Source organism: Gastrolobium bilobum, unplaced genomic scaffold, assembly GCF_033153095.1.
Source record: "Gastrolobium bilobum isolate Gb01-03AN ecotype WA unplaced genomic scaffold, APGP_CSIRO_Gbil_v1 utg4632, whole genome shotgun sequence".
Classification (NCBI taxonomy): Eukaryota; Viridiplantae; Streptophyta; class Magnoliopsida; order Fabales; family Fabaceae; genus Gastrolobium; species Gastrolobium bilobum.
Genome location: NW_026897521.1, coordinates 4,017 through 76,105, shown reverse-complemented (window position 1 = coordinate 76,105; position 72,089 = coordinate 4,017). Strand labels below are relative to the sequence as shown.

The 72,089-nt window shown below is 35.0% G+C and overlaps 3 protein-coding genes across 3 annotated transcripts; 1 reads left to right on the top strand and 2 right to left on the bottom strand.

The window, feature by feature from the left end:
* Positions 1-8,351: 8,351 nt before the first annotated feature.
* Positions 8,352-10,347, bottom strand: LOC133307625 (probable purine permease 10). Its single transcript, XM_061508168.1, has 2 exons — positions 10,296-10,347; positions 8,352-9,571 (listed from the first exon to the last, which is right to left on the bottom strand). Exons 1-2 carry the CDS (start codon positions 10,330-10,332, stop codon positions 8,424-8,426), a joined length of 1,185 nt encoding a protein of 394 aa, XP_061364152.1. The 5' UTR covers positions 10,333-10,347; the 3' UTR covers positions 8,352-8,423.
* A 25,425-nt stretch (positions 10,348-35,772) lies between these two features.
* On the bottom strand, positions 35,773-49,384 carry LOC133307620 (mitochondrial import inner membrane translocase subunit TIM50-like). Its single transcript, XM_061508161.1, has 10 exons — positions 49,090-49,384; positions 48,293-48,381; positions 47,589-47,625; positions 43,977-44,038; positions 43,766-43,879; positions 43,442-43,546; positions 43,248-43,346; positions 37,116-37,275; positions 36,903-37,005; positions 35,773-36,062 (listed from the first exon to the last, which is right to left on the bottom strand). The coding sequence occupies exons 1-10, from the start codon at positions 49,298-49,300 to the stop codon at positions 36,017-36,019; spliced, it is 1,026 nt and encodes a 341-aa protein (XP_061364145.1). The 5' UTR covers positions 49,301-49,384; the 3' UTR covers positions 35,773-36,016.
* An 8,580-nt stretch (positions 49,385-57,964) lies between these two features.
* Positions 57,965-59,021, top strand: LOC133307621 (uncharacterized). The gene has a single exon (XM_061508162.1). The coding sequence runs from the start codon at positions 58,029-58,031 to the stop codon at positions 58,782-58,784; it is 756 nt and encodes a 251-aa protein (XP_061364146.1). The 5' UTR covers positions 57,965-58,028; the 3' UTR covers positions 58,785-59,021.
* Positions 59,022-72,089: the final 13,068 nt, after the last annotated feature.

Below are 72,089 nucleotides of genomic sequence, written 5' to 3'. Positions count from 1 at the left end.
CATAACTTTTGACTCGGTTATCCAAATCAAGTAATTCTTTTTTTGATTCCACATAACTTATCGAGATCTACGGAATGACATGTAATTTGACATATTTTATTTCTCACAAACACAATTTAAATTTGCAAGAATGGTATTATAAGAGCGGTTAAACCCAGAAGCCCCTGAGTTCTGGATTTGTGATTTAATATAATAAATAGATGAAATTTTGATTTGTGATTTAATTTTTTTTTATAATTTTTTTATTATAAAAAAATTTGGTTTGTGATTTAAATTAAAAATAAAAATAAATACTATTATTAATAAGGAAAAATAAATAAATATTTGATTTGTGATTTAAACAAAAAAATCAATTTGAAAAATCGGTAGAAATAAAGGAAATAATTAAATAAATATTATAAATCTCTAAGGAAGAAGGATATTATTTTCGAAATTAAAGATTAATGCTTTAAGCTTCTGGGTTGTTATTTGTGTTCTGAAATTAATTATGACTTATGAATGTTTTACAAAAATAAAATTACCTAAACTAGGCGTGATTCCCTCTTGATTGAAAACCAATTTAGACGTCATTGGTGACGTGTCAGGTGTTCACACGTGTTAACACATGTCACATTTTTAAATTCAGAAGCCTCTGAGTTCTGGATTTGTGATTTAATATAAAAAATAATTCAAGATTTGATGTGCAAAAAAATTAATTTAATGCTTTTTAATAAATTAATTATGTATTTATTACAGTTTTGAAAATAATTACACATCTATTGCACAATATGACGTCTAATTTGGGCGTCACTAAAGACACCTAAATTGGGCGTCACGCAAGAGGCAATCACGTCTAATTTAGGCGTCACTCATCGTTGACACGTGTCATATATTTTATTTTATTTTTAAAAAATTAATCACAAAACTTCTGAAGGCCATAACTTTTGACTCGGGTATCCAAATCAGGTAATTCTTTTTTTGATTCCACATAACTTTTCGAGATCTACGGAATGACATGTAATTTGACATGTTTTATTTCTCACAAACACAATTTAAATTTTCAAGAATGGTATTATAAGAGCGGTTAAACCCAGAAGCCCCTGAGTTCTGGCTTTGTGATTTAATATAAAAAATAAATAAAATTTTTATTTGCGATTTAAATTTTTTTTATAATAATTTTTTATTATAACAAAAATTTGGTTTGTGATTTAAATTAAAAATAAAAATAAAAATAATTATTAATAAGGAAAACAACATAAATACTTGATTTGTGATTTAAACTAAAAAATCAATTTGAAAAATCTGAAGAAATAAAGAAAATAATTAAATAAATATTCTATATCTCTAAGGAAGAAGGATATTATTTTTGAAATTAAAGATTAATCCTATAAGCTTCTGGGTTATTATTTGTGTTCTGAAATTAATTATGACTTATGAATGTTTTTCAAAAATAAAATTACCTAAAATAGGCGTGAATGCCTCTTGATTGAAACACAATTTAGAAGTCATTGGTGAGTGACGTATTAGGTGTTCACACGTGTTGACACGCGTCACATTTTTAAATTCAGAAGCCTCTGAGTTTTGGATTTGTTATTTAATATAAAAAATAAATCAAGATTTGATGGGCAAAAAAATTAATTTAATGTTTTTTAATAAATTAATTATGTATTTATTACAACTTTTAAAATAATTACACATCTATTGTACAATATGACGCCCAATTTGGGCGTCACTAAAGACGCCTAAATTCGGCGTCACTCAAGAGGCAATCACGTCTAATTTAGGCGTCACTCATTGTTGACACGTGTCATATTGTTTTTTTAAAAAAAAAAATTTAATCATAAAACTTCTGAGGCCATAACTTTTGACTCGGGTATCCAAATCAGGTAATTCTTTTTTTGATTCCGCATAACTTTTCGGGATCTACGGAATGACATGTAATTTGACATATTTTATTTCTCACAAACACAATTTAAATTGGGAAGAATGGTATTATAGGAGCGGTTAAACTCAGAAGCCCCTGAGTTTTGGATTTTTGATTTAATCTAAAAAAATAAATAAATTTTTTATTTATGATTTAAATTTTTTTAAAATAATTTTTTATTATAACAAAAATTTGGTTTGTGATTTAAATTAAAGATAAAAATAAAAATACCTAAATTAGGTGTGAATGCCTCTTGATTGAAACCCAATTTAGACGTCATTGGGGACGTGTCAGGTGTTCAGACGTATTGACACGTCTCACATTTTTAAATTCAGAAGCCTCTGAGTTCTGGATTTGTGATTTAAAATAAAAAATAAATCATGATTTGATGGGCAAGAAAATTAATTTAATGTTTTTTAATAAATTAATTATGTATTTATTACAGTTTTGAAAATAATTACACATCTATTGCACAATATGACGCCAAATTTGGGCGTTACTAAAGACACCTAAATTCGGCGTTACTCTAGAGGCTATCACGTCTAATTTAAGCGTCACTCATTGTTGACACGTGTTATATTTGTTTTTCAAAAAACAAAATTTAATCATAAAACTTCCGAAGGCCATAACTTTTGATTCGGGTATCCAAATCAGGTAATTATTTTTTTGATTCCACATAACTTTTCGAGATCTACAGATTACCATGTAACTTGACATATTTTATTTCTCACAAACACAATTTAAATTTGCAAGAATGGTATTATAAGAGCGGTTAAACCCAGAAGCCCCTGAGTTCTGGATTTGTGATTTAATATAAAAAAATAAATAAAATTTTGATTTGTGATTTAAACTAAAAAATCAATTTGAAAAATCTGTAGAAATAAAGGAAATAATTAAATAAATATTCTATATCTCTAAGGAAGAAGGATATTATTTTCGTAATTAAAGATTATTACTATAAGCTTCTGGGTTATTATTTGTGTTCTGAAATTAATTATGACTTATGAGTGTTTTTCAAAAATAAAATTCCCTAAATTAGGCGTGATTGCCTCTTGATTGAAACACAATTTAGACATCATTGGTGACGTGTCAGGTGTTCACACGTGTTGACACGCGTCACATTTTTAAATTCAGAAGCCTCTGAGTTCTGGATTTGTTATTTAATATAAAAAAAATCAAGATTTGATGGACAAAAAAATTAATTTAATGTTTTTTAATAAATTAATTATTTATTTATTACAGTTTTAAAAATAATTACACATCTATTGTACAATATGACGCCCAATTTGGGCGTTACTAAATACGCCTAAATTCGGCGTCACTCAAGAGGCAATCACGTCTAATTTAGGCGTCACTCATTGTTGACACGTGTCATATTTTTTTTTTCAAAAAAAAAATTAATGGTATTATTATTATAACAAAAATATAAAAAAAATTATAATTTAGGCGTCACTCATTGTTGACACGTGTCATATTTTTCAAAATCTGATTTGTGATTTAATATAAAAAAAAATTTATTTGTGATTCAAAGTTTTTTTATAATACTTTTTTTATTATAACAAAAATTTGGTTTGTGATTTAAATTAAAAATAAAAATAAAAATTATTATTAATAAGGAAAACAAAATAAATACTTGATTTGTGATTTAAACTAAAAAATCAATTTGAAATATTTCCATCGAAAATTTATAACGAAAATATTTCCATCCAAAATTTTGATGAAACACGTTTCTATCGAAAAGTTTTGAAGTAAAACAATCACGTCAAATTTTTTTACGAAAAACATTTCCATCAAATTTTTTTGCAAAAAATTTTGACGGAAATTTTTTTATGTCAAATTTCTTTACGGAATCTAAATTTTGCCAAAATATTTCACAAAAAAACATATTCATCAAAATTTTTGACGAAAAATATTTCCATCAAAATTCATAACAGAATTTAAATTCCGCCGACTGTTTTCGACGAAAACATTATCGTTAAACTTTTTGGCAAAAAAAATTCCTGTCGCAATTTTTAAAGAAACACATTTTCATCGAAAATTTTCGAAGGAAAATATTTTCGTCAAGTTTTTTGATAAAAAAATATTTCCATCACAATTTTCAACGGAATGCATTTCTGTCAAAAAAATTTGACAGAAAATATTTTCGTAAAAATTTGTGACGAAAAAAATCAAGAATTTGTTAGAAAGTTTCGAATGAAAGATTTTCCTCAAAATTTCTGACAACAATTTCCGTCAAAAAATTTGTTAGAACACATTTCCATCGAAATTTTGAACGAAAAACGTTCTGTCAAAATTTTTGATGGAATTCTTTTTTCATTTAAAACATTTGACAGTGGAAATCATTTTCGTCAAAACTTTTGATGGAAACTAAATTTCGTCGAAAATCTATTTTTGTAAAAATTTTCATTGGTTCAAAAATTCTATCGCTTTTCGACAAAAAGTATTCATTCGAAAAAAATAATTTTTTGACGAAATTTTCATCGTTTGGCAACGTAGAAATTTCATAAAAAAATATGATCTTTTTTGGTATTGTGAAAAGTACATAAATAATTTTGTTAGAAATTTTAAATTTAATTTAATTTGTAAAGTATAATATTTATATTAATTTTAAAAAAAAGGGTAAAGGGTAAAAATATCCCATTAACCCTCCATTATCCTCCCATTCCATTTTTTTGACTCCCAAACAATGAAGGGGATACCCTCCAATTTTCTCCCCTTCCTTCCTCTCCCTCCCCCTTGGATCCCCTTCCTTCCCCTCTCCTTCAAACTCCCAAACAAAGCCTTAAGATTCTGCAGGTAAACATGGATATTGAATAGGATATTACATATGGAGTTCTTTTCCTCACTTTTCTCTTGATCGTCTAATCCATCGCTAACATTAGGAATTATGTTACTAATATGCTGTCATGACTTTTGGGTAACCTGAAGTCATGGTGCAGGCAGCATTGAAAATAAAGAAAGTTGTTATTTTTTATTTTACCAGTTTGATTCAAAAAGTTACATTTTCTAGAAGGGAAAATACAACTTATGTGATTTTATTATTCACTCTCTCTTCTCTTTTATCTATCTCTTCCTCTAACTTAAAATGACACAATTTTACATCCTTAAAAATGATACACACTTTTTCCTTTCTAGAATAGTCTGTTACATAGTGTTTGCTCCTGTAGCATTTTAACAAGCATATAGAAGATGAGATAGGATATTCATACTACTATTTTTTCTACTTCCAATCCACTATCACTCTAATCACCGTTAGATCAAACATTTTATAAGATATATGGTAATATGACATACCTTATGTACGGAGTTCAAAATTAAAAGAATAATAAGGAATGAGGAAGGATCCGTTTACAAATTTTTTTTACAAAATTTTGCAAATTACACTATGTTCTCCCGGAAGAACAAAGTGTAACATAGTGTTCTTCCGAGAGAACATAGTGTAGTTTGTAAGAGTTTGTAAACAGAAAGTTTATAAATATAACCCTTCTTATAAGGAATAGATCGGTGGAAAAGCCTTTAGGGGACGTTTGGTTGAGGAGAAATTTTTTTACTACTAAGTAGATGTAATTACTAGGAAAATGGTTAGAAAGTGAGTTTGGTAGGAAAATGTAAAAAAAGTTGTTTGGTAAGATGAAATATTACCAGGTAAATTGATTAAAGTTTTGTAAGTCTATGTTTGGTTGAGTGGAAAATATTGATAGAAAAAAGATATAAAATGACGAAAATAACCTTTTTTTATTTTTGAATCTCAATAGCTTGCGTATGACCCTGAGAAATCATTTTTTACATAAATCTACAACTTCACAATTAGTTTTCTAATACAAAATGGAGGATCACTTTGGTCACAATTTTCACGCTCAGTTTTCTACTTCCCTAGTTTTCCATAAATACCACATCTCAAGAGGTATTCTTAAACAGTGAATTTGAACACAAAATCAACTTAAATATGGTTTCCTATGCAAACTTCTTTCCTAGATTTTTTTTTCATAAACTTGTACCAAACATAGCATTTTGGGATACCTACCCACACTTCCCCATCTATCCCAAAAGAAAACCTCAACCAAACACACCCTTAGACTTGTCGGGCCTCTTTTTCCACATGAGTCGTTGGAAATATTTGAGAATTTGATTCGCTCTAAAGGGATAACTAGGTCATAAGATCAAAAAATAAAATAAAAATGCTTGCTATATCATCGAAGTAAAGTTTCTTAGTAGTATTTAATTTAGAGGATGGTTACATTGACAATTTTTTTTTTTTACAAACTTACAAACTATATTATGTCTCACCGGTAAGACTTCACTCAAGAGTGTCTTACTAGTAAGAAATAGTGATGCACTTATAGTTGACCCATTATACATGACCCAACCATTTATTCAAGAAGATCGGAGTCAATTAGAATTATGGCCCAATAAATATGACATAATTGTTAAAAGAAGCAATGATTTAAAATATAACAAATTACGATCAAATCTAAGTCCAAATGAAGTAGCAGATATGATTGTGATTTGTTTGGCAAGAAAAGAAAAGAAAAGCAACACATTTGGAATAAATTGAGATCTAAGATTTGGAGCATATTTTTAAAATTTAATTACCGTTATATTTCTTTAGAAAAAATTTCTTATTTTTAGGATTTAGATTTAGAATTTTAAAATTTGAATTGATTTGTAATTAGTTTATAAAAAGGTGCTTAAGAACCTTATTGTAGGAGTTGAATTTTGTTATTTTGTTAATAGAAATAGAGAACCACAGGGTTACTCTTTTGTGAAAATTCTAATTTTCTGTTTAGTCACTTTTCTATGCGCTTTCGGCATCATTTGGTATCAAAGAATTGGGGTTCCTTCAATCAATGGCTGACCAGAATCATAGAGATCATCGATGGCAGAGTCGTGAAGATAAGGGACATGGATTCATTCCTAAAGGAGACAGACAACCGCGTCAGATAGACCCACGTGACATAGAAAATGACGAGCTAGGAAGGCGGATCCAGGATTTGAAGAAACAACTTGAGCAAGCGTTAGATAAGAAAATCCAATTTTTGGAGCGACTACTTATGTGGGCACAGAAAAAGAGAATTCAAGATTTGGAGCAACGACTCTTGCGGGTATGAATGAAAATCCAAATTTTGAAGCGAGCTCTTGTGGAGGCGCAGAGCATAAAAAATCAACATTTGGAGCGACGACTTGCATGGTGGGGAGGGACATAAGTACCGTAATCCTTGGACACGCACCCGAACTCTGGATCAGTCCCATAGGCGGCTCAAAGAGTCGAACCCGTGGGGATATCGGGGGATTCTGATTCGCCTCAAAGAGGTAATTAGGATCAGTTTCCAAAAAAAAAAAGTTGGGCATTCAATCTGAAAAAGGAACGGAATTAAAGGATACATCTGATAATAAAGAGGAGGACGTCAATCTCTTGAGGATTCTAAACTAGGGACAAAACTGGAAAGTACGACCTGAAAAGCAGTTCACTCTTCAAGATATCGAGAAGCAAATCAACATTCCTGACTTTGAAGTCTATGATCATAATCCAGTTTATGATGATTATTCGATCTATGATGATAATCCAATTTATGATGATTATCCAATTTACGATAATTATCCGATTTATGACGATTATTTAGTTTCTGATAAATCTAATGGAAAATTAGATGATGGAAATTTAATAGAGGAAGAATTCTCATTTCAGCTTCAACCTAAAGTGATTGAGATCACTGAAGATAAAGAAGATTCGAGGACGAATCTTTTCCTAGCAGAGGAGAATGATGCACTTGTAGTTAGCCCATTATACATGACCCAACCATTGATTCAAGAAGATCGGAGTCAATAAGAATTATAGCGTAATAACTATGACATAATTGTTAAAAGAAACAGTAATTTGAAATATAACAAATTACGATCAAATCCAAGTCCAAATGAAGTAGCACATATGATTGTGATTTGTTTAGCAAGAAAAGAAAAATGTTCTTTCATTCCAGAACAGAAAGCAACACATTTGACATAATTTGAGATCTAAGATTTGGAGTGTATTTTAAATAATTTAATTGTAATTATTTATTTATTTTTAGAATTTGATTAATGTTATATTTATTTTAGAAATTTTCCTTATTTTTAGGATTTTAGATTTAGGATTTTGAAATTTGAATTGATTTGTAATTAGTCTATAAAAGGGTGCTTAGGACTCTTATTATATGAGTTGAATTTTATTATTTGAGAATTAGAAATTCAGAACCGGGAGTTATTCTTTTGTGAAAATCCTAACTTTCTATTTAGCCTTCTTTTCTATGCGCTTTCGGCATCACATAGTGTAGTTTATAAGAGTTTGTAAATATAATATTCCCCGTAGTCTCTTCCAAACAAATTACAAATAATTTGCTTTTAAATATAAACTCAACGGTTGAAAAGAGAATTGAATTGAATTGCAATTCTTATGCATTCAACTCATTCATTTAAGTAATTAATATTTCAGCACTTACAGTAACTTGAATGGTTTCTCTTACACTTAGACTGATGACTTAAAAGCCTACCTGATTCCTCTATTGACCTCGTCTAAAGGTGAAGAAGCTATGGCAACATGACTGGTGTTTCTGTTTTCTGTTTTGGACTTGATATCATCCAGGTAGTGTTGATACACATATGATATAAAGCCCCAAATAGCTAGCACCATAGAAATGGCCTTAATCCCATGCATTCTGTCATGAAAGAATACCACTGCCAACATTGGAATAATAGGGACACCCAAAACTCCTATAGCATTAGAGAAAAGGGAAGAAACCTCAAAAATAAGTCCCACACAACCAATAGAAAAGAGTTGCCAAAGTATGGCTGTGAAAGTCAGATTCAGAACATAAGATGCCTTCCCCATTTCATACTCATCCATTTCCTTCTTCAAACCTTTCCACTCTCCACTTGCAAAAAGTCCCACTAGAGTAGCAGAGGTAGCTACAAGGGATTGATATATTATCACATCCATTACCACTTTGAAACTTTCCCTTTTAAGAAGCTTCTTGAAAGCTAGCTGTGTAGTTGAAAGCAGCAATCCATACCCAGCAGATGCAGCAACTGTGCATATGAATCCAATCACATACTTTTTCTTTGAGACTTGTGTGGAATCTGATGAATCAGGTTGAAGTACAAGGAGGGTGGAGGAAATGGTTAAAAGTACTAGTGAGTTTATTATGTAAGGTGTGAATTTAAGTGAATTGAGAAAGTAAGAGAAGAAAGCATTGAAAGCCAACTGGGATGAACCAATGAGTGAATAAGTAGAAACAGGAAGGTACAAGAGCCCAACTGAATATAAATAACAATCTAATGCTACAAGTAGGCCAATGGAGACATAGAAAATTGCTAGCACTGAAGCAGATGGTTGATTTGGATGAATGTTATTATTTCTGGTGAGATTTTTTTGTGCTGAGATGAAATAAATAGGAAGCAGAATAGGGAAACCTACAAGTTGAACAAGTGTTCCAATCCATTTGCTTTTTCCACCTTTTTCATAGTACAATCTTCCAAGGAGTATTGCAGCTGATTGGCCCAGCAACACAAATGAAGCATAGAGGGCTATTCTGAACCAACCATAATATTTTTTTTTCTTACTGATTTTTGATTGGTTCGTTTCACTGGGAAAACTATTATCCTCCAATGAATTTGTTTCTTTGGCTCCATTAGCTTCTACAAAAACATACCAAATGATCAATAAACCAACTTAGATAATATAAGTTCAGTTTTAAAAGAACTCATTTCCTATCTGAAGCAGAGTTCAGTTTTCCTTTGATATCTAGGTGGCCTAACATTAGCTCACCTCTTCGACCATTCAAGCACCGAACTATACTAAAAATATTAAAAAATTATTTTCCATTAAACCCCGACTAGCGAGGTTAGGATAAGAGGACAATCATTATACGTAACCTTACCCTTTGTACTTTTGCAAAGAAACTGTTTCTTAGATTTGAACTCGTGACCTTTCAGTTACATGGAAACAGCTCCACCAGTGCTCTCTTTTACATGCTGAACTATACTGTGGTGACATAATTAAGAAAAGGCTTTTACGTTCCATGATTTCAGTTCTTGCTAGTTGTGTCTCTCTGGACTCTGTGGGTACCTTGGTTATATCTAAATCATCAGTTTACATCCTAGTAACCATCGAAATTAGGACCAGATTTTTCCATCATATACATACAAATTCAAAACACTTAGATGTACATGTTTTGCATACATGAAAGGATTTCTTAGCCTATAATATGTAGTTCAGGTGAATACGGTAACAAAATTTGATATAACTGTAGGACAAGAGATATAGACATTAACTATTTGCTTGTAAATTTGTTAGACTTCTAATTTCATGAAATAAGTGATCTTTGTGTTTATAAATATGGAAGATGAAAATTTGGCTTACCCATTTTGTGAAGTTGCATTTCTTGAGGTTCTCCCATCTGAAAGGTGAAATAGGATTCAGAGGAGTCAATAGATGAAGAGGGAACTGGAGAGAGAAAGAGAAAATTAAGGGTGGTATTTAAGAAAATGCAATTCATGCATACATATATAAATGTCATAAATACAAGAAATTACAATGCAATCTCTTAAGGTTTGTCTTAATTACATTCAATACCCCTAATATTACCTACACTAGCACCCTTCATATGAGACAACATGTGCGTTGTATGATGTGTTAAATGTTTCTTTTACTCTCCCTACAGGCGGTGTGTTCCAAAGGCGGTGTTGGTTTAATGCAGTTGTCTCACACACCCGCAAGTAGAGGACACAACATGAATGAATAACATGCCATGGGTTACACAGTTGAGACGACAAATGAAGATATAAAAATATTTAGTTGGAAATTGGAAGAGTTAAGGGATGAAACTCAGAATTATATATCTTTATAAAAGGCATCAACCACACACACATAAATAGTGTGATATGTCAAAACTCAGGAGTGTTTTATTTGAATGGAAATCCTTTTATGTTGTAAAAGTTTCACTGGAGCTGTTTTTTTTTTTTCTCTCTTCTCAGAAAAATTGTCGGTTAATGTGATGAAAAGAGAAAAATTAAATTTTTTCATTATAACTATGTATTACCCCGTATTACCACTGCGGTGGCTGCCAACCTGGATTCCGAGATATTCCTCCTTGGTGAGGATAATTATTTGAATGTTGCATATAATGACTGCACCTGGATTGTTGACTCAGGTGCCTCCTTCCACGTTACTCCACACAAAGGTTTTTTCTCCTCTTACCCAGGTGGTGATTTTGGAGTCGGAAAGATGGGAAATCAAGTGACCAGCAAGATTGTTGATGTCGGTGATGTAACTCTGACCACGGATGTCGGATGTCGGATGTCGACTTGTGTTGAAAGATGTAAGGCATGTTCCTGACATGCGTTTGAACCTAATCTCGGTAGGCAAACTTGATGATTCCGGGTTAGTGAACTACTTTGGTAGTGTGAGATGGAAGTTGGCCAAGGGAAACTTGGTCGTGGCCCGAGGTAAGAAGGAAGGCTCCTTGTACGTGATGCAAGGAAAGATCAATGACGGAGAAGCCAACTCTGTCCGAGATGAACCTAGCTTGGAGCTATGGCACAAGCGCCTCGGCCACATGAGCGAGAAAGGGCTCCAGATCCTGAACAAGAAAGGACTATTGACCGGGTTGAAAGGCCAAGCATTGGAGAGTTGCACGCACTGCCTAGCTGGAAAGCAGCACCGGGTTTATTTTGTGAGACCGGATCAACCAAGGCGACGTAGGTATATTATTGACCTCGTCCATACTGATGTCTGCTCCATGTCGGAAAGATCCCTTGGAGGAGCTCAGTACTTTGTTTCATTCATTGATGACCATTCCCGCAAAGTGTGGGTATATTTGTTGAAGTCTAAAGACCAGGTACTCCAATCCTTTAAAGAATTCCATGCTATGGTTGAAAGGGAGACTGGCAAGAAATTGAAGGTGGTCCGATCTGATAATGATGGTGAGTATTGCGGCCCATTTGATGCATACTGCAGAGCGGTCGGGATCCGACTTGAGAAGACGCCCCCCAAGACTACACAGTTGAATGGACTTGCTGAGAGGATGAATAGAACTATTGAAGAAAAGGTCCGAAGTATGTTGTCCAATGTCGGTTTGCCGAAATCATTCTGGGGAGAAGCCGTCAAAACTGCTGTTGACTTGATCAACCTTTCACCATCACGGCCACTTGAAGGAGAAATTCCATAAGAAGTCTGGACAGGTCGGAAAGCGGCCTATAATCAATTGAAGGTGTTTGGATGCCGAGCTTTCGTGCATATCCCTAAAGATGAAAGGGCTAAACTTGATGCAAAGACCAAAGAATGCATTTATCTTGGTTCGCCGAGATGTGAGTTCGGGTCCCGACTTTGGGATCCAATCAATAAGAAGATCGTGAGAAGCCGAGATGTGATCTTTCATGAGCATGAGAACATTCATGACATCTCGAAGCCCAAAGTCCGGGTTACTGTCAGACGTGAAGAACCCAACCCTCCTGTCCGAGCTGAAGCAGGGGGAGAAAATCATGAAAATGAAGAAAATGATGATCAACAACAAGCTGAAGATGACCAAGACACTGATGTCCGAGTTGATGATGAGATCCGGGATGAGAATGATGAACCAGGTCCTCAAGCTGAAGAACAGCCGAGATATCCAACTCGAGAAAGAAGACCCTCTACGAGATACCCATCTGATGAATACACCGTTGTTGCTGAAGCCAGTGAGCCTCAGAGTTATTATGAGGTTGTGACGAGCTCAGAGAAAGAAGAATGGAAAAAGGAAATGCTAGACGAGATGAAGTATCTGCACGAGAATCAGACTTATGAGCTGACCGAGTTGCCAAAAGGAAGACGAGCTCTGAAAAAAAAATGGGTCTACAAGATTAAGAATGAAGAGAACGGGCAGAAGCCGAGATACAAAGCCCGGATTGCAGTGAAAGGCTGCAATTAGAAGAAAGGAGTAGATTTTGAAGAGATTTTTTCTCCTGTAGCGAAAATGACCTCAGTCTGAACCGTGTTAGCCATGGCGGCTTCGATGGACCTCGAGGTAGAACAAATGGACGTGGAGACGACATTTCTTCACGGTGATTTAGAAGAAGAGATATATATGGAGCAACCAGAAGGGTTCCAAGCTCTAGACCAAGAAGACTTGGTATGTCGGTTGAAAAAGAGCCTCTATGGCTTGAAGCAAGCACCTCGGCAGTGGTACAAGAAATTTGAATCATTCATGACTGATCATAAGTTTGAGAAGACAGAAGTCGACCACTGCGTATTTGTGAAGAGGTATGAGGCCGGAGATTTTTTGATTTTGTTGTTGTATGTTGACGACGTGCTTATTGTAGGGAAAGACAAATCGAGGATAGCCGCCCTGAAAAAGGCGTTGAGCTCGTCCTTCGCAATGAAGGACCTCGGCCCTGCAAAGCAGATACTCAGAATCAAGATCATCCGAGATAGACAGAAGAAGCTATTGTGGCTAAGTCAAGAGAAATATATTGAGAAGATTCTGAAGAGATTTAGCATGGACAAAGCCAAAATAATGAGCACCCCCTAGCCGGACACATAAAGCTGAACCATAAGCAATGTCCGAGATCTGATGAAGACAAAGATGAGACGATGAAGGTCTCGTACCAATCTGTCGTCTGAAGCTTGATGTATGCAATGGTTTGCACTAGACCCGACATGGCGTATGTTGTTGGAATGGTAAGCCGTTATTTGTCAAACCCCGGCAAAGAGCACTGGGAAGCAGTGAAGTGGATCTTCAAGTACCTCTGAGGTACGACCGACTTATGTCTCAGATTTGGAGAAGGCAAAGCCGAGTTGCAAGGCTACTCAGATTCGTATTTAGGGGGAGACGCCGACTCGAGGAAGTCGACTACAGGATATTTGATGAGATTTGCCGGAGGAGCTGTCTCTTGGAAATCAAGACTTCAGAAATGTGTTGCACTATCGACAACTGAGGCTGAGTACATTGCCGCTACTGAGGCAAGCAAAGAGATGTTGTGGATGAAGAAGTTCCTCGTGGAACTCGTCCATGATCAAGACAAGTACGAGCTGGGTTGTGACAATCAAAGCGCAATCCATCTTGCGAAGAATTCGACCTATCACTCCTGCACTAAGCATATTGATGTGAGGTATCACTGGATCCGGGATGTGGTGGAAATTGGAGAGCTCAAACTCGTCAAAGTGCACACTGACCAAAATTGGTCCGACATGATGACGAAGCCGGTTCCAGTAAGGAAATTTGAAGACTGCTATGAAGGAGCCGGGTTGATGCTGAAGCCGACTCATTGAAGTCGGAGGGGGAGATTTGTTGGGCTTCCTCCTTCAATGCTAAGCCCAAGCCCATTGAGGGGTTTCCTAAAAACCCTAACCCTAGATCTCACCTCCTCTATATATTCATTAGTTGAGGGTGGAGGCTAGGTTAAGTGAATGAGAGATAATTATTTGATTGTTTGAGCAAAGCCTTATGCTTTGCATTTGAGAGATCTCTAGAGAGAGTTTGAGTGAAACATCTCTATGGTAGTTTGATTATCACCATTGTTGGAGAGGTTGAGTTAACCACCACATTGGTGTATTCTGATTATTTTGTAACCATTATTTTCATAGTGAATTTTTTGATCTGGACTAGGTCCCGTGGGTTTTTACTTCTTCATTGAAGAAGGTTTTCTCACGTTAAATCTGGTTGTGTTCTTCTTCTCTCTCTCCTGTTTTGTGATTTTTCGCTTTGATATTTCCGCTGCGCTACCTGACCTGGTGAAATTCATGCCAAGGTATTGCTGAGATCTGAGATCGAGGATCTCATTGATTGACTTCTGCACAAAGGCCCCTGAGCCGATCTGAGGGAACCGATATTTCCCAACAGGGTTCCAAAAATTTAAGCATTTTAATGGTGTTTTTAATTTTATGATTTCTGCAATTTATTTTGGAGTTTCTTAAGTTTAAAGTTTTTAAATTTTACACCAACGGGAGACAATGGTATGTAAGGTCAAATAGTGACCATCGACAGTGAGACCATTTTTAATTTTTAAGTTTTAAACTTTTTACAATTGCTGACTATAGTAAACTTTTAGAGGGGAGACAATCCCCCCTAACCCCTCTCTAACTCCACTATCATTAATTGTTCTATCACTTTAGACACACGCACCTCCATTGATATTGAGTCCTAGCATTGCATACCATGGACCCAACACTGAGTGTGTTGGCGCATTGGATCTTCGGAAGCATAAAGATCGTTGTGGTTTGGAATACTACATATCATTATGGTTCTTTGTTTCATAGAATATTATCTCTTATAGCGCAAATCCGCGAAGATTTCCCTTTGAGTTAGTGTGGTGGTCCATCTCGCCTCTGCTCTCACGAAATCTCATCTTTCATGAACAATGCTCATTTGGGTCACATTGTAAATGGAACTCCTTGCTAAAGTTGCACAAACAAGTCTCCAAAGATAACATCCCAAGGATGGTAGTATCTTCCAAACTATTCTCAAGGAAAAGAAGAAAAGTGTGTGAGCACTTTAGGATTCAGATGTGATCTCACAACAATAGCATCTCACAACAATAGCATTGAAGGTTGATAACTAAAACGAAACTATTTACATGGGCACCAAAAAATCCTAACCCAAAACCTATTAAGCTCTAGGATTCCTATACTTTTCTCATACACTAATCTCAATTGGATTTTGGTAAAAGAATATAAACCCAACGTATATAGTTATCAAGTTAGATCCCTCACTGGTTAGTTCTTATTGAACCATAAAGCAATCTTCGACCATCGTTTAAACAAAAAATATTTATTTATTTTTCTAATTAATTTAATAATAAATTATAAAACTTCTTAACCAATAATTTAATTTTTTTACTTTCAAAATTTTATAATTTGACTTTACATAATGTTTAATTTTGTATACCAATAAACAAAACAAGATACTCTAGGTTTTAAACTTTGGGTAAATTTACTTTCCATCTCCTTCCTCTTGAAGACTTAACGGTTTTCCTAGAAGGGTTCCAAAAATTTAAGCATTTTAATGGTGTTTTTAATTTTCTGATTTCTGCAATTTATTTTGGAGTTTCTTAAGTTTAAAGTTTTTAAATTTTATACCCACGGGAGACAATGGTGTGTAAGGTCAAATAGTGACCATCGATAGTGAGACCATTTTTTATTTTTAAGTTTTAAACTTTTTACAATTGCTGACTATTGTAAGCCACAAAGGAAGACGTGTGATTAACCATTTTTTGTTTTTCGTGTCTGAAGCAGACAATGCATCACTATGGTAATGACGCTGTCTTTCCGACAACGTACAGCTGTTTAACACACAAATATTATTTGAATTTAATAAAGGGAAAAATAATTGTTCTTAAAGTTATAACTATGTGTTATTTTATAGGGTTTTATAAGAGTTATGTTGTAGGAAAAGTGATTGTGTTATGTTATAGAGATTCGTTTTGCGTGCCGAAGTTTTTTTTTTTTTTTTGCTACGGGCCCCACAAAATGTTGTGTGTGTAGGAAACTTTTTGTGGTCATGTTAAATGATAGATGATAAATCCTATTTTATATCATAATCAATGGTTATAATTTTTTATAAATTATTAATTAATTAATTAATTTGATCAATAAATTATAATCGTTAATTTACGAAAATCAACGATTGATATTTAAAATAACATAAATTTCTATTTTTAAAATATAAATGTTTTTCCCTTTAATAAAATTGATTTTGATTTTTTTATTAAAGCTTTACTTTTTTATTTCACATAAGATAAGATTTCTTTCTGCAAATACATCGATTTTTGTATTTATTTTTTAAATAAATAGCTCCACTTTTTTGGGTCAGCTGGATGCAAATTTTTGTGTTATTTTGAATGACAAAAATATTGAAAAATTATATGAGATGATCAAAATCATATCATGGAAACTGACAATGTAATTGAGCCAAAAAAAAATGTACATTGTCGGTTACTTCGAAGAAAGAAACAAGGAGAATTATTAATAAATAGGAATTAATGTTTATTATATTATAAGAGATAATTTTATTTTTTACACACATATAAAAATATGTGAAATTTATATTTATTTTTTTTCATATAGCTCCATATGTAATTCACATATTTTTATATACGTAAAAAAATTATCTTTAACAAACATTAATTCCTTATTAATATTAAAGCTGGCAAAATGGGATCGGTTCGGCGGGCTAACCCGCCCAACGGAGCGGGGCAGGCTAAGCTTTTCAACCCATCTCAAAAGCGAGGCGGGACGGGACGGCTCATTTTTTGGCGGTTTTATGGCGGACATAGACAAGCTGAGGCGGGTCAGTGTAAAATAGGCTCGGACTAGCGGGCCAACCCGCCAAACGGGGCAGGGCGGGCTGAGTTTTTCAGCTCACTTCTAAAAGTGGAACAAGGCGAGCTGAGTTTTTTAGCTCACTTCTAAAAATGGAACAAGGCGAGCTGGCTCATTTTTTGACAGATTGATGACGGGATGGATTACAGCGCAAGGCGGGGTGGGGCGCGGCGCGGCGCGGCGCAGCGCAGCGGACCGCTTCCTTTACCACCACTAATTAATATGATATTAATGTTGAGTATGATAGACAGTGTTACCGGGAGTCATATTTTTTTTTTTTTTATAACAGCAATGCTGACAGTGTAAGAGTAACAATGATAGTTTTGACTTTTACAATGAAGTACATGACCATATACCTATCATATTTCTTCTATAAAATACTTTATGCGAAGCAACCTTAATTTCTTCATTTAACTAGTATATTTTATTTAATTATACTTGAGATTATTTTATAATAATTATTAATAAATTAGATTGGATATTGTTTAAAATTTTAAACTAAAATTGATGCGATGAATTACTAATGACACTGAGTTTGAAAGAAGTAGTATAGAAATGATGACATCAGAAATATTATAAAAATAAGATCTACTATTAAATCTTATTGATAATGATTAATTATGTCTATTTTCATTTATTAAAACGGTACATAAATATATCATATAACGATGAAATAGTAATTAGATGAATAAATATGAAATATAATGTATACGAATAAACTTTACTTAATTAAACATAAAAAATGCGCGACGTGCACCAACATCATGAGGTGGCTACATTTATGTGTGTGTGTGTGTGGGGTTTTCGGTTTTGGGGGTGGTGGGGGACCATGACTCTTAAAGGAGTTAATTAATTATTTTAATAATTAAAGTTGGTTTTTTTGAAGTAGTTAGGATCAAGACTAAATTTAAACAAGGAAATTAAAATGTTCAAATTGTTGTGAAAATGAGAAGCAAATAAATGGAATCAATTAAAGACAATTATAAGACAAAAAAAAATTTAGGAGAAAAGGCTAGAAATTTTATTATTAAATATGTAAGAATACAAGTTCTACCACCTCTGTATATAGTTGAAAGCATAAAAAGAATACAAAGTATCTTAATCTCTTAATGTTATAACAATTTAGTTTCTCATAAAATATAATATCCATTTACAAATAATTCATCTTGGACATTATTGCGTTAAGTTCATGCCTCATTAAAACTTTTTTAGAAAACCCAATGGAAAACAACCAATGAAGGAAAAAGGGTACATGACATACGCTACCAAGCATTACCCAAATTGCCTCGTTAAAAATCTTTAGCCAAGAAAAAATCTATAGGAAAAAAATTTAGCAAAGGGAAAAAGAGTACAATAATAAACTTTCAGGGAGCGTTTGGTATGAGAGATATTTTTTTTAACCGAGAAAAAAAGATTTTTAGGGATTTGGTAGGAATTTTTTTATCCAGGGTAAGTTACAAAAAGTGTTTGGTTGGCCAAAATTTTGTAGGGAAAGTTGGGTTAATTTTATTGATGCTGTTTGGTTGATGATAAAATATTGATGGAAATGTGAATGAAATTATCAAAATACCCTTCATTTTTTGAATATGCCATCATCAAATGTTGTTTTTTTTGGGAAAAAGTGAATTAAATGTACCTTTTGAGAATTCAAGATCAAGGAAAAAAAATACCAAAGATTAAATGGGACAAAAATTTGCCTTAGTGTAGTTCAAAAAATAAATACTGGGTAAAAAAATTTCTTGGCATTTTGTTCACAATACTCATACCAAACATGGTGAATAAATATTCTCCACCCCACTTTCCCATCATTCCATATCAAATACTCATACCAAACACCCCTTCAAGGCTCTATCTTTCAAGGATACTCAAAATTATTTCACTTCCCTTGATGAAAGTAACTTATCAAGCTTATGCATGCCTACTTCATATATCAATTTCTCAAATATGGAAGTAGATAGAGATTTAGTAAATAGATATGTAAGTTTATCACTAGAGCCAACATGATAGATATTTATTTCACCTCTCTCTCAGAGTTCATATGAGTAAAAGAATTTTGGTGAAATATGTTTAATCTTGTCACTCTTAACATATCTATAATTCATTTGATTGTCCTAAAAAAGGATAGTAAGGGTATTACTAATTGTGGGTAAACCAGATGAAAAATTAATGTGTTGTTTTAAAGATTTTAACAAAACACTTTTTCAAGCAGTTTCATACAATGCAATAATCTCAGAGCGATATGAGGAAGCAATAATTAGACTTTGTTTTATAGAAATCCATGAAATTAAGTACCTCCAAAAAGGAACACATAGTCATTCTGTGATTTAGCATTATATGGATCAAATATATAGTCAACGTTAGAATATTCAACCAATATAAAATCTCAATCCCATGGATAGAACAAACCAACGTCCCCTCCTATGCTGAGCTCTCTCAGCCCTCATCTCAGTCATGAAGGCCTGCAGCATATCCTGATTATTCTTCATCAGGTTTTCAGTCATTGTTCTATTTGCAGCCGTCTCCGCCTGCAAAGCATTTAGAACTGCAGTAATCGGATCAGGCGATGGAGGATCTGCACCTCATGTCCCACAGCCACCACGAATCCTCCTTATGATAATTGTACATGTAACACAAAGAAATGAGCTTATCAGACCCACACTGAGGAATCACATATACATTAATCATAAAGAGTTTACAGATAGCTATGCAACACAAAATACAATAATACGAAATCAGAGTTCCCCAGTAAACTGCTCTGATACCGTAAAATGTAACAGCCCGTTACGTACCAGTATTGTTAACATTACATATGGTATTAAGCGCAGTTACAATCACAGTAATTGAGTTAATTAAATTACGGGTAAATTTTTTCCTTTTTGCAATTCCTTGTTATTAACCATTAATCATTTCCGTAATCAATTAAAAACAACATTGTAATTATAATTGCAAAACTTACGAAAGCAACATACTTATTCCTTATAACACTACTGAGAAATACCTTCAACTCCGGGTTATAAAACAACCCTTTTTGTTTCAAATCTGCAGTGGGGAATCGGTTCCCATCCTTGAATCGATTACTGGTAATCGATTCCCAGAACGTTACTGTAAATGTCAGTAGCTCCATTTTGGCTCTCCTGTTTTTAGGAATCGATTCCCATCACAAAAGGAATCGATTCCCAGCCTTCATAGTGGCTGAATTCTGCGTTCCCTGTTTCAGGGAATCAATTCCCCTACTGTGAATCACATTTTGACATCTTTTTGAATTCAAAAGGGATCAATTATCTCACTCCTAAACCTTTACTACTCAATATAACACATATACAATTCCTAATGTAGGCCCTAGGCCCTTCCATCATACATCATTCTAATAAAATACATCAATTACAATGTTCTTTATCTAGATTGCCAATTAGACTTCATATGGCTCATTTACAACAATAAGTCTCTAAATGCCTCAAAATATCATATGTGGCCATAGACAAGTCTCATGCTCACCAAAATGTCAATATAAGTAAGAAGCACAAAATAAACATCAATTACAAAAGACTTAGAATCTAGTCATGAACACCCAAAATCATGGCAATGTCATCATGCAATATGTCCATAACCTAAGTCCAAAATGCTAGATACAATGTTATGTGCATCAAATATAATCCTCCAAAATGTTATTCTCTCCATATGTACACCATGATCCAATCCTCCTCTAAGTAGGCCTCTTGCCCGAAGATCCTCCATGCTCACTAGAACCTGAAATGATGTCCCTAAACGCGGGGTGAGATATCACTACAAGAAAATTGGTATTTGGAGGCTGTTTATTAGAGGCTGTTTCACTTAAATCGCCTCCAATTGATACATAGAGGCGGTGCTTCCGGTGGTTTAATTGATTCGAGGCGGTTAACGTGAAACCGCCTCCAAATGTAAATTAGAGGCGGCTAAAATAACCGCCTCCATTTAACAGTCAGAGGCGGTTACATTGAAACCACATCTAATTACTACATTTAGAGGCGGTTAAACCATAACCACCTACAAATTTATATTAGACGCTGTTAAAATAACCGCCCTCATTGACCATTTAGAGGCAGTTATATTAAAACCGCCTCTGAATGGTAAATGGAGGCGGTTATTTTAACCACCTCTAATATACATTTAGAGGCGGTTTCACATCAACCACCTCAAAATATACATTAAAGGTGGTTAAAATAACCGCCTCCATAGCATATTTAGAGGCGCTTCATGATCTATTGTGCACTGAGATTCAAAGAAGAAAATCTCTTTGTTCAGCCGTTGGATTGTCCTCAAATTTGGTTAATGTGTTCTTCTCTTGTAATACTTTAATCTAACCGTTCAGATTTTTAAGTTGAATTATCTGGTGTTATATATAAATTTCTAAAGATGACTGTTGCACATTGAAAAAAACCATCTCTCCTTCACTTTGAAGTCCCACATTGGATGTCACTTGTTCCTCTTTCTCTATTCTCTTCTATATAACAACCCACACTAACACACACATATACAAAATTTCATAAGTTATTTATATTCAACTAATAACAATTATATTAACTTTTAAAAATAATTTTTAAAAAAAAATTATATTAACCAATCATTATAAAAAATATATTAAAAATAAAAATTTAAAAATAGAAATTATATTAAATTTTAAAAGTAACAATATTAATATTAAAATTTTAAAATTTATATAATTTTAACCATTTGGAGGCGGTTACACATTATTTGGAGGCAGTTAATATAATCGCCTCAGATTGTCTTTTGGAGGCGGAAATGGAGGCGGTTAAAATAACCGCCTCAGATTATCTTTTGGAGGCGGTAGTGGAGGCGGTTAAAATAACCGCCTCAGAATATGTTTTGAAGGCGGTTAGAATAACCGCCTCAGATTGTCATGTAGAGACGGTTAATCCAGCGGTTTCTAAAAACTGCCGCATTTTGCCTCGCGACGGTGATAAACGAGGCGATTTATGAACCGCCGAACGTAGCATTTAGAGGCGGTTTGAACCGCCTCTAAATACCAGTTTTTTTGTAGTGTATACAAATATATCTCAGTAAACCAAGGGTACTAGAGGATCACACCACCCCATGGCTCACTCAATGTGCATACAATGATCATCATATAAAATGCATAACATACAAAATCACATCACACTAGGGTCATATCCAAGAACATCCACACAAGGATTCTGTTCAAGGACCTCATCATATAACTCCCGGAAAACTTCCTGGTGTCTCTCCCATGGTTGAGACGACTCCATGGCAAAACCCAACTGGAACTCCAAAGAGACCTATCCAGCGGAAGTCCCACGTTTGGATGATCCTGGTACCGCTCCCAAAGACAGCCCCACGGCAAAACTCGATCAGAATCCCCCAAAGGGATATCACCAGAGGAAGTTCAAACCACACACATCTACTGGCCAGAGATCACAGATATGTCACACAACATGCTCCAAGCATGTGACACAATCTTGTCAATAATGCATGAACATACATTTCATACAAAGTCAAAGAGCACACAATCCAATCATTACCCTCCACTGGGTGTGGCGGAACACACAAGGGGATAAACCCTAGAAACAAGAGTTTACCTCAAGTAACTCCTTGACAAGCTCTGCTTCCTTGCTTCTCAATAAAGCTCTCCAACGTAAGCTCCAAGATCAATCCTCCATTATGGAATCCCTGGGAGGAAATCTACAAGACCATAAGCAATATGATCAATCCACAACTTGCATGGAAAACAATTTAAATTCACCACAATAATACCCAACCTAATCACAATAGGCCTAAAGGTTATCTTACACTTATTTCCATTTGTCCTCTCATTTTAATCATTAAACTAACTCACCATTTATGCACCAGGGCATCAACCCTTGCTTACCCAATATTATTCATATCATTCTTCCCCAAATTCCCTATAAGTTGATGGGTTCTTCTTCAATCACCTAAAAGGATTTGCGACTATTTTAATACGATTCCACCATTATTAATGATCCTCATTAATATCCCAACCACCAACCATTAATTCTCAACCATCACATTTATGATTTTCAAGACAACTCTCATCATAAATTTGCCTAAGTTACTAAACATATCACCAATAATTTTTATTGCATCAATCCTCATTATTTATCATTCTAAGTATTTAATTCCAAAGGAGAGATACCATTTAATGCTCCTAACTATCATAACCCATCAACACATAATCAAATCCTCACCCATTTTATGATTTCAATGAAAACCCAATGAGAGTGTAAAAACTTACCACCAATAGCTTCCAATGATCTAAGGGGATGATTTCCAAGCCAAGAATCAAACCACAAAAACACCAAAATTCCCCAAAATGCATTAATTTTCGTGGCTGAAATGGGGGGTTTTCTCCTCACCCAATGCTCCCCATAAGATGCACTCTACATGAAAGTCACTCCCAAGGTCAAGGGGAACAACTTTGTAGTTGGAAGTTTCTTCGAAAAATGTCTAGAAAAAAAGATGGAATTCAAACAAACCCTAAGCCTCTCCAATGGCAAGGTGCACGATGGTGGAGAAGAAAGAGAAGAGAGAGAAAGTCAGATTTTTATGTTTCACTTTGCCTATTCCTCACTTAAGTCACTTAAGTGGGTCCCACATGTCACTTTACTTTCTTAAATCATCCAATTTAACCCACAATTCATAACCTACATATTTTTCTCATTCACATCATATTTTTACTTCCTAGAAATACTGATCATATTTTCGCACTTATCGGTACTATTATACCGCAGTATTTTATACCGATAAAATCACTATTCATCAATTTTTCAGAAACTTGCCTATCCACTCAATTTTTCGTTCTAAATCCATTTCCAGCATTATTTTTTCCATTTGAGACCTCTTGCTCAATTTTTCTTTCCTAAGGTTACGTGTTTGGCAATTTACCATTTTACCTTTTTTTATGTATTTTAATCCTAATTTCATAATTTTCACTAATCCTATCCCTTAATCCACATTTTAAAATATAAATATACGTTTACGAAAGACGAGGTGTTATATCAGTCATCCATATATATACATTGATATAATCAAGAATCAATTAAAAAACTTCTTAATCAACACACAAAGGCAAATCTTGTTCTTTATATACCTTTGCTTTAGGAGGTAATCTTTCAACCAGTTGTATCATATATGTTTGAATTGTTTAAGACTACACAATGATCTTTGTAGCTTAATATTGAACATGTTGTAATTTTCATTCTTTTCCATATAGGGTATGGGGAAACCTTAAAAAACTTTCATATAAATATTTGTGTCAATTGACCTATAATGACGTCCATTAAATGCATCTCAAGGTGCATATTAGTTGTCGTATTGATCAAGTAACGAAACATAACATTATCCATTATAGGAGAATAACATCATAATGAAATCGGGTGTTTGCGAAAACCCATGTACAACTAACCTCCCTTTATAACTTACCACCTTTTTAAGTTCAATGTGTTTCCTTGGAAACATCCATTAATATTCTACAGAGATAACATTTTTAGGTGTTCGGACAACATGTTAAAAAATGCTATGTTATTAAATGAGTTTAATTTTGCCATAATTAATTGTCTCCTTCCAATCATTTCAGTCTAAATGCTTCTGACATTTTTGAATGGTTTTAGGTTCTGGATCAAAATAATCTCTAAAGACAATATGAGATGCTAAAAAGACAAATGAGTGATCGAGGACAATTGTAACTTTATCATATTTTTCTCTCATATCAACATTATTTAATCCAACTTCTATGTCAACATAAACTTAATCTTTCACATTTCCCATGACATTCAAACTTGGTCATTCTATATTTTCAAGCTTGTTGAATTGAGTAGTTGCACTTATTTCCCGGGGTTCGCTTTCTTCTGCAGGTGTGATAGGTAATTAATATTTCCTTTTTTACGGATCTATGTCTTTAGTCCTTATAGGTTGTCCACGCTTCCAACGTTGACTAAGCTCAGACATATTTTATTACATTGAAGAGTCCAATAACTCTTACTTAATGTCATTTTGATCCAACGATAACAAAATTAGTTATAAAAGATGGTAAATATCAATGTTATAAAAATCGAATCGACTCGGCCTAGTCGATCTGGAAATCAGTCATGTAACCGGTTCGGTTTTCATATGGACCGCACATGTTACAAAACCGGTGTGACCCAATGCGACCCAGCCGGTTTTCGTAAACCCGGCCTAATTTGTAAAAAAAATAATCCAATTTGTTTTCATCAATTGATATCTTCTTTTTTTCACTCTCAAACACAAATGGTTTTTTTTTTTAATATATGAGTGATTTGTAGCTTATTAACTTACATAGATTATGTACCTACAACACTAATATTATCTTGGTTATGTAATATGCAGGAAATTTTGATTTGATTTATAGTTAGAGATATTGTTTACTGAACCTGAAACACCAGTATTACAAATACGTTATGTTTGATTGATATTTTGTTGGACAATAATGTGTAATTTATTATTTTTCATATTAAAATATTTGAAATTGGTATAATTTTTTATAGGTATTTATATATATATATATATATATATATATATATTTTAATATAAATTACATATTTACATATACTTACTGATCATGCGGTTAAATCAGTAACTCACTGGTTGAACCAGTAACTCACTGGTTGAACCAGTGACCCAATACTTCGACCGGGTCAATAATCGGGCTAGATTTAATAACTTTCATAAATATAACCTCCATTAATTAATTGCATGAGATAAAACCAAATTCATTTATTATACATGTTATCTCTAAAAAAAATTGACAACTGTTGGGAATGTTTATCAGTTATGATCAATTCGTTGGAACAATGATATTTTGGGTCTGTCATTAGATATTTTGTTAGAAGAATGATTTATTTAGACGTTCAATTCATTTTTATTTTATCCATGGATTTTTTAATATCAAATTTTGAAAATAGTTTTACACGCGAGGTTATAGGTGTCGTTCAAAATAAGATATAAGTTAATTTAGTTGGTAAAGGTCTCTTTCGTTATTTTTAAAGTTGTATTTCTCAATTTAATTTTCTTAATTCTATATTTTTAACTTGTATGTTTTAATTTGCATAAGTTCTAGACATCTACCAACCCTTATGTATACCAATATTTAAAAAATATATAATTTAGTTAAAGATTTGAAGCGGATAACTAATATGCTATGATGCACGGATACTGACACGGGACACAACACGCCGACACGTTAATTTTAAAAAATGTCATATTTCGACACGTTAGGACACCTTTTGATATTAAATAATATTTCTTATATATATAATATTTATATTTAATACATATAACAGTTCATAATAAGTCATATAATCAATCAAATATTCAAATTTCATAACATAAATATAAAATAAAATTGCACCTTTTAAATTTTTCATTTCAAATTTCATAACAGAAAAAAATTGATTTATAAATAATTTTTTTATTTTGAGTTAGTAAAATAAAATTAAGATTAAAAAAACGTGTCTGAACGTGTCCGAGCGTTGATCACATGTCGAAAAAAGTTGACTGCGTGTAGGAAAAACGTGCCGGAGCGTGTCGAAGAGTTGACCGCATGTCCTAAAATGTTGACCATGTGTCAGACGCGTGTCGAAACGTGTCGGCGTGTGAACACAATTTTTTAGAAAAATCCCGTGTCAGCTAATATGATTAGAAAATTAAGTTTGGGTTTGGTGATTAAAAGAATCTGTGCAATATTAATTATTGATATGGGAAAAAAGACGGTAGTAAAGCAAACTATAATTTTTTAAAAGGATAAAAACAATCCATTTTATTTAACTACATCAACCATTCGTCTATCTAATGATTAATACCTCCCTTACTTAGTTTAATAAATGTAATTAATGATTTTTTAGGTAATTAATCTATACATGAATATAGATTTGAGTTTAATAAATATTATTGATGATTCTTAAAGTATTATTTTTATATTATTTGATTAAAAGATATAAATAATTATGTCACTTATCTCTTAAATGAAACTTTTTTTTATAAATCGAAGTAAATATAAATAAAAAGTTTAAAATGGATCTAGACTCCTCAACCTCCTAACGATAAAGTTTATGTTCATTATTCAAATTGCGGTGTTGTTCAAATCTTATCCAATATTTTGTTCTATAATTAATAGTAAATCCAATAATATCATATCATGGGACGTTACATGACGAGTCATGTTACAAAAAACAGGTCTTGAACCGCTGGCCCAATAGGTCTTTGTTATGCTTTTGATTGATAATAGGTCTTCGGTCGGTGTTAACCAACGTAGCAAAAAATGTCCCGTTAAATCCAATAGTGAGACTTTTATCCGTGGCATATTAATATTTTTTTTAAGAAAATTACATTTGAATATACAATTTTCAAAATTATGCCATTTGAGTGGTTGTCCCGACAAATGCATCACTATAGTAACGATGCTGTCTTAAGGACAGCTGTTGTAAATTTAATACCCAAATATTATTTAGATTATTTATTTTATTTTATTTGAAGATATTTATTTTCTTATTATACTGTTACAAGAGAGAAACAACACAAAATCAAGGGATTAGTGTTTATGTTGTAAGAAATAATTTTATCTTTTATGTTTACATAAAAATATGTGGGGCCGTATTTTCTCTCTCTCTCTTTCTCTTCTCTTCACATAGCTTTATATGGGCCCACATATTTTTATGTATATATAGGAAATAAAATTATTTTTGTTAGAATATAATATAAACCATTAAAGAGACCCTCACCTAACAGTCTAAGTTTTTGGGTTGAATTATTATTTTACATGGTATCAGAGCTTCGGTGTCCCGTGTTCGATCTTCGTCGACCTCTATTTTCTTTGTGAAATTTCTTAGCATAGGTAAGTTGAGCCTGATGTATCATCCACCTTTCAAGTCCAATGGGCTCTTTTGTGAGGGGGCGTGTTAGAGTATAATCTAAATCATTAAAGAGACTCTCACTTAATAGCTTAAAATTTTGAGTCGAATTGTTATTTTACATGGTATCTATAACCTAATGAGAGGAATCCTTGTCCACTTTTTCTTATTCTTTTTGATAATTTTAATATGTAGTAGAGAGATATCACTCACCATGAGGGATTGGCTTTCCCTTACGCTCCCTTTCTCTCTTTCTCTCTCTCTCTACTTCTCTTAGTTTCTTCTTCTCTTTCGTGTCTTCCATCGAAGACCCAACCACCATAAACATCTAGCATCGTCCAGAAGCAGTTCTCGTTGTCCATGTTCATCCGATCACCGCCACAGTTCACTACTAGAATTTTGTCTGACAAATTTTCGATCGCATCATATTTTCTTCTCCGGCTGTGTTTTCTTCTTCTTCGGAGATTTATTGTTTTTATTTTGATTTTCTTTTATGGCTTGTATTTGGCCAATTTTATTTTATTCCCACGTATGTTTGTGGTGTTATTCAAGTCTGATTTGGCTTTATTTGATTTATTTTTGCCATTGTTTGGCTTTATCTTGGCCTCCCATTCAGGGGAGCATTTATCTCAGTTGTTGCCTAGTCCGTGGATTTTTCCAATTAAAGTGGCTCTGTCAGCTTGTATCCCAGTTGCAGCAATGTCTTTCCCAGCCTTTTTGGCTGGTATTTTTCTCAGTTGTTGCCTGATCCACGGATTTTTCCAGTTAAAGTGACTCTGTCGGCTTGTACCCCAGTTGCAGCAATGTCTTTCCTAGCCCTTTAGGCTGATGTCTTTACAGTTGATTTGCTATCATTTTCTATGGCTTCTGTTCTGTAAAGCTTCATTTTAGCCTTCTTTCTTTCCAAGATGGAGTGCATATGATCTTTACCCTCCATCTTGAGAGGGAGTGTTCGAGATATAGATAATATTTTATTTTAGTTTATTATGTTTGTTATTTTTCTTTAGGGTGAGTTGTAGAGTTGTTACAACCCCCACTCAGTTATTTTGATGTTATGTTTCTTAGTCTTTCTTGTTCAAGCTCGCTGCTTATGATCTATACCTCCAGCTTGATGGGTAGTGTTAGAAAGAATATCTTTATTATTTGTAAAGATCTATTTTCTTATTTCATTAGGATTTAGGTTATGTATGAGCTAAACCCATTAGTGTTTCTTTATATATTATACTCTTCTGAATCAATTCAATATACAGAACTATTTCAATGTTACTCTCGCCTCTTGTTATTTTACATGGTATCAGAGTCTCGGTGTCCCGGGTTCGATCATCGCCGCCTCCCATTTTCTTTGTGGAATTTCTTAGTACAGGTAGACTGGGCCTGATACATCATTCATCTTTCAAACCCAATGGGCTCTCTTGTGAGGGGGCGTGTTAGAGTATAATATAAATCATTAAAAAGACTTTCACCAACTTAAATTTTTGGATTGAATTATTATTTTACAATCTCCTAAGAAACATTAATATTCAAAATCAATTATGATAAGACTCGTTATTATTTATATAAAATTTAATAAACTTGATTTTTATCTTTCTAACTTATAATATTGAAAAAATGTATGAGAAGATCAAAATCATATCATCGAACCAAGCAATGTAATTGAACAAAAAAAAGAATGTACATATTGTACCAAAACAAAAAACAAAAAAGAGAATGCACATGAACAACAAGCTGCTGGCCGGTTACTCCGAAGAAAGAAACAAGGAGGATTATTAATATGATATTTATTTATTTTTGATGAGGTATTAATATGATATTAAATATTAATGAGTATGATAAACAGTGTTGCGGGTTTTTTTTTTTTTTTGTATAACAGTGAGCTGACAGGGTAAGAGATAACAACGATAGTTTTGACTTTTATGTAAAGTAATTTTAATTTCTTCATTTAACTAGAATATTTTATTTTACCATACTTGATATGCTTTTATAATAATAATTATTAGTAAATTACATGAGGTAAAATTTATTTAAAGTATTAAATTAAAACTTTAGGGATTCTAAATGATGCAATGATTTACTGATATAGAAATTATGACATTAGAAAGAATTTATTAAAATAACATCTTGTATTAAATCTGAATGATAATGATGATTATATGTATTTTTATTTATTAAAACCTTACATAAATATATCAGATAAACATGAAATAGTAACTGGATGGATAAATATGAAATCTAATGTTTTAAAAATAAAATGGGTTGAGCATCCTCCTTCAATGCTAAGCCCAAACCCATTTGAGGGGTTTCCTAAAAACCCTAACCCTAATTTCCACCTTCTCTATATATACTCATTAGTTGTGGGTGGAGGCTAGGTCATATATGAGAGAATTTTATTTGACAGATATTTGAGAGAAAATTGTTTGAGCAAAGCTTTATGCTTTGCATCTAAGAGATCTCTAGAGAGAGTTTGAGTGAAACATCTCTAGGGTAGTTTGATTATCACCATTGTTGGAGAGGTTGAGTTAACCACCACATTGGTGTATTTGATTATTTGTAACCATTATTTTCATAGTGGATTTTGATCTGGACTAGGTCCCGTGGGTTTTTACTTCTTCATTGGAGAAGGTTTTCCCACGATAAATCTGGTTGTAATCTTCTTCTCTCTCTCTCTCTCTCTCCTGTTTTGTGATTTTTCATTTTTGATTTTTTCGCTGCGCTGCCTGACCTGCTGAAGTTCAGGCCGAGGTATTGCCGAGATCCGAGATCAGGATCTTGTTGATTGACTTCCGCACAAAGGCTGCTTAGCCGATCTGAGGGAACCGGGTTTTCCCAACAGTGGTATCAGAGCCCGAGTTCGACAGGTTCTGAGGGAGACGAGATGGAGACCAGTGGCATAACCAATGATGGAGACATGTTCAAGTTGACCGCAGATAATTTTACCTATTGGAGACCGATGATGGAAGATCATCTCTACTGCAAAGATTTACATGAGCCCATTATCCTTGATGAGAGACCGACAGACAAAACTGATAAGGAGTGGGAGATCCTGAGTCAGAAGGCGGTAGCCACGATCAGGAAATATATTGATAAAAGCCTCTTTAAGCACGTGTCCGAGTTCACGAACGCATATGAGTTGTGGACAAAACTAGAGTCCATGATTCAAAAGAAGACTCCCAGGAATAAAACATACCTGGTTCACCGACTTGTGAAGCTTGAATACAAGGACGACATGAGCATGATTGAACACCTGAACACCTACAAAGGTATTGTGAATCAGCTGTCAAAGGCTGATATGAAAATTGATGAAGAATTGCAGGCATTGCTGCTGTTTAGCTCGCTGCCAGAAAGCTGGGATACTCTGGTGGTGACCCTGAATAACTCGACTCCAGATGGAAAATTGAAGATGGATGTCGTGATAGACAGCCTCCTGGGGGAAGAATCCAGGAGAAGAGAACGAGGTACTCCGAGCACGTCTGAGGCCAACGTTGCTGAAAACAAAGGGAAATTCGACTCCCGGGGTAGAAGTAAAAGCAGGGGTAGAGGTCGTGACAGACGAGAAAAGTCCAGAGGTCGGTCAAAGCCGAAATATGAGTTGAAGTGCTTTTACTGTGGAAAGACAGGTCATAAGAAGCCAAACTGCTGGACCCTGCAGAATGATGAGAAGAATGGCTCTGTGAAGCCGGATCAGATTATTCCCAAGAAGAGGAAAGACAAGAGCACCACTGCGGTGGCTGCCAACCCGGATGCCGAGATATTCCTCCTTGGTGAGGATAATTATTTGAATGTTGCATATAATGACTGCACCTGGATTGTTGACTCCGGTGCCTCCTTCCATGTTACTCCACACAAAGGTTTTTTCTCCTCTTACCGAGGTGGTGATTTTGGAGTCGTGAAGATGGGAAATCAGGTGACCAGCAAGATTGTTGGTGTCGGTGATGTAACTCTGACCACAGATGTAGGATGCCGACTTGTGTTGAAAGATGTAAGGCATGTTCCTGACATGCGTTTGAACCTAATCTCGGTAGGCAAACTTGATGATGCCGGGTTAGTGAACTACTTCGGTAGTGTTAGATGGAAGCTGGCCAAGGGAAACTTTGTCATGGCCCGAGGTAAGAAGGAAGGCTCCTTGTACGTGATGCAAGGAAAGATCAATGGCGGAGAAGCCAATTCTGTCCGAGATGAACCTAGCTTGGAGCTATGACACAAGCGTCTCGGCCACATGAGCGAGAAAGGGCTCCAGATCCTGAACAAGAAAAGATTACTGATTGGGTTGAAAGGCCAAGCGCTAGAAAGTTGCAGCATTGCCTAGCTGGAAAGCAGCACTGGGTTTCTTTTGTGAGACCAGATCAACCAAGACGACGCAGGTATATTCTTGACCTCGTCCATACTGATGTTTGCTCAATGTCGGAAAGATCCCTTGGAGGAGCTCAGTACTTTGTTTCATTTATTGATGACCATTCCCGCAAAATGTGGGTATATTTGTTGAAGTCTAAAGACCAGGTACTCCAATCCTTAAAAGAATTCCATGCAATGGTTGAAAGGGAGACTGACAAGAAATTGAAGGTGGTCCGATCTGATAATGATGGTGAGTATTGCGGCCCATTTGATGCATACTGCAGAGTGGCCGGGATTCGACTTGAGAAGACGCCCCCGAAGACACCTCAACTGAATGGACTGGCTGAGCGGATGAACAGAACTATTGAAGAGAAGGTCCGAAGCATGTTATCCAATGCCGGATTGTCGAAATCATTCTGGGGAGAAGCTATCAAAACAGTTGTTGACTTGATCAACCTCTCACCATCACGGCCGCTTGAAGAAGAAATTCCAGAAGAAGTCTGGACAGGTCGGAATGAGTGAAAGGCTGCAATCAAAATAAAGGAGTTGATTTTGAGGAGATTTTTTCTCCTGTGGTGAAAATGACCTCGGTCCTAACCGTGTTAGCCATGGCGGCTTCGATGGACCTCGAGGTAGAACAAATGGACGTGAAGACGGCATTCCTTCACGGTGATTTAGAAGAAGAAATATATATGGAGCAACCTGAAGGATTCCAAGCTTCAGACCAAGAAGACTTGGTATGTCGGTTGAAGAAGAGTCTCAATAGCTTGAAGCAAGCACCTCGGCAGTGGTACAAGAAGTTTGAATCATTCATGACTGATCATAAGTTTGAGAAGACAGAAGCCGACCACTGCGTATTTGTGAAGAGGTATGAGGCTGGAGATTTTCTGGTATTGTTGTTATATGTTGACGACATGCTTATTGTAGGGAAAGACAAATCGATGATAGTCGCCCTGAAAAAGGCGTTGAGTTCGTCCTTTGCAATGAAGGACCTCGGCCCTGCAAAGCAGATACTCGGAATTAAGATTATCCGAGATAGACAAAAGAAGCTACTGTGGCTGAGTCAAGAGAAATATATTGAGAAGATTCTGAAGAGATTCAGCATTGACAAAGCCAAAACAGTGAGCACCCCCCTTGCCGGACACATAAAGCTGAACCAGAAGCAATGTCCGAGATCTGATGAAGACAAAGATGAGATGATGAAGGTCCTGTACCAATCCGTCGTCGGAAGCTTGATGTATTCAATGGTTTGCACTAGACCCGACTTGGCGTATGCTGTTGGAATGGTAAGCCGGTATTTGTCAAACCCCGGCAAAGAACACTGGGAAGCAGTGAAGTGGATCTTCAAGTACCTCCGAGGTACGACCGACTTATGTCTCTGATTTGGAGAAGGAAAAGCCGAGTTGCAAGGCTACTCGGATTCTGATATAGGGAAAGACGCCGACTGGAGGAAGTCGACTACAGGATATTTGATGAGATTTGCCGGAGGAGCTGTCTCTTGGCAATCAAGACTTCAGAAATGTGTTGCACTATCAACAACTGGGGCTGAGTACATTGCCGCTACTAAGGCAAGCAAAGAGATGATGTGGATGAAGAAGTTCCTCATGGAACTCGGCCATGATCAAAACAAGTACGAGCTGGGTTATGACAATCAAAGCGCAATCCATCTTGCGAAGAATTCGACCTATCACTCCCGCACTAAGCATATTGATGTAAGGTATCACTGGATCCGGGATGTGGTGGAAGGTGGAGAGCTCGAACTCGTCAAGGTGCACACTGACCAAAATTGGCCCGACATAATGACAAAGCCGGTTCCAGCAAGAAAATTTGAAGACTGCTGCGAAGGAGCCGGGTTGATGTTGAAGCCGACGCATTGAAGTCGGAGGGGGAGATTTGTTGGGCTTCCTCCTTCAATGCTAAGCCCAAGCCCATTTGAGGGATTTCCTAAACACCCTAACCCTAATTTCCACCTCCTCTATATATACTCATTAGTTGTGGGTGGAGGCTAGGTCATATATGAGAGAATTTTATTTGACAGATATTTGAGAGAAAATTGTTTGAGCAAAGCTTTATGCTTTGCATCTGAGAGATCTCTAGAGAGAGTTTGAGTGAAACATCTCTAGGGTAGTTTGATTATCACCATTGTTGGAGAGGTTGAGTTAACCACCACATTGGTGTATTTGATTATTTGTAACCATTATTTTCATAGTGGATTTTTGATCTGGACTAGGTTTCGTGGGTTTTTACTTCTTCATTGGAGAAGGTTTTCCCACGTTAAATCTGGTTGTAATCTTCTTCTCTCTCTCTTGTTTTGTGATTTTTCGTTTTTGATTTTTCCGCTGCGCTGCCTGACCTGCTGAAGTTCAGGCTGAGGTATTGCCGAGATCCGAGATCAGGATCTTGTTGATTGACTTCTGCACAAAGACTGCTTAGCCGATCTGAGGGAACCGAGTTCCCAACAAAATGTACTATGTGCACCAAACATAAAAGGGGGAGGAAGACTAACGAGGATAAGATAGAAATAAAAGAAAAATAAAATTAAAGAAGAAAGAAGAGGAATGGAACAAGAAGAAGAGAGAGAGAGAGACTAAGTTAAGTCAAACGTTAAGGTTCTTGATTTACATGATTTGTAACATTATTTTTTAAGAAAAGAAAAAACTTGTGCAAAGAACTCCCAATCAATACTAGAACCATCATGGTGACCCTTAATTAAAGGAATAAATGAATAATTTTTTTTCACATCGAATTCTAGTAATTTTTTTTAAAAAAATAAAATAATAGATCCTATTTTTTTGTCTGAGACAGAGAACCTTTTTCTACCGCCACTACAGAAAAACAAAACCCTCGTAATGATTAAAGTTGGTTTTTTTTTAAGTAGTTACCATTAAGACTAAAATGAAAAAAGGGAATTAAAATGTTCAAATAAAATATTCCAGTAAATAAAAAATTGAAATCACTTCACATGATAATGAAAACAAGAATGTCAAATTTCTTCCCTTTTATGTCCCTATAATTCACAACCTAATTGGAATAACTTCGGGAAAGTGTTTGATTTCTTCGTCTGATTCCCATGTTAACTTCTTAGGTGACAAACCTTTCCAGATCATTTTAGTTAAAGGGATTTCATTCCCTCTTTTGGGCATATATCCTTGTTTCATTTTTAACTACAGATAAAAAATTCATATGGTGATTATATACCTCAAACTTCACTCCATACCAGTAATAAAACTACTATTGCTAACATTAAGTCATTGGTCATGTAGTTATATTCATATGGCCGAAGTTTATTTAATATCAAAGGGCATCCTAGGCCTTTCTTAAATGCGTCACAATACAAAGTTATACTTAGAATAACGGACATCAAATCAATAGGTGCTTTGCAGCGATGGAATTAGGGGGGGGGGGGGGAATTGACCGATACTTGCTAAATAAAAATCCACATTTTCTGTCTAAAATTAATATGATGTAATGACTCATCCACTTGCAATGAAACTGACAAAATTCTCATTTCCTAGCCTTAAGTCAATACAATTTTTTGTCCAATTTAGTGTTATTCTGGGATCAATTTCTCCATAAGCGACCCCGCTGCTTCTGTTCTTGCATTCTCCTGAGTCATTTGGAAACATCCAGAACGAAAAGGTTAATTGAACAGCACAAGATCAATGAAGCTATAGGAGACAATGCTAGTACCACACTCTTTTCAATACTCTATTAATGAGTGAGATCCCATGCTGACCCACTAAATAACCTGGACCTACTCAGTGGCATCGGCATGAGATTTCACCCAAATAATAAAGGATGCTAAAAAGAGCGTCAGAGAGTATGTTGCTAGCAATAATATAGAATAAAATAGATCTATTGACAGAATTTCATCATGTATTAATAAGGAATAAATATACTGCCTCAACAAATAGAATCAACTTCGCATCCAATGTCCAAGGAAGGAGGCCTTTGAGGCTTGTAACATCTAGTACATACTAATTCAATGCAAACAAATCCACAAATGAAATTGATTTGACACTTGGAAAAAAGTTCCCATATAACATTTGTCAGACACCCATGCTAGTGTCTCTGATCTCTCACATTGCCCTTTTTGGTATTCGCCCATTTACATACGTGGATAAGAACAGAAAGAAAATTGCAACACCAGTTTAATTCCCATATCCATTCCAAGACAGTTCCTCACACCATATCTACCTCATGCCATCCCAGAGAGGAACAAAAAAAACAGGGAACAGAATCTATAATAAAGAGAAGCAAAGAGGAAGGAGAGAGAACATGGCATACTCAACATACAGGAAAGGCAGAAAGATTTAAAAATTAAATTAAAAAAAAAAACTTTTTATTTACACACATAATAATTAGACCAGAGATGTATAAATAATGTTTAACAAAAATCCATCTTCAAGTTCTGTAAAGCTTAAAAGTACCAAACTTCAAATGTTACCTCTGATGATCTTTGGAACGCCTAATGAATTCAGACGGAATCTCACACCCCTGGTAAGATGCCAGCACTGGTCTTATATCAGCTGGACTACTACGGGCAACAACTGCACATAGAAAATGAAGGAGGCAATACAATTTGTGCAAGTATAAAATGTCACAGAAAGAATTTCAAACATAAATTCATTGTTTGAACATATCTTATGGGAGAGCTTACACTCAAGAAATGGTATAAAATCTAAAAGAGCTGTGTCATCTTTATCATGCTGCTGCCATGGCTTAATAGGGACACAGTTCTCAGATTGAAGGCAACCTTCCAAAGCATGGCCACTTAAATAGAGAACTTTTGCTGGATTTCTGTTTAGCTTTGAAAGATCCTGCCATGTAAGGTGAACAAAAGGAGAACATCTGAAACACCACTACAGTCCAATAGTCTCAAAATAAAGTAACAAGATTGAACAAGCAACACTATACTGTAAGTTTATTATCTTCTTCTTTAAAAAAAAAAAAACCACTCCCCGTTAAACCCGACCAGCGAGTGTAGGGTGGAAGAAATCCTTGTACGCAGCCTTACCCTTGCTAATTCAAGTCAAATTATTATTCACTAATACATCACAATCCATTATTCTTGTTAGAAATAGTATAGAAATAGTATTGTATTTTATTATTATTATTTTATTATTCTAGAAGGTTAATTAGGCTTAGCCCATTAGGTCATTTAACCTATGAAGCACCGATACATAAATATAAAAAAATTCGACATATTTGATATGCGTCCTGACCGATTCGCTTCCGATACGGATATTGCCGTATCAGATTGGGCAAAGGGTGACGATACGGTCAAAGGGTGGCGTGAACGGCGAACGACTTGCAGCTGCAGCAGTGGCGTGGATGGCGCAGTGGGGAAAGAGACGAGGTGGTATGCGCGGTGGCAAGATGGTGTGGTGGCTGCGGAGCGAAGTGATGGTGATGATTCCGGCGATGGTGGCACAATCACCAGTGACAAGCGACCAGATCTATGATAAGAACATTCCACCATGGAATATTTGGTTTGCTGCACTTTGTATCTCCGTCGAACAAGAGATATGAAGATAAAGATATAAGATGTAGAAAGATTAAAAAATGACAAAAAAAAAAAAAAAGCAAGCTAAGGTTTATGGTGGGGTCCAAACCAAGAATATGGAAGAAGATTCTAGAAGGAAAAGCAAAAATGTAAAGGTAAAGATGCTAAAGGTGCTGCTTGTTTATGTTGACTTTTTATATTAATATTTTTTTTTATTATAAAAGAAATAACTTTATTATTTTCTTATAAAAAAAAACCAGCCAGTGATTAATGGGCTAAATAATGTGACTAAGTCCACATTTTGGGTTTTTGAAAAGAAATCACACAATCAACCCCAAATATCACATCTTGAAATTTGACACGGTTTAACTGCGTGTGGATAATCTATTATTTGTTGTTATGATTTTTATTTTATTTATTTTTTTAATGTGAAATACATTCTTTATACTAAAATATTATTTAATACTAAGACGTATCAGAACGTATCGAAAATATTAGTCTTTTTGAAGTAACGCATCGACGTCCCGTATCGGGAACGTATCGAAAACACCGTGTCGGTATCGGTGCTTCATAGCATTTAACCTCTTTAAATAGAAGACTCTTGTACAGTTTTATACATTGTTGAATACAATACATCCATACTCTTGAGTTGGTACCAGAGCTTGTGTTCTAGGATTCCGCAGACAAAAAAAAAAAAATTGTGATCACTATTCATCGCAGTACTGTTCACGGTACTATTTATCACCGGAAACACTGTTCTGGCATCCTTGCTCGTTTTTGTCTCCTCTTTTCAGAACTGGTCTCCGTTCGTTGTTTTTACATTTGATTTGTGATGGAGGGCTCAAATAATGCGCTCAAAAACACTAGCGGCGTCATTCCAATACTATCCCATCCATTACAACGATGAAACTGACAGGATCTACTACTTACAAGACCTGGTCTACCTCCGTTAAGATCTAATTTACTTGTCGGGGACACGGGAAAATTCTCACGACCAAGTCTACCGATATTCCAAAGGATCAGATATCTCGATGGAAAAAGATTGATGCATAACTGCTAAGTATCCTTTGGCAATCAATTGATCCGGCAGTTATAGACATTTTCATCCCCTTAGAGACCTGCTATGACGTATGGGAGGAAGCCAAAAACCTCTACACCAAAGACACTCGGCAGCTTTATTCTAGTGTTTCTCAGATAATGGAATTGCGAAAATTACCAGATGCTCGAATGGAGACTTATATTGGTAAGATTCGCTCTTTGATGCAGGAATTCTTAGCTATGTTACCTCATGTTGCATATGCCTCTACGTACAAGAAGCAGGTGGAGCGCTTCTTTATGGTCGTAACCCTTTCCAACCTTTCAGAGGAGTTAGAAAGTGTTCGTGAGAATACTCTAACCAGTGCTGAGACTTCTAGCCTGTCACAAACTTTCCAGCGCCTTCTAAATCGTAAGGATAAATCAGCAGCACCCATACATGTGTCAGCCACTGATTCAACTGCATTTATTTCTCGTGCCAATGATTTCAATTGGAACAGTGACCGCGGACGCGGCCGTGGACAGGGCGGCCACGAACAGAGGCCTTGTTGCAATTATTGCTAGAACCTAGGACATTTTGAAGAACGTTTCTATAAGAAGTATCCTCACTTGAAGCCACCAACGGTTAACTTTACTCAGACTGATGCTACACCACCTTCTACTGGATTAGTAACTTTTTCGAGTGCCGACTATGAGGCACTTCTTAGGAAGGTTTCTTCCCAGCCTCCTACTCAAGACACTGGTAATCATGTTGCTTGTCTTTCTCAATCATCTCTTGGACCTTGGATAATAGACTTAGGTGCTGCTAATCACCTTTGTGGTAAAAAGGATCTCTTTACTTCACTTTCTTATTCTAATAATCTACCTTCTATTACTCTTGCTAATGGCACTAAGGCCCCTACTGGTGGAATTGGGCAAGCCAACGCAACTCCCTTTTTTGACTTTAACCTCTATTTATTATATACCTGGCATTCCCTTCAATTTAATCTCTGTTAGCCAGTTGCACTATTATCTTCTCTAAACAATCTTTTTCTATGCAAGATCTAGATACAGGGAAGACGATTGGAGCAAGCAGTGAGTCACGAGGTCTCTATTATCTGACTGCACCACCTTCTCCAGTGGCGTGCTCTCTCACAGTCTCCTGAACTAATCCACAATCGTCTGGGTCATCCAAGTCTTTCCCAACTTCCAACATATGGTTCCTTTTTTATCCAGTCTTAAATCTTTAAGTTGTCAGTCTTGTCAGCAAGGAAACCACACTCGTTCCTGCTTTGCTAATAGAGTCAATAAAAAAAATGATGCTCCTTTTTCTATTGTTCATTCTGATCTTTGGGGTCCGAGTCGAACTATGTCTGTCTTGGGTTTTCCGTATTTTGTAACCTTTATTGAAGATTTCTCCCGTTGTGTTTGGGTTTATTTAATGAAAAACCGTTTTAAATTATTTTCAATTTATCAAAAAATTTGTGCTGAGATAGATACTCAATTTGACGCTTCTATTCAAATCTTGCGCAGTGATAATGTAAAAGAGTATGTGTCTCTTGAATTTTCTAATTTTTTGGAGAAACATGGGACGTTACACCGGACCACCTGTCTGCACACTCCACAACAAAATGGAGTAGCCGAGCGTAGAAATAGACATCTGGTTGAAACTGCACGTACCCTTCTAATTCATATGAATGTTCCACTCTGTTTTTGGGCAAATGCTATTATCACCTCTTGCTTTCTCATCAATCACATGCTCTCTTTCGTGCTAAATAATGAAGTTCAACATAGCGTATTATTTTCAGGAGCGTCTTCCTATCCTCTGCCTCCACATGTATTTGGATGTACTTGCTTTGTTCATGATCTGACTCCAGGAAAAGACAAATTAACATCCAAAGCCTTCAAGTGTATTTTCCTTGGATATACTCATTTTCAAAAGGGGTATCAGTGCTACTCTCCTGACCTCAAGCGTTATATTTTTCCACTAATGTCACTTTTCTTGATCAACAACCTTTTCATTCTATCCAGTCTCATATATCACAAGTTGATCAGGTTCTTCATGTTCCTTTTCCTGAATTGTCTTTACCAGCTGCAGATGACTCTATCCCAGAGGAGCGACCCCTTACCTCCATCCCCGAGGACTGCCTTTTTCTCACCTATCAGCGTCGTCATACTGCGCCTCCTGCAGACTTGACCCTTGCTGATTTATCGCCTTCTCCTGTCAACTCTTCCTCTTCGGATCCTCCATCAGAGATTACTCCCATTGCCCTTCGCAAAGGTATTCGGTCCACTCGTATCCCTCATCCACTTTACAGTTTCTTGAATTATGATAAACTTTCTTCACAGTATTTTACTTTTGTTTCTAGTATTTCGTCTGTTTCCTTCCTAAGACCACAGGTGAAGCACTATCTCATCCGGGTTGGGGCCAAGCGATGATTGACGAAACGACAACACTTCACTCCAATGGCACATGAGATCTTGTTTGTGCTCCTCCCAGGAAGTCAGTTGTCTGTTGTGGATAGGTATTCACAGTCAAAGTTGGTTCTGATGTCACTGTTGATCGCCTCAAAGCTCGATTAGTGACCAAGGGATACACTCAGATTTTTGATCTTGACTATGGGGATACTTTTCCTCTTGTTACCAAGACGACCTCTGTTCACCTGCTTCTTGCACTTGTTGTGCCATTCATCACTGGCCCCTTCTTCAGCTTGATATCAAAAATGCTTTCTTACAGTGTGACTTGCAAGAGGGAGTATATATGGAGCAACCACCAGGTTTTGTTGATCAGGGGGAGAGTTCTGAAATGGTATGTAAGCTTCGTAAATTTTGATATAGCCTGAAGCAGTCTCCTCGGGCCTAGTTTAGTCGCTTTGGTTCCGATGTTCAATCGTTCGGTTTAACCCGAAGTAAAGCCGATCATTCTGTCTTCTATTGGCATAGCTCTTTTGGCCAGCATCTATCTCCTGGTCTATGTTGATGCCATCATTATTACTGGCAGCGATCGAGATGGGATTGATCAGTTGAAGAAGTACTTATTCAAACAGTTTCAGACCAAAGATCTTGGCAAACTTCGATATTTCTTAGGAATTGAAGTGGCACAGTCTAGGCAGGGCATTTCCATTTGTCAGAGAAGTATGCACTAGATATCCTAGATGAGACTGGTATGATACACATATGGATCCTAATGTTAAGCTATTACCCGGACAAAGGGAGTCATTGGCAGACCCTGGTCATTACCGCTAACTAGTTGGAAAATTGAACTATCTTACTGAAACAAAGACGAACATCTCTTTTGCAGTTGGTATGGCAAGTCAATTCCTTGACTCTCCTTGTGACTCTCATTGGGATGCAATTATCAGGATTCTACGATATAGCAAAAAAGCATTAGGAAGAGGTTTATTATACACAAATAAAGGGAATGCAGAGGTGTCTACCTATTCAGATGCTGACTGGGCAGGTTCTCCTTCAGACAGACGATCCACCTCGCGGTATTGTATTCTCCTTGGAGGAAATTTGGTCTCATGGAAGAGTAAGAAGCAAACGGTGGTCGTCAGGTCAAGAGGCAATGGGAAATGCAACCTGTGATTTCATCTGGTTGAAACAATTGCTTAAGGAACTACATCTCTGTGAACAACGGCCAATGAAACTCATTTGTGACAATCAAGCCGCATTGCACATATCCTCTAATCCAGTCTTTCATGAGGACCAAACATATAGAAATTGAGTGTCACTTTGTTAGAGAGAATATTCAATCAGGAGAGATCGAGACAGCCTTTGTCAATTCCAGTTATCAACTTGCAGATGTTTTCACCAAGACTCTTAGATATCCCTGAATAGATCATATATGTAACAAGCTGGGAACTTAAGATATATACACACCAGCTTGAGGAGGAGTGTTAAAAATAGTATAAAAATAGTATTGTATTTTATTATTATTATTTTATTATTTTAGAAGGTTATGTGGGTTTAGCCCATTAGGTCATTTAATCTCTTTAAATAGAGGACTCTTGTATATTTTTATACACAATTGAATACAATACATTCATACTCTTAAGTATTCTTTACTATTTACTGTTGTTTACTATTTAATCTATTATTGCCCCTGAAAATCGAGTTTGTGTCATGCTCATGCATTCAAAATTCAAGGTGAAGACTAAATTACATTGGGACTTCATTATACTAATTTTCGTGAAGCCACACCCAAGAAAGAACAATAAGAAGACGAGTATAATCTGAGAGAATAACACAAGAACATGAACTCAAACCTACTCTGAAATGTTTCCCATCCTGATACTTGGTAGCTGGCCTGGATAGCCTATATCTTATGCAATGCTTGGTATCCAGCCTATCCAAAACGGGGTCCACAAACTGCAGAAATCAACAAAAGCAGCAATATATGAATGAATATTCATAATAAGAAAATAAGTATTCATTCAGAAAAGGGCGAAAGAAAGACAGATTACCTCTTTTTGTTCGTCAGTATACACAACAATTTCATAAAACTGAGCTAGATGTTCCAAGAAAGCATCAACACCAGGTCTCTTAAATGTCTGCCAGCCTGTATCTCGCTTTACATATCAAATAGAAATATAAAATACTCAACATTATCCACAGAAATCTCTAATAAATAAGCACTCCTGAACCACTAAGAGGTCAAACACTTTTGTGTGACACAGAGAAATTTGTTAATAAATATGACATTACAAATAACATTGTTCATTTAGAAGATATTTCATCTTTTCTCTACCAAAATAAGTACGTTGCGTAATTTACATATGAAGCCTTACCGTCCAGACATAGTGAATCAATGTCTCATTGAGATCTAGAACAAGTGTAAACACATGTTTCTCCTGAGGAAGCAAATCTGGAAGGAGCTTGTCTGTGTACGGTTCAGTATAATTCTAAAATGAAGCAAGAAGAGCAAACTATTAAATAAAGGTTCTCATTAATTAAAAAACAGATCAAAAGCAAAAGTCAGAAGAAAAAGTATGCACATACCTGAATTTGTTCTTCAATTAGCCTTCTTGCATCCAAATAAAGCTCCATTGCTTTAACAGGCACTGAGATATTACATACTAACGCATCAGCATGCTGTTAATAATAAACAAATAATTAATAAAACTAATAAGGAGTTTAGCACAAAACAAAGCATTGTCAAGGAAAGCCAAAAGAATCGCCAATTTAGAGGATCGCCTATCATTTTTTACATTAAAAGAATAGCAGAAATACAAGAAAGAATTGAGTCTCAAACATTATAAAAATTGTGGATAGGAGTGTTGTCAAGGAAGATTGATGATAAAGCCCAGGGAAAGCCAATCTAAAATAGGATTTCCCGATCAACAGTCCTCCCAAAAGTTGACATGAGAACCATTACCTACCTACCTTAACAGAAAGCAAAGACTTAAAGGTAGCATAAAAAGAGAATTAGCTACATTACACTCAGATAATTGAAATGTACTTATAATAAAGTACCTAAAAGCTATAAATTTCAAGATAATCATATAAATATTTTGAACTCCGTTTTGTGCTTGGGTGTATGTGCGGGGGAAGGAGGGAGAGCTTGTTCTATTGCTTATGCAGTACAGAAATAAAAGTCCCACAAAACAGCAAGACTCTCCTTCTTTTGAGAATGCTTAGAGCTAATTGTTCTCAAGTTAAGTACTTATATATATATATATATATATATATATATCCTCAACAACATCGTCAACAGCCACAATCAAACCTTATTCTATAAGGCCAGGTTGGTTGCAAGGATCACTGACACCAGCGGGCTCTATAAAAAATTAAACATTTTAGCAAAACTATTTAGAGCAAAGCCTTTTACATTTTATTTTATTTTTCCTAAAGTTTCCTTCAGTCGTCCTCTACCCCTTTTATTCGCACTATTTTTCATTTCATCCATAGTTATTAATGCCGCTCTATAGTGCTCCGGTTGCTCAAAGCAAAAGGTCCCTGCGATTCCCACTATGTGAAGCTACAATTTGCCCTAGCGGCCACGATAGCTGCCGAAATTGCAGAAAATCGTGATGAACAAGGGTGGAACCCCTTTTTTGCCTGTGGTTCTAGGGTTCCAACAATCAGATTTTATAAGCAGTTTGGTCTTTTTGCAATTTTTATCATCCCTTCACATGTCTCCTGCGCAAGTTCACAACTCACTCAAAATCGAAACCCTACAACCCCAACTCACAACAATCCACCAATAGACAACGCTACCACTGTCGTCGACCCTCCCGATCTAGGCACAAGCGACCGGACCCTTTTCTAGCATCAATCCTTTTGGCGACTGGAGTTTAAGACAAAAATGAAAACCTTTTCTTGCACATGTGCTATTCTAATTAGTTCCGTTTAGAAATATAACATAAAATATATCAATTCATCTATTTTTACTTAACAACTTAAACTTTTGGGTTAATTGGTTCTTGACATAGTATTAGAGTTTTTGTGACAAAGCGGTCCAGAGTTCAATCCATGCTGCCCCTATTTGTACTAATAATCTTTCAGTAAATATTTTGAAATTTCTTAGCACAGATAGGTGGATCTGTGCATTTTCTACCCTTCAAGTCTAACACGGAGGTGTGTAAGAACTAAGAAATATAATATGAAATCATTAATCTACCTTCACCCAAAAGTTTAAGCTTTTGGTTTAAATTACTTCCGTTGCTGAGTTCCATAAAATTCGAAACTCTACATTAACTAATTTTTCCGTTAACCTTCTCTCACTAGTTTCTTTTGTTGCATCTCGGGAAACTGTTTGTCGTCATCTCTTTGTCTTGTCGTCTCTCCGGCAACTTTCTCTGATTTCCCGCTGCTATGTTGTCATTTTGGAAGCAGGCTAGCATTCTAACTTTTCTAGCACCTTTTATTCTAGCATGCCCACACTCTTCTCTCATTAGATCTAGCCCTTTATGTCATTGTTTGTCTCTTTTTCGATGCCAACTTAGCATTGAGAGAAAGAAAATTGGAAGTTGCACTCTAGTCTTATCAAATTGCCCTAGTTGCTGCCTGACCTCGTCAGTCTTTGTCCAATATGCAATTTGGCCTTGTCAGTCTTTGTCTCAGTTACTTCGTAGGGCCGTTGGATTATCACAATTCCAATATGGCCCCGTCGGACTTTCTCCTGGACATTCTTTGGTAGAGTCTCCTAAGTTTTTGAATGGTTGAAGCTTTTGAATGTTGTTCTTGATTAACTTGGAGAAGTTTTAGTTCATGCTATGTATACTTGCTTGCCACGACATTTCTGCTTTTGGTGATTCAGGGAAAATCCCTTCTTCCTTGATTACACAATATTTCAGCTAGCTCTTCAAGCTGATGATCAATCCAGCCATCTTGCATCGTTGCCTTTCCAACAATTTTCATCCCTCGAACATCTGCAACATACCTGAGTTGACTTGGCAACCATGTTTGTGGAGGCCAAGTCAATTAGCTATTTTTTTCATTTTCAAATGTATATTTGTAATAAGCTTAAGCTTAGTAAGCTTTATCTTAAGGGGGGTGTTAGAATATCTAGATGATATTGTACAATATTAATATTATGTCTTAATATCATTTAGAGTATTATAGAGGATTTCTTACGATCAGTTTCCCTATTTCCTTTTATTTCATTATTTGTTTCCTTATTTTAGGAGTCCCCTATTTAATATAAATAGGGATTAGTGCTTTGTCCTTCGTAATCACTCAATCACCGCAAAACACATATATTTAGTCTTTATCATTCTCTCAATCTTTTCTCCTCCATTTAAGCCTAAAACCCTATTATTTCAACAGTTCCTTTTGAGAATTTGAATTTGAATAAGGAATATTGTAATCGATAGTATTAGATCCTTTCAATGACAATATTCGGAAGACTTCAATGAAGTTTTGTTGCGTCCTTTATGTTCCTTATATGAATCAATGTCTATATTTTTGAGCATTTACATGTGTAGTAATCTATAGAACAAGTTCATGCATAGGACTTCGTTGTTACTCCATACCACTACCAGCTATAGGGCTACAACATTTTTGAGGGTCGACTGCTACCCATGTTCAATAACTATGACTTGATCTAATTTCTCACTTTTAGGCGCTATTCATCTTCTACTGAGTTATCTAGTCTCTGTAGCCTCTATTGTCCTTCTTTTCAATGGAGCTTAAAATTTCCCTCCCTGCCCACACAAAAAGTAGGCAAACATGCACTTATCACACACAATTGCAAAGTTTCAACTGGCTAATTTCTCATGGAAAAAAAAAAAAAGAATGCGGGCTTATAATTGTTATCATTGGACAGTTCCAACTCTACAACATGCAAATTAGGTGTATCTGAAAATTTCGATTAATTAACTATATCAGAAAAGTATTTGCAGCTAATATTTACCCAAATGGCATTTTGTCTATGGAACCCACGTTGTGGCATTTTAACAGTACATTTGATGAACAAAATTAAAAAGAAAATCGGGCTTATCCAGAAACAGGGCCACTTTACAGAACCACAAAAAATAAATGTAGAAGCCATCCAAATCACCAATTCATCCATTCCATTCATATAACAGCAACACTCCAAGTAAAGAGAAAGGGACCACATAAAGACAAGAGAAGACAAGTAGTGTACATAATATAGTGCAGGAAACTGACCTGTCATTGCTGTTGAGTATAGCAACCCTTGAAATTTCTGCACAAAATATAGACTAGAGCATGTCACTCTATTAATTTTGGGGCCTATAAAGACATAGGCTAAAGAAACAATTGTAATATACAATATCAATTATCAAAAAGGGGTAGAGTCAAAACTAAGAAAAAGTAGAGGACCCCCGAAGACGAGAGATCCTAGTCCAAGGACAGGGGGTTTGTTAAAACTTACTAAAACCATCCATCATAACATTAGTTCTCAAATTCACTATAACAATGTAGAAGCTTGAAACACAATCTAGCAAACTAAAACCAAGAACAATGGTCAGGCACTCTCAATTACATTTTCTTTTTCTCTACGAGAAGAAGATCAGCTATATGCTACTCAACCCTAAACAGATGTAAATTTAGCCTGATACTGTTTTAACACCAAGGGCATTTTTAAGTAGCAACTTCAAAATCAATACATTATCTTCATACGGGAAAAAAAAAAAAGTAGAATGGACACAAGTTGATGAAATAGGGCACAAAGTAACATTCCAAATATTGTCAAACAAGGAAAACAACATTCCAAGAGTCATTTCAAATACCAAACTTATAAACCCCTATCATTTGGATTAAATTTACAAATCAACAATGTTGAAAACAAAAACAAAAAATTAGCAAAGAAGAATGAATGTCAAGGAAGCTTCAAAGTACTTAGTACTCACATCGAGGGCAGTAGCTCCATCACCAGCACCGTACTTAGCTGACTCACGGAAATACCTCGTTTTGTCATCTATTTCATCCAAACTGTAGGCTGCAAAATAAGTTCCAAATGATTTGCAGAATAGAACCAGTACACATTAAAAAAAATCTCCATTTTTATTCAATTCCATTTCAATTTAATTCAATAGCAACACTTATCATTAAAAATAAAAATAAAAAGGAAGAGGACATTTTTAATCATTTCGAAATCAATTTGATTCAGTAGCAATACCAAGCACATCAACAAATATTAAAACCGAAACAGTTTTAATCCTTTCAAAATCAACACTAAGCACATAAAATGGCCGCTCCGAATTTATTTATAGAAAAATTATATACCTAATAAACAAATTAGTTCCACATACATATACGTTAAAAATGGCTGCAAAATAAGTTCCAAATGAAATGCAGAATAGAACCAGTACACATTAAAAAAAAAAAGTTCATTTCTAATCATTTCCAAATCAACTTGATTCAATAGAAACTCTAAGCACATTAAAATAAAAAAATAAAAAATAAAATTTATTGAACATCACCGAATCAATCTGATTCAATAGCAACGCCAAGTATATCAAAAAGGCTGCTCCGAATTCAAAAGTTTTATTAAAAAAATAAATCAAATTTTTTTACGATCCCCAATAACAAAATTAAACCCCACAAAATATCAAACCATTGATCCCAAAATGGCTACTCTAAAGTTATTACGAAGAGCGAGATAGTAACAAGAGAGAGAGAGAGAGAGAGAGAGAGAAAACCAAACCGTAAGTGGCGTAACCGGCAGTGGCGGTGGCTCCGGTGAGTGCGGCGACGAAAGCGTACTTGAGGAAGTTCCACCGGCTCGACGGCGCAGCGGACGGCTCGGCGAGAGAAGCCGAAGCCGAAGCCGAATTCGAATTGGTGCAGAGGAGGCGTCGACGGTAGCAGTTGGATGCGCAGGAAAGGGCTCGCGATCGAAGAATCCCAAGAGACATTGTTTGATCTGCGTGTGTTCAAAGGGTTCAGGTAGGGTTTAGCATCAGTTCCTGTTTGGAGCTGCGATTTTCTTTGTTATTGAATAACACCAACCCCCGGCTCAATCCGGTTTGGAGCAGATTACTGGGTTTTGAGTTAAGCCGTTTACAAAGATTGACCGGTTCAATCCTGTTTTAGGCCTATTATAGGATTTTGAAAAGTGATTAATCTTAGAAAAAATTATCTTACCTGTACATATAAAAGTAGGCAAAAAAAATTTAAATATTACTTTTTTAATAACAAATTAAGTAAACATAGTCGTTTTGAAATTATTTATAAAAGGATAGCACCCAAACACGTCCACACAGGGCGTGAACGGGTGGAGAGAGACACACTCATATGGGACGTGAGCCATAAGAGATACATGTCCACATGGGGCGTGATCTCGAGGAGAGAGACACGTCCATGTAGGGCGTGAGCCAGGAGAGAGACACCCTAACATGAGGCATGTTCCAGGTGGCAATCCTACCCAATTATGGCGTGAGTGACCCAATTATACTCTATTTATACCCATCTCCTCTTACACTCTTCACAACTCTTCTCACTCGTTATACTTATACTTCTACATTCATTTGCACTTGTTTATTCATATATATTTTTTGTATTTTTCTTTATTATTTTTAAAAATGAGTTCAAATTCTGGTTCTATTCGTGTTGTTCTATATTATAATGGTAGGAAAGAGGAAGGTCATCACGGTGTTGTTTTTGTAGGGGAGAAAGGGCCACTACGTATTAAGCGGAACTCAACCGTTACGGAACTGCATTAGAAAATTCGCCAAAAATTATGTCTTGAAGAAAACCAATTGATCACTCTGGTCACGACAAGAGATTCTCCAAATATTGTCGATGACGAAGACGTAGATATGGTAATGGAAGAATTCTTGAACCAGTCTAGAAATGATTTTTTAGAGTTGTATGTGGATATTGTCAGAGCAGAGGATGTTATGTTACTAATGAGGTCTGTAAGAACCCATACCGTTAATTAAGGAAATTAATTAATTAAATATGAGAATTAGGAAATAATTCCATAATTGACCCCAATAATTATTATAAGGCTTAAATAATTATAGAAAGTGGTTAATAATGCTGAAAGTCGCTTTTCGAACGAAATGCGCAGATATTGGTTCTGCTAGTCAGTATACATGCGTACTGAAAAAGTATCCCGAAAAATTATAATAAGTGCATGATAATTCCTAGAATAATATATAGGACTTGTAAAACGAGTTTCAAGTTAAAATAATGAGAACTGGTGCCAGAAACTGATACTGGCTATGGAAAAGCGCGTACCGGAAAGGTACTCTGAAAAATAAAATAAAAATATGATAATTCTTGTAAAATTGAGTAAGTTAAGAATCCTGAGTTGGGATTAAAATGTTAAGCGTAGCAATTAATGTTATATTTGTGTGTTTAATGCTTAAGTGACTATATATAGGCTTGTTAAGGCACAAAACCCTAGACATTGCTCCATTGGTGAATTTTTTGGGGGCTGAGTGTTGGTTACTGTTCCATTGCTCTTTCTTCACCATTTCTTGAGCAAGTTGCCTCCTTTTGCATTGAGTCTTCTCTTTTCTTCATCCTAAACACTTGGTTGGGATGAGGGTGAGCATTGTGAGTGAAAAGGCAAGCCATTTTCTGGGTTTGGGGACTGTCTTGGGGTACCTTGAGGGCTGACTTGTTGGGTTGAGTGTTGTGAGCCTTGATCATGGCCCTTTGAGGTCCAAGGAGTGATTTTTGGATGCTAGAACCAACCTTTGTGAAGGCATTTTCGTTTTCTGTATAAGTCAAAGTTTGAGGAGCTAATTGTGAGCTCCAAGATGACTCTTTCCTCTGTTTTAAGCTTTGGGGTGAGTTGCCTAACCTTGATCATGGGTTTTAATGTTTTAAAGGTGGTGTCTTTGCATGTAAATGAGTTAAACATGTAACCAACTGTTAGTTAAACCTAAATGAACATAAAAATGCATGCTTTGGCGTTCTGTAAATGATAAAAGTTGGACCTTTGGCTGGATTTTCGCGAAATGCAGAATCTGGGTTCTGTCGCGAAATATCTGGATATTTGGTTGTAAATATCCGGATATTGATATCCGGATATGGGGTCTTCATATATCCGAATATGGATATCCAGATATGCATATCCGGATATGATATGCGGATATCGACATATATCCGGAATTTATGGGTTTTCGATGAACAGTAGGGTGCTGTTCATACAGAGGTCTTGTATGGGTTTGTGGACCCTAGTTTTATTGAAGTGGTACTTCTGTGATAAATTATCTAAGTCAGAACTTAAGTGTTTTATGGCTTGTGACTTTGTGAGAAGCCTAAAGACGTAAACCGTAAAAGGAAAACGTAGTCTTTATGTTTATGCGAATGAGCTGTGTTTATTGATATAATTATTGGTCTAAACAGATTGTGATTGTACTATTTGTGGATGTTGAGCTGTGTGGACTCTTGGCATTGGATTGTGAGCTTGCAAAGTAAGTTTTCGTGTCCTCGGTTTAGCCATTGTTGGTTCCACCATGTCCCATGGGGGGATGGTTATATGCATGATGTTGTTTTCATGATATACTGATTTGTGAAATGTTGTTGAGCTGTTATATGCGAGTGCCTTTATGATATGCATGTGATGTTCCACCTATACGGTAAGCCTGAGTATGTGGTACATACAAGATGGTGAGGCTGTGGGTGAGGTGCATGCGGTATTCCTTGTACTATGTGTGGGTAATAGACGTATTCCTGCATTTCTCTGGCCAGTAGAATAGTTAAACACACATGACATGAATATCTGTTGCACTGCATTGAGTTTTGGAACTTATATTGAATTACTGCTTTTGGAACTTATATTGCACATGTAAGTGAGCTTGGGGTGGAAGATCCTTGAGGACCCCTTGTCTTACTGAGATTTCTGGTTTAGAGATCTCACCCCACGTTTGGGGAATGCTTATTTCAGGTTCAGGTAATGCGGGGGTTGAGACCTTTAGTGGCAGGAGGCCAGAGCTTAGCTGATAGATGTTACATGTTTATGCTGCTTATGTTGATATGCTGTTATGATTGGATGTTGGATCCTATTTACTGTCTTATGCTTTTAGCTTCAGTTTATGAATTTCTCTGTTGAGACTCTGTTGGTTATTCTGTTGATTTGGTGAGCATGGGGATTGTCCATGCCACATAGACTTGATTATGTCTTGTTTTATGTTGGAGTTGTATTAATGTATCAGGATTCTTGTCCGGACTACGTGTAATGGATCCGTGACATAGATACTCACTTTATCTATATTATGAGGTATTTCAGTTAGATGTCTTTTTGCAATTTACATACAGGCGATATTTTATGAAATTGATTAAGTAATCAACTTGGCTAAGTATAATGACGTCATAATTGAAAAGAAAAAGATATTCCGCATTTTTTAATTAAGCGCAGCTTAATACGATGTTATGTTAACAAACCGGGTATACACGGGGTGTTACAAGGTCAGTTGCTTGCAATTCTCCTCGCAATGCATCCTCATCTGCTGCTGCAGCTGTTAACATGTCTGAGAAAGATGAACATGACCCTACCTAGGTTATTGATGACGACTATGATGATGAGGAAAATATCGCAATGGAGATCGTCTTCTTGCAGAATATGCGAGTGCTTCGGACAATGACGAAGAATGTGGCAGGTCCGCTACTCAAATACAGCCATGGCATAATTTGGGAGAGTCTCGAATCGTAGAACATCACGACATGGCCTCGAGTCAAATACCATAACATCCTGAAGGTATGTTAGGAAACAACTTATATGTGCATATATGGTTTTGTTGATGTAATTAATTCTTGTTGTAACTATTATTACTTAGTACATGCAGGTGATGATGTTGTTACTCCTTTTTGGGCTGAAATTCCACATTATACGTATATTGATATGGATCATCCGAGTGAATAAGAATCATATACCCAGAGTTCGGGTTCAATCCAAGGTCTATAGCAATTAGGGGGAAAGTTGTTTGTTAACCAGGAATTTACATCCAAAAAAGAGGCTCAGATGGCAATTAAGTGCAACCTCATGAAGGAGCATCAAGAAGCAATTGTGGTTGAGAGCAAGCCTACAAAGTTAAGCATGAAATGTTGCACACATGAGCAGGAGGGTCAGGGTAATTAAACCAATGTATGCTGAAAATTGGAAGGTTACGAAATGGGGTGGGATCACAATTGCTTGAATGACCATATTTCTCAAGATCACAGACAACTTGATTCTGACGTGATTGCATCACTTGTAGTAGGTACGTTATTTCAGAATATTATGGTATATTTAAAAATTGGTTCATATACCCGTGTTTCTATTAATGTGTATATTACAATTTGTTTGTCAGAGATGATAAAAAAGGAACCATCAGTGTCAATTGCGTTGGTTCAGGAGAGGATCACTCATTCTTATGGATTCAAAATGTCATATAAAAAGGCATGGTATGCGAAGCAGAAAGCAATGACAATGTTGTATGGTGATGGGAGGAATCATATGCATATTTACCCAGGTGGTGTGAATATACGCTTCGTTTTTCACTAGATTTCTTTTATAATATTCGAACAAAGGATTGTTTTGTTGGGGAGGGGGGGCAACTGGTCCCTGGAAAATGCATATTTCATCGCATTTTTTGGACTTTTAGACAATGTTGTGAGGCATTTAATTTTTGCAAACCAGTGATACAAATTGATGACACTCATTTATACAAAAAATACAAGGGAAAGTTGTTGATTGCCACGGCTCAGGATGGACATAATGAATGTTTGCCACTTGCATTTGCCATTGTTGAGGGTGAGACATCGCAAGCTTGGTCATACTTCCTTGCCAATCTTCGCCTGCATGTTACGCAGGCGCAAAATATATGTCTCATTTCAGATTAGCATCCTAGCATATTATCAGCTGTAGAGAATCATCCTGGTTGGCTGCCACCGCATGCGTTTCATGTGTATTGCATTCGACATAAAAAACAGATATTGGGACTTACTTGAGTGACAGAGCTTCGCTGTGCAAAATGCTGCAGAAGAAATGTAGAGAGATGTTAGAGGTTATTTTTAGAGAGAGGGTGTGAATAGGGAAAATGAAAAAAATGGGTATTTATAGGCCAGGTGGAACACGCCCGACGTGTCTCTTTCCTGGCTCGCTCCCCACATAGGCATGTCTTTCTCCTCCAACTCACGTCCCATTTTGGCGTGTCTCTCTCCTCACTCACGCCCCACATGGGCGTGTCTCTCTCCTCCAGCTCTCGTCCCATGTAGGCATGTTTGGGTGCTATACATATACTTGCGTAAATAATTTCAAAACGGTTGTGTTTTCGTAATTTGTTACTAAAAAGCAATATTTAAATTAATTTGCCTATAAAAGTATACGGGGTCTATGTTTATTTTTTTCTCTTTCTTCTCTTCATATGGTTCCAAATGAGTCCCACACACTTTTATATATATATATGAGATAATTTTATTTCTATAATATGATAAACATCATATTCTTTTTAAAAAATACTAAATTTATAGTGTCCATATTTTTAAAGGATTAAAATGAATTTTTTACATATAAGAAAATTTTCGAACCTTATTGTTAGATTTAATATATAGGAAAAGTGTTTATTCTTTTAAATGACACAATTTATATCTTTTCACTCTCACAAAGAGGTGAGACTAGGGGTGTTCGCGGTCTGGATTGGATTGATTTTGGAAGCAAAAACCATCTGATCCAATCTCTTCGGTTTGATCATATAATCATCCATTCGGTTTTGATTTTTTTTCAAATCCGATCCAATCCAATCATATTTTTTTCGGTTTGGATTGGATCGGTTTTCGGTTTTTTAAAATTCTAAAATTTATTTCATGATTATTGTGCAAATAACATCTTTTGTATATATTGGCTTCGTAATTTATTTTTTTTTGAAATACAAAAGCATTAGTAAACTATAATATAATTTTTTTAATTTTGGCAATGAGATATGAAGCTCTACAAAGATAAAATTTTGTTGATGAGATATGACTAGATTTTTTCTTGGTTTTTAGTTGATGGGTTAATGGGTCTTGGGTTTAGAAATTTTTAGGCTATGATTATGGAAATACCCAAGTTAGTAGAGGGGAATTAATATATTGGATAGGTTTGGATTGGATCGGTTTTCATCAACCCATCCAAGAACCGATCTAATCCAATTAAAATTTGCGGTTTTTAATCGGTTTTTGTTTTTTCGGTTTTCGGTTTATTCTGTTATCGATTTTTCAGTTCGGTCACCGCGGTTTGAATCGGTTTGGATCGGTTGATGAACACCCATAGGTGAGACCCACACCTTTATATTTTTTTGTCCACTCTCTCTCCTCTTTTATCTATCTCTTTCTCTCACTTAAAATGACACAACTTTACATCCTTTAAAATGATACACACTTTTCCTTAATATATAGAATAATATTATAATTATATGAAATGAGAATTAAGTGAAAGAGAATTAACAAATATGCATCTATATGTTTAGAAATTACGTAAAGTTATAAAAGAAAAAGTATATGTACAATTTTAATTTCAAAGTATATGATGATTATATTATTTCAACATAAAATTCATTTTTATTTTTTTTTACTCTTTCATCATTTTCCTCTTCCATTTGTGTATTGTTCCCATAAACAAAGATGAGGCATGAGTTCTTTATTTTATTTCTTTACTTATTTCCCTAAACACAATTTAAAACACCAGTTACCTTTAAAAATGATAATATTTATAGGAAAAACATACAATTATTGATTGTGTGGTCTTTAAATTAATCTTATATATTATATAACACGTCTCCGAAATCATAAATATATTTATGCTTTTTCTATGCAATGGGTTGGCTAGCAATCTATAAATAATTGCTTTTTTTAAGTAAATATCTATTTTAGTCCTTAGAAACTAGGTTGATACGAGTTTAGTTCTTAAAAAATGTGTAACATTAATTAAGTCTCTTAATTATAAATAGTGACATCAAAATCATTCTTTTAAGAATAAATTAATTTTATTTACTATTATTGAAAGATTAAATTGATGCGACTTATATTTCAGGAACTAAATTAATGTTAACTAAATTTTTAAAGGATGAAAATGATATATCATTTTCCCCGTGTTCCGAACTTATCTCGTTCAAGATTAACTTAAAATTAAGGACATATTTGATGTGATGTATAAAGTCTGATAGTGTAAGTTTATAATATACATTATGACATTTTTAGTTGTTTGGTGTGACCATTGTATAATATAAACTTATACAGCAAAATCCCTTAATATATCAAAACGATGTATAACTTAATTTGTCCTAAAGTGAAGGGATTAGGCCTGATAAGAGGTTGGTGATTTAACATCTTGACCAATGCAATTCTCAATAATTAATATATTATTTTAATATTAACATATTAAATCTTAAAATAAAAATTAATTTTTTAATATATTAATTTTAAAATATTGGATATTTTATTTTTATAAAAATTAATTTATTTTTTGGACACAATGATCAATAGATTTTTGTAAAAATTAATATTATATGATATTTTTGGAAGAACTATATAAATTCTTTATTAAAGGATATTTTTATTAAAAATATTTATTTTTATCTTATTTAATATTATATAGTGCATTACCAAATATTAGATGGTATTATCTTATACAATATATTATTTTATATAATATCTTGTCAAATGCTGGATAGTATTAAAATTCAACCAGGTCTTACACAATCAAACCTTATAGTATCAAATCTTATACTATCAGACCTTATCTTATACTATCTAGCAACATGCCCTAAAGAATTAAAGCTTGTGTATTCTTCTTTTCTTGCAGTAGTTTTCAACGTTGTTGTTAGGTATGGTGGAAAAATAACATGATGAGGCTTGTCAGTTGCCATGATGCAAAAGTGTGCATTACTTAGAATGCAGCTTCTGTGACAATAATGAGTGAGTTAACAAATAACTACTGAGTTGCTGCCTAATTTCAATAAAATCATGATAAGACTAACAGATAGAGAGAGTACCACAAAAATCATACTGTTGTTATTGTATTAGCTTAGATCTCAAGCCTCTGGTTGATAACAAAACCAACCACATTTAGCAAAGTGGCTTGGATTAATACCTAAGCAATCATCCAATAGTAGAGTTTGCACATTTTTTCCCCCCTTTCCTACTTCCTCAAAACTCACATGAAAACCACTTTTACATGTCTCAAAAATTAGTGAAAATGAATAACTATTCCCCAATTTGTATGTATGCAATCTTAACTTTACACTTTTGCAAATGGGTTGTTTCTCATACACAAATTCAAGTCTAGGAAACAGTTTTTTGTGTAAAAATTCTAAAATAAAACTACTTACAATCAACCAACATTCCTAGTATGGGAATTTACCATATAATTTGTGTCAGAAATAGTAACTTGAAAAATTGGCTATATGTCCCTTTCAAGTAGCTATATTCAATTATAACAAAAGCCCTGAATAGCAGGGAAGCTTTGGGAGTTGGGACAATCTCTGCCACATAATAATTTTCCAACCATGGATATTTTTGGAAATGAAAGAAGGCTATAGTGATATCCCCATTCCCCAGTGTTAAATATAAGGAGATCTTCATGGATTTAACATACCAAAATCCCCATCTCATAAAAACCTCCATTCAAAACTTTCTTTAGTTCCACTTCCATTTTGCACCAAAGTGGAAGTTATGGATCAAGTTAAGTCCCATAAAATAGCATCTTTGATTGAGAGCATAAACACTCATGACCATCTAGTTAAGCTTACCCAATTGTTAGTATCAGTATCTCTATTTCTTTTCCTCTTTTCTTCTTCTCCCTTGGTTACTTTCCTCCATCACTTCAACTTCTACTTCTCTACATTTTCTTTCCAACTGTTCAGCCACACTATAGACAAGAACTACATGTTTCTCCTTTGCAATGGGCTCCTTGTTTTTGTTGGAATCACCAGATCTTTATCTGGGCATAGTGGTGTTGATGAATCTTCTCAGTGTGTTGAAGGTGGTTCACAATCTCCATACTCAGATGTTGAGGTTAACAAGCCAATGTTGGTGGAGAAAACTAAGGAGCCTGATGAACACAATATTGAAGCAAATCAAGCAATACAAATCAAGTACTATAATCAAGAAGTAGAAGAAAAGATTGAAAAAATAATTTTAGAAGATGAAGAAGAAGGAAAAGAAGTTAACCAATCAGTTTTGAAAGAAGAGGAGGAGGAGCCACATAAAGAAACAGAACTATATGGTGCAGGAGATGAAGATGAAGACAAGGATTCAGAGATTAATGAGTTTATGATTGAAGAAAGGGTAGAAGAGGAAGAAACTAAAGAAGAAGAAGCAAACAGGTTGCTAAGCACTGAGGAATTGAACAAAAAGTTTGATGACTTCATTAGAAGGATGAAGGAAGAGTTGAGGATTCAAGCTCAAAGACAATTAATTATGGTTTGACTTAGATTAGTAACGATCGTGATCTTTTGTTTCTCCTAGGATTTCTTGGCCTAGTTGTTTATTAGCTATTCTTTTTTTTTTTTTTCTGATATAGTCGTACTCTATACAATTTTGTTGATTTAAATATTTCAAAAATTTAAATCTTTTACCATAAGGAGTGTATGTTAAAATGTAAATAAATAAAAAAAGTGTAGAATTTTAGATGTTTGAAAAAAAAAACAGTTCAGAATTTTATAAATACAAGAATCCAAGCATCTATGTAATAGATCATAGGAATGTAATATTTCACTATCTTGATTTTATCAGCTCCTAATATTCTATACACCTTCTAGAGAATCAAAATCCCAATTTTTACTTGTTCAAAAAAAAAAATTCCCAATTTTTAAATTATTTTTCTGTTTTTCTCCTCGTTCATATTTGATGTTGCAAGGACTAGACATGCACTATATATGAAATTTTGAATTATCAAATTATTCTCATTAAGCACATCACCCGATTTTTATTGAAGTAGAATACAAAACTTTTGTAAACGAAGTCTAGAAAAACTTCTCCATTCCCAATGATCTTTAAGGGGCAATTCGGGTTAACAGTACATGACATGAATATGGATATATTCAATATAAATACGATACAAGTTTAAAACACGTAAAAATCTTCGACACAAACACAATCCACTTATTTTGTATGTTGACACGAGATAATATGAATAACTTGTCAAGCTCAAAGTTTGTTGCTTGTTATGCAGGTTGACACGAAACAACACACAATGACATGAATAACCTATAAAAAAATTATAAATAAAACCCCTTCTGGGTCCCTAATAAAAAAACACGATCTTTATTTTCGTCCCTTACAAAAAAAAAGTCAACTTTTGATCTCTTTACAATTTCAGTTCTTTGAAAATATGATCTCTCAGAAATTCAATGAATAGCAAATTTTAGTTCCTAAAAAAGGACTAATATGGGTTTTTTTGTTTGTAAATGATGAAAGTGGGGACCGTATTTTTTATTAGGGACTCAAAAGAAATTTTACTCAAAAATTAATGAAGATTAATTTCATGATTGTGGTTAACACAAACTAACACAAATTTGAAAATGGGTCAACATCAATATATATTTTTCATGTCGTGGTCATGATATGTTCATGTGGTGTTGAAAATTGCCACCTTTAATGATCAATTGAGCAAATCGTATATGTGGAATAATTTGATAATGCAAATAATTTATGGATTTCATATTTTTGCTTTTGTTGTTTAATTTTTTTTTTTTCTATCACACTCATATAAAATTAGTGGGTTCTATTAACTTTTTGTTTTTAATATTTTCATAATGGATTGATTCAGTTTTACTTGAGTATGATAGAAACAATTATCTATACTAAAGTTGGAAATATTTTTCCATACTTTTATAGATCCATATATACTATCACAATTTTTTATTTTTTATTTTGCACAAGTTAATAAAAGTCAGATGCTTACTTCAGAACAGAAATGATGGCAGTGTTTGGCAAATTCTTTTTATGATAGTACCTGGTTATAGAAATAGACTTAGAAACTCAATGTATGTAGTTCAGTTAGCAATACAAGCTAAGTAGAATGAAAAAAAAATTGAATTTGATTCTCATCAAATATATTTTTGTAGAGGGGCGAAGAGTTTTAAATGTGACTAAATTCTGACTCGAGATTAGTCACATAACTAACTCAAAGAATTGAAGCTTGTGAAAATATTCACGATATGACTCAACTCAAAAAAATAATTAGGTCGGTAAAATAAATAGATTTAGAATGGAGGTAATAGTTTCGATTCTTTTATTAATAAAAAAGAGGTAATTTTGTTTATCAAAAAAAAAGAAAGAGGTAATTTGAATGTAAACGAGTGATTTAACAGGCCTCCACATTTAAGCAGTGGCTCAGTACTATGTTCACAGGAATCATGCTTAACTAATTAGTTGTTGAACTTGAAACAGCAAATACAACCACTTGCTTAATTATGTGTAGTTATATCATTAATGATTCTAGCCAACAAGTGGTGTGGAAGAAAACCTGATAACCGAGGTTTTTCAAATAATTGAAAAGGATTTGTGATTGTTTAGCAATGTCAAATCTGACTGATAGTTCAATCACTCAGGATTAGTTATGGATGTTACTGATAACTAAGAAACATAATACATATATGATATGACTCCCATCAATTTGTACTCAAAGTGCAAATTAGTGCGTTTATACGCAGTGAGGTTATATTAATAATTTTTTTTTATTATAAATTTACGAACTATATTATGTCTGACCGGTAATACTCTACTTATGAGTGTATCACCGGTCAAATAGTGTATATTTTGTAAAAGTTTGTAAATAAAAAATTTGTAAATATAATCTTCTCCTTATATACACACACACAGAATATTATAACCTAATCGAAGCAAGTTGGATTATTGAGAGAGAAAAAAAACCCTTCAAATTCAACCTCACAAAGGAAATTAAATAAGGAAATAAAAAAATAATATAACATTATAAATTATTTTAAATTATCATATAATTTGTAACTTTATCTCCCGAACATAAAAATAAAGGTGGATGGTCTCATTTTTTCTCTCGTTTTTTTTATTGGGTTCAACTCTTTTATGTGTGTATAGGAGATAAAATTATCTCATAGAAGAAGAAAAATAATCACATCATATAAATAAGTATTACTACAGCACTAAAATAGTTTAATCACTATAACATTTATTTGAAAGGTAAACATTTTTTTTAATAGCGTGACAATTATTTTTGAGTACTATAACAACCTCTTAATTAAAACTATTACACTAGCAACAAAAAAGAGAGTTTTGTTTTTAATTTCTGAAAGCAACCCAAAACCGACGAATTCATATAAGCCTTCACACTTATGTGATATAAAACCAAGTACCTTTCTTTTTCACTCCCCTTAGATAGATATTCATCACATAGAATGTTCCATGGGCCCTCTGTATCAATGTGTAGTCATCTTCGAAATTGAATGAACTCTTGTTTGATTTTCATCTTAAGTAACAAATTAATTTTGGTGGGTGAGATATGGAAGGACCCCTTCCAAAATACATAATAATATTAATAGTGAAGTCCTACTTAAGATATCTTCCCTCAGGTTAAAAAAAACATTAATGTGCTAATATGCTTGCGTAACTCATTGATATTAGATGTGCGGAAAAAAATAATCAAATCTTACTAAAATAATCACATTTTTTAACCAATTCAAGAACTGAAGTAATTTGTTAAATCAATTGATCAGCAGTTTGGGGTAAGAATTAATATGAAATCATATCCGCACTATAGAAAAAATCAAATAAATCGAACTTAACTATAAACTAAACTGAAACACATCATATTTTTTTTAACTAGTTTAAGAATTGAATCTTTTCTTTTAACCAGTTCAAAAGCTAAACCATTTTTTAAAGCCAGTTCAATTTACCCATATTGAATCACTTTTTTGGTGATTTTTTTATTTTATTTCACGATTTGTTACAAAAGAGATTATTATGGAAAAAGTTATATTTATAAACTTTTTGTTTACAAATTACGTTATGTCTAATTGGTAATACACTCTTAAGTAGAGTATTACCGATAAGACATAGTGTAGTTTGTAAATAAAAAAAAATTGTCCCCTACTCGATTATTATATGTCTCTGAACTTCAAAAACAAATGACACATCCATAAAGAGACAGAGCATTTGTGAGGCCTATATGTCTGCAACAAATCATTGTATCTATTAATTTAATTACAGCAGTCCAAACAAATGTCTTAACTTTTCACCTTACCCTAAAAAGCCAAATACATAAGATATACTGAATGTTCCCAATTAACCCTATTGTTACACACAGTGTAATATAGAAATGTCCAACATGCATTCACTTCTGTTCTGGATGCCCCAACCAGTTGGCCCATTAAAACAAGCCCAAGCCCCCTCCTTTCATCCATATCAGTTCCGGTGACCAAGGGTCACCAACCCTTCCTCTTTTCTGTCCCCACATAACTTATGCAAATCGGCAAGTGTACCGATCGTTCAAGTAATAAAATGATAAGTAAGTTATCGTCTCCACAGGGATTGTGAGCGAATATCTTATAAACGTCCTTTCAAGATATAAAACCCAAGTGATTTGAAGAACAATAGAAATTAAAGACAAAGACGTATTTTTGGATTTTAAAAATAAGAGAATGATGCAAAATAATTTGGATAAAAATATGAGAGATATTGCAGGCACTCGCCCTATGATCCCCTCTTTTTACTACGGATTGATTCACAATGCTCAATTAAAATAAACAATCAAACAATTTATCATCCAAACAATTATTAGCTAAACCCCAATTCCTTGCAAATTTAGCCCTTTAATCACAATTAGAACCCCAATTCCTTGCAATGTTTCAATTGAGATCAAGCATTACACAGATAAATTAAACGTTTGTAATCAAGAATGCGTCTATTCCTAGCACGCATGTTAATTATTATCCTACCCCCTTTCTGGACCAAAACCCTAATATTCCTATCTAGGGTTCTAACCCTCAGATTATCATTCAATACTAAACTGATCAGATTTAATATAAATGATAAGCAATACGCACAGAATAGGCATAAATCAATTAAATTAAAGAGCGAAAAGTAAACCAATCCATGAATAAACAAAAGGTTCACATAGGGTTTGTGACCCTACCCACAATGAAGGAAACTAGCAAGACATGGTCATAGCTGAATTACAATGATTCATAAAAGAAGAATAATAGCTGAATTCAAAAGGAAAAGAAAATAGTCTTCAAGATCAATCTCCGCCCAAAAAGCTCCAAAAGTTCTTCCCCCTCTTCGTCTGTTTTTTTCCCTTATCTTCTGATCCCCCTCCTTTTATTTTGCTCGCACGCGTTCAAATCACGGTGTCTTCCTGCTCGAAAACCGGCGCTAATGGCGCCGTTTTTGCACTGAATTTGAATTAATCCGCGCTGATGGCGCCAATCATACTTCTTCTGCGCTGATGGCGCGAAATTTTCACTGAAAATGCATTTATTCCGCGCTAATAGCGCCGCCCATCTGATCCAAATTTTCCTTCTGCGCAAATTCTCATTTTTCCATGCTAAATTCCTATGCAAATATAAACTTGAGTGAGAAATAACATTAAAAATGAAAAACTAACAATTAATCCATAAAATGTATTGATAAATATGCTCTTTTGACCTTAAAGCTTAGTATTTGAACTTGGAAAATCAAATATATTCCAACCACATCAAATCATTCCCAGATTTAAATGTTGTTGTCCCCAGCAACAAACTAGATTTCACATGGAGAAACAAGCAATCATCAATCCAGCATACCATTACTCAGACAATCAAGAAATCACTATACTAAGCATGACTGATTCAATGCAAAGAAATCTTAACAATGCTCTCTGCCCTCATGAACATTAGAATCTAACTTGATCACCCCTCACCAAGATAAACATGTATCACTCAACACTTAGTGTTTAGGGGGATAGAAATCACTCAGTCCATCACAACAATAGCACTACCATAAGCTTGACCATATTCTCTAAATTCCTAAAAATAAGGAATATTACACATGCAACAATTGATCAAAAGGACTTCACAGGTTGTATCTTGGCCTGACTAGGGGTAAGGATATATGGATAGTGGCTAATTTACGATGAGATTGAAAAACTGATAAATTCACAACTCAAAGACATTTTCAACTCAACGGTGTTGCTCCACTAACATTCCCACAGAATTTCGGGAATCAATTCCTTTCACCCACATTTATTCTTAAGATCTTCATACATATCATCTTTCTTTCTTTTCCAGAATTTTCTCTTTTTCTGTTTTTTTCTTTGTGGGTGACCCTTAATTACTTAACCTTAGTGGAGCTTACCTCAATTTCTTATTTATTTTTCAACATATCAATTTCAATCTCAATCAAGGTAGGCATGGACAAGGTTAAACAATCAATCAGGTATCATGAACAAATAGGCTCAGGCTCAAAGGGGCTAACAATGGAAAATTCATAAGGTGAGCTATTTGGCCATAGGCTAACAAGAATAAAATGCCTTTATCATTTCAATCAATGCATGCATAACAGAGAAATAGAGCAAGTTCTAGAGTGCTATTCTAGTGAGGCCTCTCAAGAAAAATTTAACTGTATAGGCTCAAACCTCACTAGCTATGGCTATCAAGCTAGACTTAATCACAAGAACATCAAACATCATTAATCTTTCAAATCACAGAATTCAATCAAACGAGCAATCATGAAAACTAATCATGCCCAAGTAATGTCATGCTAGATTTTTATAACAAATATGCTTCCTCAAATATAATCATGCAAGTTGCATAGGGAACACATTTAAACCCGGGCATGCTTTAGAATCATATTTTCCAAAATTTCCAAGATTTTCTTTTTTTTTTTATAAGAGCACACAAACAACTAAAAAAATAAAAAAAATAAAACTAAAACAATTGGTTAGAATATCTCCCCTGATAACGTTGTAATCCATTAGCATGCTTGGCCTTCCATTCCCAGATTTAGAACATTGCTGTCCTCAGCAATAATTAAACCACAAGAAGGAAGAAAAACCTGCACAATGGAACAAACAGTGGCATATAGGATAAACTATAATGCGCACATTAAAACATCAGAAAGAGATATACCAACACAAAACAACTAAAAATACGAAACAGAAAAATAAACTAATATACAAAATCTCCGTCAGCAAGGAGATATAATCAACCCTCCATGTCATCCCCCTCAGCAGCGTGGGATGACCCAGCAAATGGAGGATCCGGTGGTACTGGATGCTTTGGTGTATGAGACCACCATTCCCAGATTTGTTCCAAACCATGAAGCCATGTTAAGAACTCTTTGAAGCTTTGATTTTTCCGAGAGATAGAGTCTCGGTGTCTCTTGTCAAACTTCAGCTCCCGGTGTCTCTTCCAACTCGTATCAAAGAGTTTCACCACTTCCTTTCTTAGTACCTTCTTCAGTATCGGATTACGCCTCCTTTGAGACGTCTTCACCTCTTTGACATCATCTTTTAGAGTTTGAGGAAGATCCTTCAATTCCACTTTTGAGGTTCCATCTTCCTTGTAATCATCTGCTTTTTCAGGAACCTCAACCGCTACATCTTTTTCTTTCTTTACGACTTCAAAACTAAAACAATCGTCTTTGTGAGAAGACTGTTTTAGAGAATCGAAGACGTGAATAGTAACGGTTTCATCATTCATTCTTAGCTCGAGCTTCCCGCTTTCAACATCAATCAGTGCACGAGATGTAGCTAAGAAAGGTCTACCCAGCAAAAGAGGCATTTCAGCTCCCCCTTCCATGTCCAACACCACAAAATCAGCAGGGAAGATGAACTTGTCCACCTTCACAAGAACATCTTCAATAATACCACTAGGCTTCCTCAAAGACTTATCAGCAAGTTGAAGAGATGCTAAAGTAGGCTTCAACTCGGTGATCCCCAAGGAATTACAAATAGAAAGGGGCATCAAATTAATGCTAGCCCCTAGATCACATAATGCTCTGCCAATTTTTGTGTTACCAATTTCAACAGAAATATTGAAGCTCCCTGGATCATGACGCTTAGGCGGGAACTTCTTTGTAATAATAGCACTACACTCCTCAGTGAGTGTCACCGTTTGGCATTCTTGCAACTTGTGCTTTCTTGACAACAAATCCTTCATGAACTTGGCATAATTTGGCATGCTAGCCAAGGCTTCAGCAAAAGGGATATTGATATGCAATTTCTTGAATATATCAAGAAACCTTCCATATTGTTGCTTCTGATCCTCCTTCTTGAATCTGTCAGGATAAGGTGCCATGGCTCTCACATATCAGGACTCAGCTCAAACTTCTTCTTTTCAACTGGCTTCTCCACTTCAGCAGGTTTTTCAATTTCTTTTTCTGGCTCCTTAACCTCCTTTAGCTTCTTTTCAGCTTCCATATTTATTCTCGGCTTTTCTGGAGCTGCTACCACTTTTCCACTTCTAGTTGTGACAAACATACAATCCTCCTTGGGATTTGTAACTGTGTTACTAGGAAAAGTACCTGGAATTCTTTCTGAAACTTGCTTTGCCAATTGGCCTATCTGATTCTCCAGGTTCTTTATGGAAGCATTTGTATTTTTGTTGTTGGCTCTAGTCTCCTCCATAAAGGTATTAGTGGTCTGAGCCATCTCATTCGAAGTCTTGGCCATTTGTGCAAAGGCTTTTTCCCACTCAGCAGGCTCTCGTTGTTGATTCTGTGAAGGCTGAGTATAATTATTAGATTTGAAATCCATGCCAACTCCCTGAGCTCTCCGCTGAAAATTGTTACCACCACCACCAGAAAAATTCTGATTTCTCTGAAGATTTGGCTGCTGAGGGCGCTGGTCATACCATATACCATTCACCTGCATTTGTTGAGGTGAATCAGAAGAAGCAAGAGATGGACATTCATTAGGAGCATGACTGTCCGTACAGTAGTCACAGACAAAGGCAACAGACTGAGCTTGAACTCCCGCGATCTGCATCTTGTCAAGCCTGGAAGTCAAACTAGCCATTTGTTGAGCTAGCAATTTATTTTCAGCCAGAACTGACTCATTACCTTCTAGATGAAGGCTACCTTTCTTAGACTTTGAAGATACCCCTTGATTTTCATTCCTGGCCATCCTCTCTATCAGCTCCAGAGTTTCATTCGCCCTCATGGTTTTAATAGTACCACCAGCTGCACCATTCAAAACCATTCTATCTTCAGGTGTGATGCCATTGAAAAATATTCTGACTTGATTACCAGCAGTCAAATTATAATGAGGGCACCTCCTCATCAAGTCCTTGAACCTGTTCCAGGCTGCACACAATGTTTCACCCTCAGTTTGAGTGAAGTTGGTGATATCATTCACCATTTGATTGTATCTCTCCATGGAAAAGAACTCCGCAAAGAACTTTGTAGACAAATCCTCCCATGTAGCAATGCTCCGTGCAGGCTGCCTCTCCAGCCAGCTAAGTGCTTCTCCCTTTACAGCAAAAGGGAATAATCTCAACCGGATAGCATCATCAGACACCCGAGGGTGCTTGGTTGAGTCACAGATCATTAAGAACCGGTCTATAAACCTGTGAGGATCCTCATGCTCATCTCCTCCAAATTGAACTCTCTCCACCAACTGAATTATGGAAGACTTCAACTCCCAATTATTGTCAGCAATATTCGGTTGGACAATACTTGAATTAGGCCTGTTGAAGGCTGGAGTGAGGATGGTATCCATGAGTGGATTTTCATCTTCATTATTCGCTGCCATGGTTGGGATTTCAGGTGCTTCTTCAGATTGAGCACTTGGCACTTTTGATTTCTTCTGAGCAAGTCTTCTGTTTCTCCTTTCAGACCTTGTAATTTCAGGATCAAATAACAATTCTGTAGGATCAACCTTGCCTCGCATAAAACTTCAAGAGAAGATTAGTAGCAATGTTCAAAACAAATTAAAACAAGAACAGAAGAAAATAAAATAAAATAATCACAAAAAGAAAGAAAAATCTTGAAATTCAAGATTATAAGATATAAGAAATCACAATCCCCGGCAACGGCGCCAAAAACTTGATACAATCCGGCAAGTGTACCGATCGTTCAAGTAATAAAGTGATAAGTAAGTTATCGTCTCCACAGGGATTGTGAGCGAATATCTTATAAACGTCCTTTCAAGATATAAAACCCAAGTGATTTGAAGAACAATAGAAATTAAAGACAAAGACGTATTTTTGGATTTTAAAAATAAGAGAATGATGCAAAATGATTTGGATAAAAATATGAGAGATATTGCAGGTAAGTACACTCGCCCTATGATCCCCTCTTTTCACTACGGATTGATTCACATTGCTCAATTAAAATAAACAATCAAACAATTTATCATCCAAACAATTATTAGCTAAACCCCAATTCCTTGCAAATTTAGCCCTTTAATCACAATTAAAACCCCAATTCCTTGCAGTGTTTCAATTGAGATCAAGCATTACACAGATAAATTAAACGTTTGTAATCAAGAATGCGTCTATTCCTAGCACGCAAGTTAATTATTATCCTACCCCCTTTCTGGACCAAAACCCCAATATTCCTATCTAGGGTTCTAACCCTCAGATTATCATTCACTACTAAACTGATCAGATTTAATATAAACGATAAGCAATACGCACAGAGTAGGCATAATTCAATTAAATTAAAGAGCGAAAAGTAAACCAATCCATAACTAAACAAAAGGTTCACATAGGGTTTGTGACCCTACCCACAATGAAGGAAACTAGCCAGACATGGTCATAGCTGAATTACAATGATCCATAAAAGAAGAATAGAAATTCAAAAGAGAAAATAATCTCCAAGATCATCCAAAAAGCTCTGACAGTTCTCTCCTAGGTCTCTGTCTCTCCTTCTTGTCTTCTGATCCACCCTTTTAATCTTGCACGCACGCGTTCAAAACATGGTGTCTTCCTGCTCGAAAACCGGCGCTGATGGCGCCGTTTTTGCACTGAATTTGAATTAATCCGCGCTGATAGCGCCGCCCATCTGATCCAAATTTTACTTCTGCGCAAATTCTCATTTTTCCATGCTAAATTCCTATCCAAATATAAACTTGAGTGAGAAATAACATTAAAAATGAAAAACTAACAATTGATCCATAAAATGTATTGATAATATGCTCTTTTGACCTTAAAGCTTAGTATTTTAACTTGGAAAAATCAAATATATTCCAACCACATCAGATAACTTTGTGTACATAAGGAGTTCGAGTTTATTGCTTTTATAGTAGATTGTTTGGCAATGAATTAGCCGCGTAACTTAATGCCAATTCAACATAGATTCTAGATGCTTGTTTCTGTTGAGCGTCTCAAATGTTTTGAATTTATCTGAAAGTGGTTTCTAGATGCTTGAACTTATGCTAGCTAGCCATTCAACAATTCTATGGAGCGCTATTTATGGGCATATCAAGTTGACGTCAGCAGCTGAGAGTTTATCTCAACAAAAATCGTCTAGATGGCATAATTTCCTTTTTATGGCCAGATTAGTTAAATGTTTTTTGTTATTTTTTTTTTTTAATTTGTTAAAGTTACATATTAGCCGACATAGCAAACACAACTCTGATCCTTTAGAATACGTAATTAGCTTGTTAACAAAGTCTTGGTACATAATTAATAAAATACATCTGCAGTAAATTTCTGATCCAAACACATTTTTTATTATTGCTTTCTAAAAATGACAATTATTCAAAAGCTGCTAAGCATACACTATTTAAATATTTTGCCATTATAAAAAAGGTTCAGAAACGTAGAGTGTTTATAAAATATACTAACACTAATCTTATAATAGCTGATCCGATCTTGAAGAAGAAATTACCGTCCAAGACGTTTACCAGTCATTTGTGTAGTACACACATTATGCCAACTAAAAAATGTTGATCATTAATTAATGTAATTATTAACTATTGAAATTACGAATTCAATGACGCATATGTTTCTCAAAGCATCCTATTTTCAAATTTATCCTTACATGCATCATGCATGTATGAATCATTATATTGAAATACAAGATTTGTCTAAGACATTATTGTATTATTATTGGACATAATGTATACATCCATTGAAGTATATTTTTTCGGAAAGATGGTTTAATATATTGGTACATGGAACAAACTTTGTCTATTTGATAGCATGGAACTGCTATGGCTCTTGTTTGTTTTATTTCTAATTGTGATTTACGATGAGGCCAAGTATGAAACCTTTTGCCTTATTATGTGCACGCATTATGATTGTTTTTCATTAAATTATGAAGGTATTTTTTATTTTATGTTTTGGAGATATTTCAATTGGTTCATCATTTGGCGACTAGTTCAATTCGGAGCGGATCCCGGGATTAAAGTTTTAAACCCCTTCCAAAAATCAAGTGGGTGAATATAAGACCAACATGTGTCCTTTGTATAAAGTTAGTTTTCATTTTAATTTAATGAGTAAAGGTCATAAACATAATTTGGGTAGAGGATAGAGAAAATTTGCAAAGATATAACAGGTGCATGCAGTTACCATAATTTGGCTAAGGGGCAATTATTTGACAATTCATATCTATACAACAGATTCCCTTGTTACGAAAGTTTTGTTTGCTATGAGATGGAAAACACATAAATAAGCTCTAACCATACTGAACGCAATCCTTAGATGTGGTAGGTGAGGAAAATCCCTATGTGGATCCCGAAACTCTTCTTAAGACATCTTCGAAGAAAATTAATATGTTAATTAATGAGTCTAAAAAAAGTCATAGAGTCATACTATGAGGATACCAAAAGACACATCAAGTCAGCAACTTTAGTATCTGAAAAGTTTGAAATGGGACCAGGATATGTTGTGGAGACAGTAATGACAGATATTGATTTTCCCCAAGGTCATGTTGGTATCAAAAGTTCTGATGTTGAACGAATTGATGGAGAAGGGAATCATGTACCTTTGTATGAAACTTACCTCCATCATTGGTTTGCTTTAAGATACTTTAAAAACCCAAAATCAACTAAGAGTGTTTTTGAAAGATCCATTTTCATTAGAAACCAAGGCACATGCCAAGGTAGTAATCTTCCACATTATTGGGGCTTGGGAAGTGAATCACAAGGAACAACCTTAAACATTCCATATCCTTTTGCTAGTAGGTAACCCAGCAGGAATTCTTAATGGGTTTGAAGAGAAATGGTTCTTCAATATCATGGCCTTTGAAACACGTGGCGTAACAGATAGAAAAGGTTGTTCCGAATGCAGATGTGACCTAATGAATATCACAAAGGATTTCTTTAGTACCACAAAGGGTGTTGATGGAAAACCATTAAACCCAGAATATAAGGGAGGTATCTTTTGTTGCCATAACAAGTTACAATGCAAATTGAGAGAGGGATTTCAGGCCACAACTCTTTCACTAAGATACAAAATAAGGTGGGTTGATTGGGACAAATTCCAAGTTCCCTTCATATGATTTTATAGTTTTTTGTTAGAACTCTAACAAGAACAACAACAAAAGAAAAGGTAAAAAAAAAAAATCTGACATATATTTATGATTTTTGTTGGGATAAACACTCAATAGTCTTCAAGTTGTTGTTCCTCTACTATAAATAACTATCAAGAGTTGCTTAACGGCTTGCAGAGTCGCAAACCCCCTGCCTGTGAAATCAATTTTATGTTGAATTGGCATCAAGTTACGCTAGATATGATATTTCCAATTTCTACTATAAATAAATACATATCTACCCACAAATATTTTATCTCCAACCATTATTTTAAAATTTCAGAAATTGCTTGGACTTTC

Coding starts and splice junctions, on each gene's coding strand:
- LOC133307621 (XM_061508162.1), top strand. CDS start 58,029: ATGGATCAAGTTAAGTCCCATAAAATAGCATCTTTGATTGAGAGCATA.
- LOC133307620 (XM_061508161.1), bottom strand. CDS start 49,300: ATGTCTCTTGGGATTCTTCGATCGCGAGCCCTTTCCTGCGCATCCAAC. Junction 48,382..49,089: donor TGCCGGTTACGCCACTTACG/GTTTGGTTTTCT, acceptor CTTATTTTGCAG/CCTACAGTTTGGATGAAATA. Junction 44,039..47,588: donor ATACTCAACAGCAATGACAG/GTCAGTTTCCTG, acceptor GTAATATCTCAG/TGCCTGTTAAAGCAATGGAG.
- LOC133307625 (XM_061508168.1), bottom strand. CDS start 10,332: ATGGGAGAACCTCAAGAAATGCAACTTCACAAAATGG. Junction 9,572..10,295: donor AATGCAACTTCACAAAATGG/GTAAGCCAAATT, acceptor ATGTTTTTGTAG/AAGCTAATGGAGCCAAAGAA.